Source organism: Glycine max, chromosome 5, assembly GCF_000004515.6.
Source record: "Glycine max cultivar Williams 82 chromosome 5, Glycine_max_v4.0, whole genome shotgun sequence".
Taxonomy (NCBI): domain Eukaryota; kingdom Viridiplantae; phylum Streptophyta; class Magnoliopsida; order Fabales; family Fabaceae; genus Glycine; species Glycine max.
In genome coordinates this window covers 15,798,984-15,871,072 of record NC_038241.2, presented here as the reverse complement: position 1 = coordinate 15,871,072, position 72,089 = coordinate 15,798,984, and the positions used below count along the sequence as shown (strand labels likewise).

Genomic DNA, 72,089 nt, shown 5'->3' with positions numbered 1-72,089 from the left:
CTATTTTTTTTTTTTTGAGAAATATGAAATGAGAGATGCTCGATTAGAGAACTCAAAATTATAGCTGCTTTAAGATCAATTAGATCATCATCCATTTGGAAAAAAAAAATGCTAAGATGAACTGTTATAAATATCTGTAATTGTGTGTAGAGTGATAGCAAAATTCAAATTATGTATGTTTCACTCATAAAAAAAATTATGTATGCTCTATGATTCTTTTTTATGTTTTTATTTATAAGATTTAAATTTAAAATTATATGTTTATTCTTTTTTATAAGATTCAATCTATAATATTTTTTATTAATTATTTTTAGATTAAAAATACTCCTAATTAATCAAGAGAGAGGATGTACTGACAAATCATTACTATTCCCATACCTAACTCTTCCTTCAATTTTGTTTATTTCTTCTTATAAGACTCTTTTTAAGTTATTTTTTTCATTAATTATTTTTTTATTTTATTATCCTTAGTTACTTTACAACAAATGTTATGTATTAAAAAAATAAATGAGTTATCTCTTGTCAAGAGTCCCAATAATTTTAAGAGTAATTTTGAAAAAATAACATCTATTGTTAATAAATTTAATGTTATTAATTATATTAATTAATTTTTTTAAAATGATGTGAATTAGTTAAAAGAGTTTTATATATATATCTAAGGAAAGAAGAGAGAGAAGAATATTAATGACAAAAGTTAGTTTTAGAAAAAAAATGTAAATTTAAGATAAATTTATTATTATCAACTAAATTAATTATTTTTCTTTATTGATGAATTAGATAATTGAGTTTTATAAATAAAAAGAAATAGAGGAAATATATAATTTAACGATATATATACCGTTACGTGCAGGGTGGTGGAGAAAGTTTTGTTCAACTGTTTGAACGCTGCAAATCTGCGTTGCTGAAAATTGGAAGAAAACATAAAGGTATATAGGCTACTCTACTAGTGACAATCCTTCCGCATATCATGACATTATGTTTTTGTGATTCTTTTATTTATTAGAAATGAGAGGATCAGATCCTTTTAGTATTTTTTTTTTATTTTGATCATGATATTGGTGTTAAGAATTCATTTGTTTATAGATGATTAATATGAAATTCTATTTTTAATCAAGTTTTTTTTAATTATATTTTTTTATCTAAAAACTTTAATTTAAGACTTTACTTAAATAAATTGAATCAAAATCACTCAAATCAATAATTTATTGATAGATCTTTTTATCCAATAAATATACAAAGATCAAGAAGATAGTTTATCCAGCTTTTATATTGAAGTAAAACTTTAATCGATTAAGTACCAATCATGAATCTGTCCCTTTTCCAAAGTCCTTCCACTTGCGCCATGAAAAATAAGAAAAGGTCCCTCCACTAACTGCTACATTAGGCTGATGCTATCATTATTAATTGCAGGGGAGCGAGTTGTTGTTGTCACTCATGGGGCATCCATCGAAACTCTTTACAGGTGGGCCAATGCAACAGGAAGGTATAAAGGGAAAATAGACAATGCATCCATCGCTGTTTTTCGCTTGTACGGTGAGGATAAATGGACCTTAAATATGAAGGGTGATGTTAGCCATCTGTGCCATAATGGATTTCTGCAACCTGGTTTTGAGGGTGACACAACTACTACTTAGGTTATAATTTGTGTAGTTTACCATCCAAAAAGTTAATAAAGTTTCATAGGATGGAGAAGAAAGGGATATCAGGAGGTGTTGCTACATATGGTTTTGGCTTATATCACGTGGGAAATTTGTTAAATTGATGAAAAAACATATCACAAAACAAAACAAAAAAATATCATAAGACCAGAGAAAAAATTACACAAATCTATTTAACGGATCATCATCATTATATCCACATAGTTATATTATCTTGTTAACACAATTCAAATCCTCAACCATACATTCATTACCTCAATTTGTTTAACATGATTTCAACTCTCATTTCTATATTCATAATCTCATTACAAGTTCTTTTGGCTAAACTTATAAGCTCTCCTTTCCCATGACCCCACTATCTAGGATCGATTATATTATGTCACCTCTTAAGCAGATAATAATATATATCTTGTAAAATCTAAACAAATATACATCATCACCGATAAAGAGAAGGATAAAGATTCCTAAACCACTTTCCAATCATTCACCTTAAAAAACTGTTTATGTTTTTTTTAATAATTACACTATCAATCTAAAACAAAAGTTTTATAAATACATTCATTCATTACATACTTAGTTAATTTAAATTTGATAGTTGGATAGGTAAATAATCATACCTTGTTAACTGAGATAACAAATATTTAAAATTAAAACTAAATAGATAATATTTTTCTATAATAGAGAAGTTTGAATTACACTACTCCTCTTTTGTAAGTGAATTGTGACATTCAAAGTTATTACAAAAATTCAGTAAATAATTTACTTAAATAGTATTGGACTTGATATTTTTAAGTTATATATAGTTAAAGATTTGAATTTAACTAACTAGAGTGTTGGGTGAAAATAGACTAGACTTTAATTAATCTGACTTACATTATAATTATTAATCCTATATTTAACCTATTTATTTATTACAATTTATTTTTTAGAAATTAACTTGATCTATTTAAAAGTTTGATTTGACCTCAAAATCATTTACATGACTGTTTTATTGAAGGTTCATAAAGAAGCCACTAAATCTATAGGTCTAAGTAGGCCAATGAACATAAATAAGCAAAGGAGCCTACCAAGCTTATTAATAATGTTGATATTAATAATATTATATATATATATATATATATATGTGTGTATATGGATTTTCTAACATATGTTAGTATCTAGCATCTTTTCTCTTAAAAACATAATTTTCTTTATTTAAGCCAATATAAATAAAAGGGTAATTATAATTCTATTTTTTTAAAAATAAAATTAATCCAAAATCTCTTTTTCTGTCTACAGTCATTACTCCTCACCATCCAAAATTCCCGTTAACGTTTCCATCTTCTTGTTGTTACGCTTCGCAGAGAAAACTTGAATTCAACGAATGCAGTCTCAGTGGGGCTTAAACGTTTCGACGATAGCATCGTGTGCAAAGAGAGGACCATATAACTAGAATCTCGTCTAGGTTCAACGCCAAACTCAATACCCGTGAGAGCAATTTTATTGAACGTTTCTAGATTGTGGAATAATTTTAAATCTGTTATTTTAGGGATATAATTCCTGACTCAGTTGGGCACTTGCATTGAAATTTTGAGCAGGTATAATATGTCTTTGAGATCCCTAGAGCAATGAGGGATTTTGATATAGGTTATTGGGCTCAAAAACTCTTCTTCACTAGATCTATCATTGTACATGTTTTGAAGATCTTTAGTATAGAGGTTGAGTTCCTCCTAAGAACTTTCAAGAATTACTTACATTTCAAAAAAATTAAAATTTTTTTAATGTCTCTTCTTAACTAATTGATAAAATATATTTAAGTAGAGTCCAATATAGAACCCACAAAAGTGACTCAAAAACTGAAAATACTACTAGAGAAAAAAAAAGAAAAAATTCTTATATCTTATTAATATGTAAACCCGTGCAATGCATGAGAAATTAACATCTTATTTTTATTTCAAGATATGTAATTTTATCTTGTTTAAGATAAATATAGAGTATCATTTATTAGTATGTAAATTTATTAATTATTTATTTTAATATGTATTATAAAAAAGTACTATATAAATTTTAATAATATTAGTGAAATTAAGTATGATGATGTTTATTTTCATGTTAATATTGTAGTGATATTTGTATTTATAGTATATACATATATATAAATCGATTGTTCAAATGATAATTTTTAAATATAAAAGTTGTATAAAAATATTAATGATTTTTACAAATAAGATTTGACTGTACAGTGGTGTGAACTGATCTTGTCTCATATAGTAGTCTCAAATAATAGTATCTCAAGAATATTTGTGAAAATTTCTTCAACTAAAATTTAAAAAAAAATAAAATAAAATTAAGAATTATTATATTAATATTGTATTGATATCACTTGAATATTATATTGAGCACTTAACATCTAAAAATATTTTTTTAGAGAAAATAATTGCTAACAACTACTTGAATTAATTAATAAACATTTTTAATACCATATTAAATAATTTTAATTATTAAAAAATAGACTTATTTTTTAATATAATAAATATTTATATTTCAGTTTTTTTTATAATAATAATAATAATAATAACCTATACCTATACCAATATATAAAGGAAATACAACTTTGAATAACTCTTTTGGGTCTCAACATTTTTTAGACCATTTTATCCTTAATAATATTAAAGTAGCAACAATAATTAATCATCTTTAATCTTTATTTTTTTGAAATCCTTATGTGTACCACCCTCTTACCACTCTCCACTATTTCAATTTATATCTTCTCTTTCATTTTGATTTACCCAACTATTTGTATGGCACAATTATCTATTTATACAAAGGGGATACAACTTTGTGTAACTGTTTTTGGTCTCCACATTTTTTAGACCATTTTATCCTTAATAACATTAAAGTAGTAACAATAATTAATTATTTTTAATATCTGTATTTTTTGGAATCCTTTTGCAGATTTACTGTTGCCTCTCACTTCTATCCTAATAAGTTAGTTTCTAAACCAACCGACTAACCAAAACCAGATAATCACCTACTAACTACTCTCCACTATTTTAATTATATCTCCTCTTTCATTTTGATTTATCCAACTAATTGTATGGTACAATTATGTATTTATACCCAAACGAGAAATTGGGAATGAGAATAATTAAAGAAGGGTTGTTGTGGAGGGGGGAGGGGGTGGACAGTTACCCAGTAGAGTTGACTTTTTATGCCATTACAAATGGTATAAGTACGGTACAAAGTCCCAAGGAATTAATTTTTATTCCCAGTTTTTTTAATTTTTTTTTTTATCTAAAGTGTGTCATTCATTGAATAAAATTTAGAAATTATAATTAAAAATTATTATAATATACTAATTTTTGACACAAATAAAATTTTTCATGTTTAAAAGTAATTTTATAAATATATAATAATATATGAATAATTTAATGAAAATCTTATAGGGTGATTCCTCCATCCAGGGTTGTATCTGTTGCTGGAGAGGTCATAATTGTTCTGCTGTGGTTGATTTTGCTGCTGAGGTTGAGGAGGTCTATTGTAAATATTTGCAGCATAAGCTTCAGGCTGCTCAATTGCTCCAGGTTGCTGCATGGAAGGGCAAAGGTCTGTATGGTGGTCAGTAGAGGAGCACAAACCACAAACCCTTGCGACAGGTACAGATTTCTGATTCAAGGCCAGCTGGGTTACCAAGTTAACCAATGCATCCAGTTTGCCTTCAAGCTTCTTAGTTTCAGATGATGCAGATGGGCTTGTAGCTACCTCATGCACTCCTCTAATGACTATGGCATCATTTCTGGCGCTAAACTGTTGGGAGTTGGAAGCCATCTTCTCAATTAAATTTCTGGCTTCAGCAGGAGTCATGTCTCCAAGGGCTCCACCACTAGCAGCATCTATCATACTTCTCTCCATATTGCTGAGTCCTTCATAAAAATATTGAAGAAGAAGCTGCTCCGAAATCTGATGGTGAGGGCAACTGGCACATAGTTTCTTAAATCGCTCCCAGTACTCATACAGGCTCTCTCCAGTGAGTTGTCTAATACCTGAGATATCTTTCCTGATGGTTGTGGTCCTGGAAGCAGGGAAAATTTTTTCTAAGAATACTCTCTTAAGGTCATCCCAGCTCGTGATGGACCTTGGAGCAAGGTAATACAGCCAGTCCTTTGCCACTCCCTCTAATGAATGAGGAAAAGCCTTCAGAAATATGTGATCCTCTTGGACATCTGGGGGTTTCATGGTGGAGCAGACAATATGAAATTCCTTCAAATGTTTGTGCGGGTCTTCACCTGCAAGGCCATGAAACTTTGGAAGCAAATGAATCAGTCCAGTTTTAAGAACATATGGGACATCCTCATCAGGGTATTGGATGCACAAGCTTTCGTAGGTGAAATTAGGTGCAGCCATTTCCCTTAGAGTCCTCTCACGGGGTGGAGGTTGTGCCATGTTCTCAGAATGTGCAAAATCAGAATGCTCATAATCAGAATGCTCAAAATTATAATGCTCAAGATCAGGATGTTCAAAATCACCAATAACAGAATGCACAGATTCACCAGTAATGGAATGCTCAGAATGATCAAAAGGTATAAAATGATGCCTAACTAATCTATGAAATGTCCTATCTATCTCAGGATCAAAGGGTTGTAAGTCAGATGGATTGCCTCTAGTCATACACTACATTCAGCATGCACACAACTAGTTGCCTTATCATGTAAATAAAGGTGTAGGTTTGAACTACAGCTACCCTCAAATGATATCCAAATGACTTGAAATTTTGTGAGAAACCTTATAAAATGGTGAGAAGATAGCACAAAAAATTTCAGACAAAAATTCAAAGTCTAACTATGAAAGCTAAAAATGGTAAGTTAAGAAAAATAAGTGAATAAAACTTGAAAAATAAAAAACTTTTGACAGAATCGCTTTTTTTGGACGATGGAGACCTCAGCGGGCCTATGGCCGGCTGCCATGGCGTAGGAAATTTTTTTCTACCCCAAATGCATATATAATATTTGCGATTCTGATAACCGGAGCAAAAGTTATGGCCGTTTGAAGTTTTGACAAACACAAAATTTGCTAGTTTTTTGGAACTTTCAAATCTGACCAAACTAAAGGCTCTAGCTATTTTTCCCACAAAATATGGATTAAAAGAAGTTACAACAAAAAAATTCAGCCAAAAATAACAACCCTAGCTACTAAAACGAAAAATCTCAAATAATTCAGCATGGGTGGTCGCTAAAATCCGTCTCTAATTGATTTCTACTACTACTCTGTTTTGCCGCAAGCACAATCTTCACAGCAAAACACCCAAGACTGAAACAGGGGAAACACTTAATGGGAAAATTGAAACAGAACACACATTAAACAAAATACCAGGACACTAAACAACACTAACACACATACTACCACAATACTAACAATTTAAACATAAAACACGAAAGGATTAAACACACAACACTAGCTAGCTATTATGAACCTTTGGACACTGCTCCCCGGCAACGGCGCCAAATTTGATCGAGGCCGTACCCGAATCAAATAAACATGAAAATGCAGTAACTAGGAAGTGATCCTAGGTCGTTTCCCAACGAGCAGTGACAACCCAAATGTTCATAATATACTTGCAGTAACAGTAACGATTGGTGGGGGGGTTTGGTTGTTTGGTAATTAAAGAGCAGAACAAGTAAACTGGAATACGAAACTACAAATATTAAAAATGGGTTGTTTCCTCTGATTCAGAAGCCATTCTCTTATCCTGGGTTATAGAGAATTCGTCCCTAACAGTCAACCACTTAATCCAGCCCTATTTCAATTTACTAAGCGAAAATCAACTTAGGGTTTTCAATACGTGATTAGGCACCACATACACCAGTTAGCCCTTCGTCCTTTAAGCATGAACGCAAGTTAGGCTCAGAGGAAATTAATCGAACACGGAGCGTGCACTGATTAATATTCACGAAATTGGGATAACTGGTGAAGGGAAAACTGCCAGGAAACCACATTATAAACGAAACCTCAAAGAGAGTTGGGCTTCGTCCTCAAAAGGAAACAACACCAGAAAATCTAGCCTTCCATGGATTCAAACAGAAAACGCAAATGAAACATGAAGCAGAAACGTAAATGAACAGAAACGTAAATGAACAGAAATGTAAATGAACAGAAATGTAAATAAACAGAAACTTAAATGAAAGTAGAAGAAGAAGCAAGAATGAACTCGTAATTAGAAGCAGAAAACGGAAATTTGCATTAAGAACGAAAACTGTAACAAGGGAACAGAAAAACGTGAAAACCTAAAGCCAAAGCTCTGAATAATGAAAATAGCATAATAGAATGCCTTGCACGAATCCCAAGGCTACTATTTAAAAAGAGTCACTCAAAGTCACTGGGCCCTATTACAATACTCTGGCCCAAAATGAAATAAACACTGAACAACATAAAATAAAATTGCGAAATTTCCTAATTAGAAATTAACTAAGGTAAGCGTTGCTTTATTTGCCCTCTTCAAGTCCATAACCAAAATCCGGATTAAGCCCAATGTTTCATTAATTCCTGAAATTAGATTAAAAACATCAAATTAGCTAAATGAGCCCAAATAATAAAACTGCCTGATTAATTGACAATTAAGACCAATCAATAATTAAAATGGTGCAAAAAGGGTTTAGAAAATAGAAGAAAATGATGGCACATCATTCTTCCTTATCCCTCTTATCTTTCATAGTTAGTTGATCTTTGGCCACCTGTGAAGGTGTTTGAGGATGCAACACAAATTTAGTGCCAAGATGGGTGAAGGTAATCTCATTAGTTAGGCCATTGTAAATGATCTTCCTATCAAATTGCCACAGCCTTCCTAAAAGAATATGTCCTGCCTCCATGGGAACTATATCACAATTAACTTCATCCTTATATGTCCCAATGGAGAAAGGTACCTTCACTTGTTGGTTAACTATCATTTCCCCTTGCTCATTGAGCCATTGAAGTTTATAAGGTTTTGAGTGGGGAATGATAGTGAGGTTCAACTTGGAAACTAATCTTGTGCTACAACAATTGCAGCAAGATCCACTATCCACAATGAGAGAACAAGTTTTATCTAAAATTTTGCATCTTGTATGAAAGATGTTCTCTCTTTGGAATTGAAATAGATCACAAGATTGACCTCCAAGGAGCCTTCTAACCATAAAGAGGTCACCTTCTTCATGGGGGTAGACTTCCTCACTAGACTCTTCACCCCTTACTTCATCTTCACTTCCACTAGAGGAAGGGCAAGAAGTAGTCTCCTCTTGACTACTATAAATGTCTTGACCCCTCATGATCATGGTTTTCTTTGTGGGGCATTGAGAGGCAATGTGACCTCTCCCAAGACATTTGAAGCATTTAATGTTGCTTGTCCTTTCTTGGTAACTAGTCTTAGGGGTGTATTTCTCTATGGTCTTACCCTTATCTTCCTTGGGTTTTGAAGGTGCAGCCCCAAAAATTCCATGGGCTTGGTCCTTCCTTGGATAAGAGTGAGAGCCAAAAAGATTTTGAAGAAGGCTTTCTTTTAAGTTGTTGCTCCACTCTTATACAGAGTTGGACTAGCTCATCTAGGTCCCTATATGGAAGGAGTTATTTTCTCTCTTTCATCTTGACTTATTTCTTCCACTCTTTTTTTACCTTTTTCTTTTCTCTCTTGTTTTTCTTTCCACAACTTAAGGGATCTCAACTCATCTAATATCTAATACAAGGGGTCCTTAGGAGTAGAACCCTCACCATTAACACTAGATGAAGAATGAAGACTCATGTTGGTTCCTAAGCTATGGTTCTTTCTTGTTGCCTAAAATAAGAGTGTAAGAAATGAAGACTCATGTTGCAAGAAATTAAAGTGCAAGAAATGCAAACTAGGCAGATCCTAAGAGTGTTTGGATGACCTCATTTAAGGTTCCCAACAAAACACTCACTATCCTAAGGCAAAATTGCCTAAAATTATTACACACAAATGGAAGTAGGGTGACCTATTGGAGGCTCCCAACTTACTTCCAATGAAAGGCCATTTTGTTACAAAAGTTGAAAACAAAGCAAATTGTCAATTACAAAATTACAAAAAAAAAAAGTCCTTAATTGTGGTGGCTATTCTCTCTTTGGTGTTTAACTCAATTTGGAGTGCTTTTTAGTCCAATAGCTCTTAAGGTGGTTGGCCCCTTGCTTCTTGACTCAAATTCTTCAAGGTATGGCACTAATCCTCTTTTCCAATTCCCTATATGGCAACTCACAAGCAAGGAAACAAAGAGACAAGCAATAACCAAAGACAAAAAAAAAATGAAATGAAAGCTAAACCAATAGATTTTTAACAAGACAAATTTTAAAGGATTATTCAACAATTAAAGAAATGAAAAGCACACAAAATCAAGCTAGGACTCAAAGAGAAACCTAGAATGGCTCTAGAGTAGAGTAGAAAAACTAAAAAGAAAAAAAAAGACTCAAGAAACCTCTAGTTTTGGCACTTGTTTTCCCAATAATTTTCAATTGAAGTTTCAGAACTAGGATTGGTATAAAATAGGCACCAATTATAGAACAAATTTTGAGCCAAAACAACAAGCACACTTCCCTTTCACTTTTTTTTTCCTGGACACTGATTTTTCTGCCAACTTGTGTGATTTTTCTTATTTTTTACTTTAATCCAAATTGCTTGGTTCTTTTTTTATAATTTTGGTCCAGATGTCTAAAACATTCAGTAAATATTTCATCTCAAAAAATGTAGTGACCAATTCCCAGTAATTTATACAAGTTCGTATGTTCAAGCTGCCAACACCAGTGATTTCAACCTAGAAATCAAGAGTAGTGTTTATGTTGCTTAAGGCTTGGGTAGTTACAATTTGTGTTTGCTTATGCTCAATTATCTTGAATAACACAATTCAAGAGAGCTTAAGACTTATTTGATTCACAAATCCAGCCACAACTCAGCACTACAACTCAACTTCATCATAGGCATCATGTAGGAAACTCAGAAAAAAAAAAAAAAAAGTTCAACAACAAGACTACTTCTAGGAATTGATTTAGAACATGTTATGAACTAAATAACACGCATGAATTAGACTCAAAATTCAAAAGATAGGCTAATAATGACAAGAATACATGAACAAATGTATCTAGAATTCAATCAACAAAATAAAAATTCAACACAAACTTAGAACATAATGTGACAATTACTATGACTAAACATGACTCTAAGACAACATGAATTAAGTGATTTACACTTAGAATTTTGTGTTTTTTTTCTAATCAATATTTTGGAAGAAAATTTAGATCTAAGGTTCAACACAAGAATATTATGAATGAAAAATGATAGAACCTAAAATCAACACAAAAACATGATTCAAGAGTAGATCTACAAAATTTGAACCATAGAAATGCAAGAACAAGTGTAGATCTAAGATTTGATAGGTTTATTTTTTTGAATCTACTCTAAACAGCACCAAACCACAAGACAATGGAGGATATACTTGGAGACTAAGATGAAGAACAAGGACTTAAAGAGAATTCACCGAACAAAAAGATAGAGGAAGCAAAAGAGCATCACCTAGATGAAGATGCTCTTGATACCACATGATGTAAGCTCCATTGGAGCTTGTAGGCCTAGGATCTTCTTCATCAATGGATTCCTTTTCTTCTTGGAAGATGAATGGCAGCGGAATGGAGAATGAAGAGAGAGAGGAGATGCCACTTCAAGGAGAAGTTGTGTCTAGAAGATGCTCACCACCATAGGAGGCCATGAATAAGAGCTTAGAGGAAGAAGGAGATGAATGAAGGGAGAGGAAGAGAAGAGCACGAAATTTTGTGCTCTAAAAAAGCTCTGAAATCTGAAGTTTAATATTCAAATGATCAAAGTTCAAAAATTGCACACACATGACCTCTATTTATAGCCTAAGTGTCACACAAAATTGGAGGGAAATTTGAATTTCAATTCAAATTTCACTTGAATTTGTGGAGCCAAAATTTCACTAATTATGATTAGTGAATTTTAGTTATGGTTCAGCCCACTAATCCAAGATAAATTCCAAGATTCTCCACTAAGTGTGCTTAGGTGTCATAAGGCATGTAAAGCATGAAGGACATGCACAAAGTGTGACTATATGATGTGGCAATGGGGTGTAGTAAGCAAATGCTCACCTCCCCCTCTAAAATTTAATTGGATTGGGCTTCTACCAATTCAATTAAATTTTATTTCCCAACACACACATCAAATGTTCACTTAGTGCATGTGAAATTATAAAACTACCACTAATACATAAACTAGTCTAGGTGCCCTAAAATACAAGGGCTGAAAAATCCTATATTTCTAGGGTACCCTACCTACATTATGGAGCCCTAAATACAAGGATCAAATATAATGACATCCTAGTCTAATATGTAAAAAAATAATTGGTCCCAACCTTGGCCCATGGGCTCAAAAATATACCTTGAGGTTCATGAGAACCCTAGGGCCTTCTTCAGCAGCTTTAGCCCAATCCTCTTGGAGCCTCTTGCTCATGGCTCTAGTGACTGATCCCTTCCTAGGGAGGATTGCATCACTTCATGACTATTATGAAGGAAGACATAGGTCACATCTTAGACCTCACTCCCATAGGAGAGAAAATTAAAGAAAGCCTCAAGAGGCTAACATTAACCTCCCATACTTCCATAGGAAGCACAATGTAGAGGCTTACTTAGATTGGGAAATAAGGGTAGAGCAAAATCTTAAAAAAAAGTCTACTTTAAAATCTTATGGCTCTCATTCTTATCCAAAGAAAGACCAAGGTCTAGGCATCTTAGGGGCAGCACCTTTTAAGCCCAAAGATGATAAGGGGAAGACAACAGAAAAGCAACCCCCTAAGGCTAGTATGCAAGAAAAGACTAGCCCTATAAAGTGCTTGAAATGTCTTGGAAGAGGACACATTACTTCCCAATGCCCCACCAAGAAAACCATGATTATGAGGACTGAGGAGCCAAGACATTTATAGTAGCCAAGATGAGGCTACTACTTCACCTTCCTTTAGTGAAAGTGAAGAAGCAAAAGGGGAAGAATCTAGTGAAGAAAACTACCCCCAAGAAGAAGGACAACCTTTAATGGTTAAGGAGGAGTGTAAGGAGGTAAGTGTCTCCTCCAAGAGGTTACCTAAGAAGGAAAGGCATTTTGAAATAAAGACAAATATTAAAGAAATTTCTCCTCTTAGACAACCTCCACATTTTCTCCTTTGTAAAAAGACACTTGCTAGCATTGCCACACCTCTTGGGCTTGAGTTTATTCCTCAAGTAAAGGAGTTATTGGATGAGGGTTTGGTTCATAAGAGCTTAAATCCTTGTGCTTTGTTGGTGCCTAAAATAGGTATTATTAGGCACCAAATCCCTAAAATAGGTGATATGATGAGTGTGTTGAGCGGTGCAACCCTCTTTTGTAAAATCACTCATGCGCCCAACATCTTCAAGATTCGTGTAGATAGGGACTCATTAGGTAGGTTTGTTCTTATTTTTAGTTTCAATACAAACTTAGGTGCTCATATGGGACACCTTAGGTTTGGCGTACTTTTTGGTAGGAATAATCAACATGAAAATACAGAAAAGGGTATGTTTTATTGCATTATTTTCTTTAATTTTTTAAATAGTAATCAAGGGGTTCCCATGAAAATTAAGAGAATAAAGATCATTCCTGAGTGGCCCACTCCACCAAGTATAAGGAAAATTTAGGGCTTCCATGACTTAACAAAATTTTACAAAAGGTTTGTCCCATATTTTTCTATACTTGTAGCACCACTCATTGAGTTGGTGAGGAACTATGTTCCTTCATGGGAAGATGCCCAGGAAATGGGTTTTCAGACCTTACCTTACTTCAACATACCAAACACCACTAATATATATGTTTTGTTCTTTTTATAGGTGTTGATGAAAAAAGCCCAATAGAGTTTCAAGAACCTCGGGATTTGAGGTCAAATCCTTTTCAAGGGAGAGGGAATGATGCAATCCTATCTCGCAAGGGCATTGGATAGAAGACTCCAACTAGATTGACCCAAAGATGCAAGAGAAGGCACTAGGGTTCTCATGAGCCTTAGGGTAGATTTCGGGCCCATGGGCTAAGTATGAGCCCACGTATCTTTGTATATATTAGATTAAGGTTTCATTATTTTTGGGCCTTGTATTTAGGGCTCCATAATGTAGGTAGGGTACCCTAGAAATGTAGGATTTTTCAGCCCTTGTATTTTAGGGCACCTAGACTAGTTATTTTATTAAGGGTAGTTTTGTAATTTCACATGCATTAAGTGAATACTTGATGTGTGTGTTGGAAAATAAATTTAATTGAATTGGGAAAAGCCCAATCCAATTAAATTTCAGAGGAAGAGGTGAGCATTTGCTTGCTACACTCTATTGCCACATCATATAGTCACACTTTGTGCATGTCCTTCATGCTTTACATGCCTCATGACACCTAAGCACACTTATTGGCAAAGTTCGACTCCTCAAAACTAGTCCATGTACCAAGAGAATGGAACAATCGAGCAAATTTATTGGCAAAGTTATCTAGCATGAAAAAAGCAAGGAACAACATGCCAGTCATCCAGGAAACCATTAATGGTCCAAGAATTGATGACTTGGAGATATGTACGATTATAGAGGAAAAGTTATGGATGACTCCCATAAAGGCATATCTAGAAGAAAATGTGTTGCTTAAAGAGCATGATGAAGCAAAAAAACTTTGAATGGACGCAAGTCGATACACTGTTCTTAATGGCTGACTATTTCAGAGAGGATTCTCGTTCCCTTTACTCAAATGCCTAACAACACATGAGGTAGAATATGTCATCAGAGAAGTGCACGAAGGAGTTTGCAGTACTCACATTGGGGGGAGAGCTTTAGCAACCAAAGTTTCCAAGGTAGGATATTACTTGCCAACACTAAAGGGGGACTACATGGTATTTGTGAAAAATGCGACAATGTCAAAGATACGCCAACTTACACAAAGCATTGCCAAAGAACCTACATATGGTATCAAGCCCTTAGTCATTCCATATGTAGAGAGTGGATATCTTGGGTCATTTCCCTCCTACTTGGGACAAGTCAAGTTTTTTATAGTAGTTGTGGACTACTTTACCAAATGGGTAAAAGTGGAGCCAGTCACATCAATCTCAATAGGCAGGGTGAAAAAGTTTTACTGGAGGAAGATTATATGCAAATTTGGGATCCTTGTAGCAATTGTCTCAGATAATGGAACATAGTTTGCAACATCCCAAGTGGTAGACTTTTGTTCTCAATAAAAGATAAAGAAAATATTCACGTCAGTGTAGCATCCCCACACTAATGGGCAAACAGAGTCAACCAACAAAGTTGTGCTAGAGGGAATAAGGAAGCGCTTAGAAGAAGCTAAGGGGAGATGGGTTGAGGAACTTCCCCAAGTCCTATGGTCGTATCATACAACACCACAATCTTCTACTAGAGAAATTTCATTCCAGCTCTCATTCGGAGTTGATGTTGTGATATCAATAGAGATTGGGGAGCCATCCCCTAGGGTTGACTTCTGTCTACTAGAAAGAAATGAATAAATTTTACAGATCTAACTCGGTTACTGCAGGAAGAGAGAGAGATGGCCCATGTGCGGGAAAAAACCATTAAACAAAGAGCCGCCAAACGATACAACGGTCGACTAGTCTCAAGAAGCTTCAAGAAAGGCGATTTAATACTCAAAAGATTGTTAAAAGATGCCTCCACCAACAAGTTATCACCAAATTGGGAGGGTCCTTTTAGGATCCAAGAAGAGATTTGAAAAGGAAACAAGTCCCTGGAATCTGGAACTCAAAAAACCTCTGGCAATACTATAGTTGAGAAGCGCAATAGGATCCATTGTGACTTCTTTATTGTTAATTTTTTTTATCTTAATTTTCTATTTCTAGCCCAAAAAGATAGATGTATGGACCTAAAAGTGTCAGTTTCTTGTAAGCACTAATTTTGCAGGGACATAAACACCTAATGAAAAGGAATTTTAGGATAAAAAAGCAATTTTCCACCAACGATAAAGAGACCTATGCAAAATTTATAAACAACTCTTGGGAAACCCATAAAAAGGACCCACGAGTGTAGGTTGGCATTATTGCCTCCTCGAGCACCAATGATAAAATGATCCTGTGAAAGATATAAAAAACTCCCCGAAACCCTCCTGAAAAAGACCCGCACGAAAGTTATAACCAAATCTTGGGCACCATCCTTAAAAAGACCCGTGAGTGTAGGTTGACATTATGGCCTCCCCAAACACCAACAATAAAAAGACCCGTGCAAAAGTTATAAACAACTCTCGGGCACCCTCCTTAAAAAAACCCATGAGTGTAGGTCAACATTATGGCCTCCCTAGGCACCAACGAAAAAAAGGCCCACGCAAAAGTTATAAACAACTCTCAGGAACCCCTTTAAAAAGACTTGTGAGTGTAGGTTAGCATTACGACCTCCCTGAGCACCAAAGATAAAAAGACACGCACAAAAGTTATAACAAACTTTCGAGCACCCTCTTTTAAAAGACCCGTGAGTGTAGTTCGACATTATGGCCACCCTGGGCACCAATGATAAAAAGACCCATGTGAAAGTTATAAACAACTCTCGAGTACCCTCCTTAAAAAGACCCGCGAGTGTAGGTCGGCATTACAACCTCCCTAAGCACCAACGATAAAAAGACCTACACGAAAGTTACAAACAAACTCTAAAAGAAAACCAACTAAATCTTGTAAGCATTAATTCATTCACGTGTTCATTTTAGCAATGACTGATTTTATTAGAGAACAAGGAAACCAACTACGTCTCATAAGCAATAATTCATTCACAAGTTGATTTTAGCAAGGAGTGATTTTACTAGAGAACAAAGAAATCGAGTACGTCTTGTAACAGCCCGCCTCATCGCTACGATATCACCACTCTAAACCATGTAAATTTCAATGTTTTTAAATGAAAACTTTGTTAATTTGCTTATGAAAAATGAGAGTAAATTTTTTTCGCGATGTACATTCACCAAATAACACACAATTACTTAAATATATATATATATGTGTGTATTAACTCATTACACATCATTCACATAACAGAAAGTAAATTAGTTCATACATATAATTAAATCTATGATATACACCCTCAATTAAAAAAAAAAGAATTATAGAACCAGCTACAGAGGAGTTAATTAACAAAACACAACTCTCTCCCAAAATAATCCCAACATCATCATGTTGGCTTGGTGGCTCCACAAAAGAATCTCACTTTGCATACTCTAATGTTGTTTGTCTGCTCCCATGAATGAAGGTTCGTGATCATCACAGGTACCAACCACACGGTACAAAAATTGCAAGGGTGAGTTTATTATAAAAGAAATTAACACAAAAATCAAATAACCACGATTAGTAAGAAAACATTAACAAATACCATAATCATACACAAACATCCATTACTCCAACATACACTCAACAAGTAGTCATCATTCGTCCATAGTTCCAATCAATCATGCTCAATATGATGCATGCACCTAACTTCAACTCTGAAATGAAATATGGTATCATTGGTCAAGAAATAGCCTAAGCGTGTCCACATGACACTCTCACTTAGGAACTAGGTAGTAAATGTCAAGGTCACCTTGTCATGCACAGGCAACTCCCCCTCCCCCTCCATGATGATCAGCCTAAGTCTCAAACTGAGTGGCATGCCCCAAGTACAAGTATTCCCCCTCATGAGAAACTACAAGTACATACTAACAATTTTTATACTATTTCCATGCAATATGAAGTGAAACATAGGCACCATCAATGCACTGACCGTGGATAATTAAAGATTTTAAGCCATCCCCCTTCAGAGATGCTTAAAACTCTTTAATCACTTTATTTCCCCCATCAGGGATATCCATCATGGTCACAGCACCCCCCATGTACATACACAACATACATTATCACAATGGCATTTTCAACATCTCATCTCAATGTCATTATCAACATCAACATCAACATCAACATCATCTCATCTCAATGTCATTATCAACATCAACATCATATCATCTCAATGACATTATCAACAACAATAACATAATCTCATATCAACATAATCGTCAATAACAACATCATCTCATATCAATTATTATCAATATCATCTTCAATAGCAACATCATACTCTATCAACATTATCATAAACATCAACGTCACCTCATATCAATTAATATCATCAATAAATCATATTCCGCACACACATACATGTATAGTTCATGCCTAAGATTCACACTCCTTAGGTCTTTAGACAACACAAGTCTAATAAGAATAATAATGTCATTTATCAATAACAAACGCATCGCATCCCATTAGTCAAAAATATTGTTTTTCTTGAAAACCATCATGCAACAGGGATAGGCATACATCCCTATAGTTTGGTTCCCTGACCCCAACTACGGTATCAAAAGCTGTAAATTATAATAAACTCTCATCATCTATCGTGAGCTCTCCGTTAGTTCTTCTTTCCGTCATTCAGAGACCTCTCTCCTTCATGTTCATCAATCCAAACGCAACGTTTTATATACCAAATCAAAGGAAATTTAGTATAGATTTCGAAAACAAGGTTAATAACAACATTCAGAGTCAATCACCCATGTCTAAACATAAAGGGCTAAAGGGTGTTTTGGATTCTACTAAAAGGAGACGTCATTTTGAAATTTTGATCACGCCAATGTGACCGGGGTTCAGTGAAAGTCACGAAGATAACCTCAATTTTATAAAAATATAACTTTTGCAATGTCTCATTTTCAAGGGTTTTTCAAAGGAAGTATAAAAACACCCTATTATAGTACCCAAAACACAAGAGACACTAAGAGAAACTCAAACTAACTAGGAGAAAGGCTTAGAAGTCAACATTACCTCAGAGAAGCTATGAAAGAAAGGATTGATGGATTTTTCTCCATCAAATCATTAAGGTGGATTCTAAGGATTCAACTCCAATTAAAATGTTCCTCTTGGTGTGGTGGTTCGGCGGCAAGCAACGACGGCTCGTGGTGGCCATCAGTGGTCGTGGGTGGTGGAGGAGGAGGTGTTAAGGCTTGGGTGGGTGTTTGGTGAGAAAAAGAGTGAAAAATTGTGTTTTTCACACTGAAGAACATATTTATAATCTGTAGATCTTGCTTAGCGAGCTCGTCTTGCTAAGTGGGAGTCCACTTTTGGCACTAAGTGCAACTTTCCACTTTTAGCACAATTCCTCTCGAGTTGGGATTTGCGTTGAGTGCAACAATTTGCACTGAACGCAATTCCTCTTGCGCTAAGGTGACAATTCACGCTCAACGCAATTCACTCTTAGGTTGGAATTGTGCTTAGTGCACTTCTCGTGCTAAACGAGAGGTCAAAAGTTGTCATTTTAAAAATCCCAATGGTCAAACCATGGGGACATATGTTAGGAATCTACAATAAAATTGTGAAGATGATCCAATGGTTAACGAATCTATGATCATAGTTTTACCGGAATTTGATGCAATCTTCCCTGGAAGGGACTAGTCACCAGAGCCATGAGCAAGAGGCTCCAAGAGGACTGGGCTAGAGCTGCTGAAGAAGTCCCTAGGGTTCTCATAAACCTCAAGGTAGATTTCTGAGCCCATGGGCCAAGGTTGAGTCCACTATTCTTTGTCAATATTAGAATAGGTTTTCCTTCTTTTGGGCCTTGTATTTTGGTCATTTTAGGTTTATAGGGTACTCTACCCTACAAGTTAAGGGTACCCTAGTAGTATAGGGTTTTAGCCTTGTATTTCAGGGCATTTTGAGTAGTCTTTGTAGTAGGGACTTTTTTTTGTATTTTCATGTATTTTGGCATAGGGGTGAGCTTAGCTATTGGAGGGGTGTGAGTAGCTAAGATTCATTTGGCCATCCTTTCTTCCTCCTAGGCCAAGCCCAACTTGTCTGCCTTCCTTCCCAAGGAAGAAGTGCAAGTTCCCCCCCCCCCCTTCCCTCTTTCTCTAGCTTCTGAAGGAAGCTTTCTTCCTTGCTTCCCAAGGAACCTACCTTCCTTGCTTCTCAAGGAAGCTTCCCATGTGCTAGAATCACACCTTCCATGCTTGTGACATCTAAAGGGAATATGCTAAGATACATTTGACATATTCTTGGAATATTCCTTTTAGATTCACATGAAATGAAAATGAAATTCAAAAAGTTAGTGACCTAGGTTATAAATAGAAACATGTGTAACACTTGTCGCAACTTTGATGAATGAGAAACTTGTGAGACACACTTCAAAGTTCAACTTCTCTCCCTATTCTCCTTCAATTTCCACGCTACTATCCCCCCCCCTTTCTCTCATTCTCTTCCTCCATTGAAGCTTCCTATCCAAGGCCCTTTCTTGGTGGTGAAGCTTCTCCTTCCATGGCTTATTCTCTATTGGATGGCGCCTCCTCTCACCTTTTCTCCTTTATCTTCTGCTGGAATTCCATGGTTGAAATTCACCATTAAAGGACCTTACTAAAGTTCAAAGATCCAGCCTCCATAGAAGCTTTTCAAGCAAGCTTCCATCAGAATTGGTTTAGGTAAAATTTGAAATCTCATAATTTCAACTTAGGTCAATAAAACTCCACATAAGTCAACATCCACATCAAGCAAATCATACATGACTAGTTCACACCATACCTCAACACATTCAAGTTAATCATATAATCAAATAATACGATAAATACAATTAAACATTGATTTATAGTTAGCAAAATTTTAGGGCGTTACACATATCATAAGGAATAATTCATTCACAAGTTGATTTTAGTAAGGACTGATTTTATTAGAGAACAAGGAAACCAACTACATCTCATAAGCAATAATTCATTAACGAGTTGGCTTTAGCAAGTACCAACTTTACTAGAGAACAAGGAAATTGACTACGTCTTATAAGCAATAATTCATTCACGAGTTGATTTTAGCAAGGATCGATTTTATCATAGAACAAGGAAACCCACTACGTCTCAAAAGCAATAATTCATTCACAAGTTGATTTTAGTAAGGACCAATTTTATTAGAGAACAAGGAAACTAACTATGTCTCATAAGCAATAATTTTTCCACAAGTTGATTTTAGTAAGGACTGATTTTATTAGAGAACAAGGAAACCTACTATGCCTTGCAAGCGATAAATCATCCATAAGATGATTTTTAACAAAGACCAATTTTATCAAGAAACCGACTAGGTCTCATAATGATATTAAACTCTTGCGAACACAAACATAAAAAAGAGAATGGGACATTGGCGCAAATGCATAAATAAATTAGATTTTATTTTATATAATGGACAAGGATATGTTACTCAACTAAATTACAAATTGATCAAGCCTACAAGAGTTCCATTCTTAGGAACTATAGGATGAAACCATAAAGGATGAGCAAGATGGATTGTCTAATCAAGTCTGCTAGAGCTGTCACAACCCCAACCGCCATCCTCGATCAAGCTTATAAGAGAAGGAGAGAGCACAACAACAGCAATGATGTGGTTGAACTTAGTCGGCCAAGCTATAGAGCAAGTTGGTCATGCCATCAACACAGTCAAACAAGTGCAAGAGCAGGATTAGTGTGTTGGATAAGGATGACTTCCAAGAACCTTATGTGAGGTTCGCTTCCTGATTTCATCCATTCACACCAATCCAGCATGCTCCCGAGTTTTTCCAGCCCTACCTTCCCTTCCCAGAAGTTGCCTCCTTCGTCAACTCCAAGTTGCTTCCACTTTAGCCTCTCAACTCAGTTAAGATGACGTTGCAGCCTTCCAAGCAAAGCAACAGACCCCCGCTATTACATCTCGAAACCATTCAGATTGTCAAAGGGTCTGCACAAAGAAGGATAACAATGCTGACTCAACCCCACCACACTGAAAAGTACCAAGAAGGGCAGATCCTCTAGTCCATGAGGAATCTCTCACAACCCACGGACTACCACTGACAACCCTAGGATTGTGGTGGACCACCACCTTGCACGACTGCTTATAACCTCTCAACGCAATTATGCATGGAGATTGCTTCCAATGTTAGCCACTCAACCAGTTAAGGGGTTAGCAAACATCCATACCCTTAATTGATTCGAGAGACTAACTTTGATAACCACCTCTGGTCTACCACACCACTCATGACACCATAAAAGAGTATGGTAGAAAGACTGAGGAAGAAATGGGAACAAGAGGCACACTACGATTTATATGCCCTAGTGAACAAAGGTTACCTAAATACGCCAACAATCTCGCCCAATAATGGCCAACCCATATTTATGGGGCAATAAATGTGCATTCAGGATAATGGTCAAACCATACAAAATGCACAAGAAAAACATCAAGAAAAATTAATTTTATTGTCAAATTGTATATACAAAAGAATAGCAAGGAAGCGCGAGCTAACCAATCAGGATGACATAAACTTTGTAAGTATATAAAAGCGAGAAAACTACTAGTTGGAGGTGCTCACAAGCCCACATTTGTACATAGGTGATACAACTTACATGCAATAACATAATTTAAATTATCATAGTCATAATTGTTCAAATTCAACACTTATACATCAATGGCATAAATATGCAAAAAAGACACATAATAGTCACGATAAAGAAAAAACAAAGGAAACTACAAAAATTGTTTTGGGGAGTTGGAGGGGGAGTGTATTCCTTAACCAATTGGTCGTCAAAGACTTTGTTGAAAATCTTGACACACGAGACATCTAAGTTAGCGTAAATGTCTCATATCTGTGACATGTTAGAGATAGGGGGAGCAACATGAACAACTTGAAGACTAAAGCTTGAAGCATGGAGAAAAGCTTGAAGATGTTTTGTCTTTTGCATGCCCAACTCCTTTGAGTGGCATTTGTATTGGTTATTATATTGAATGTTGCATCTTTGTCCATATCATATCTTTTGTGCATCATGCATCATCATGAGTAAGTGAGAAGAAAAATTTCTAAGTTAGAAAAGTTTCTTCAGAAGGAAAAACTCTCCATTTTAATCGATTGCAGCCTTATCATAATCGATTACACGAGTTGCCTGAAGCTTGTAGAGTTATGTCTCGTATCAGTTTAATTGATTACAACCTTATCATAATCGATTACACAGTTATTTTTGAGACAATGACTGATTTATTTTGGAGTCTCTGCTTTAATCGATTACCGTGTGATATAATCAATTACTTCTCTTTCTATAAGTGTTTCAGAAGTGAACAAGAACACTTTAATCTATTACTTTGAGTATCTAATTGATTACATTGTTCTTGAGTTGTTTCTAGGTTTTGGGAAGAACACTTTAATCGATTAAAAAGATAATCTAATCATTTATTCATTGAATTAATCGATTACCTTGAAGATTTAATCGATTACAGGCGGTTATAACTGTTTTCTCTATAAATAACCACACTGTGTTCTCTTCATAACATAACAAAATAAGCTTCTAAGTGAGCTAAGATCATGTGTTGTTATTAGTTAAAGAAAGAAGAGAATAAGAGTGCTTAGAAAAAGTAGCCCACACCTTCTTTTGATTGTGAAGATCTTTTGTGATAAGTGAGTTGTGTCACTTTCTTGAGTTCAAGAAGAACACCTCTTCAGTCAAACAAGGTTTTGCGGAAAGGATTGATCAGGTTGTGTCTATCTTTACTCTTGGTTTTCGTGTATGGTTTTACACATCTTTTTGTTTGTGCATGAATCACTTAAGGCATGCTAGAATAGGTGTTTCTAGTTTAGGCTGAGGGTAGGTTTCTCTTAGGCTCTTATTCACAAAGGACCATAGTGTTGGGTGCCTAAGTCTCTAATTCCAAGGTGGGAACTATAGATTGGTTGTGATTGCCTGTAAGGATTCTATATGTATAGTGAAAATCTAATTTTGGTTTTGAATTAGATAATTGGATTAGCTTCTCTAGTGATAGAGAGTGAACCAACATAAAAAGGTTGTGTACTCCTTTTCTTGATGTGATATTTATCTCTCATTCTAGTCTTAATCAGTTTTTGAAAAGGTTCAAGAATATATCTTTGTGAAAGAAAAAACTTTAATGAAGGATCTCGTGTAAAGGATGGATTGATTAAGTATTGATTGAGTTCGATTTATTGAAGTTTTGTGATACAATCCATACAAAAGAAGTTAACTCTGGTTTTAAAAGTTCATTTTGTTTTGAAAACCAATTCATCCTCCTCCCCCTCTTGGTTTGTTCAGTACCATAATCTTTTTCATGAAATGGCTCACTCAAACCCCATTTAAAACTGCTCAAAGGTCATCACACCAATATCCGACTCCCATTTCTCCAACATGGCTTTTAGTGCTTCCACTTCTTTGTTGTACTCCCTAGCCTACAATTCAAAGCCATTCAGGTCCTTTGTTTGAGTTTCCAAGGATGTCTTATAATTCTCCAAAAGCATCAGCTAAGACTTCACATCCTCCAAGTCTTTTTCGATAACTCCCTTAGCCACCAGGGTTTGTTCCAACTTCTTAATCAAATCAGTGATTGACCCTTCCTTCTTGATTAACTATGACTTCACCAAACCTACATCTTTCTTGGCTTGATCCATAAATCCAACCAATTTCCTTTTTTGGTCGTCCCAAGGGCTATACTCTTTCTCAATCCAACACGACCTATTAGCTGACATGGTACTAAAAAATTCTAAACCTTTGCAAGTGTAACGACCCGCCTCGTCGCTACGGTATCCACACTCTAATATTAGATAATTTCAATTTTATTTATTTATTTATTTATTTATTTATAAAAAGAACTCCCTTAATTTTTGCTTATGAAAATAGAAGTGATTTTGTCACAACATAAATTCATCTAACAACACGCAATTACTTAAGTGAATATGCATAATTACATAGAAACAATAATTTGGTACATGTCATACACATAATGAAAATTAAATATGTTCATATATATAATTAAAATTCCAGTTTTACATCTTTAACTCAACAAAATAAAACTTAAAAACCAACTACGGGGGAGTTGATTAAAAAACACAACTCTCTCCCAAAATAACGCCAACGTCATCACGTCGGCTCGGCGGCTCCTCACCAGAATCTTACTCCCTACACCCTGCCACTGCCATTCTGCTCCCACGAACAAGGTTCGTGATCATCACAGGTATCAACCACACGATACAAAATTGCAAGGGTGAGTTTATTATAAAAGAACCAATACCAATTCCAAATAACCACAATTAGCAAGGAACATAGGCAAACATGATAAGCATACACAACAATCATTATTCAACACTCATATCCAACAAATATTCATCATTCACATCCAACAATTACTCATCATCCATCCATGGACCCAATCAAGACTGCACAAAATGATGCATGCACCTGACTCAACACTCAGATGCAATGTGGTACGTACCAACAACAACCAAATATCAGGAAATAGCCTAAGTGTGTCCACACGACACTCTCACTTAGGGAACTGTGCTGAGTTTGTCGAGACCACCCAGTTGTGCACGTAACAGCCCCCCTCCCATAGGTGATCAGCTTGGGAGCCCAAAGGTGTTCCCTACCAGGTGACAGCCCCCTAGTACAAAGTACACTTGGCCACAGTTACTCTATTACGGCCAAAAGTAAGTGTCAAAGACCATGGACCAATTAAAGCACCTAAGCATCCCCTTAGGAATGCTTAGATTCTCTAACCACGCTAGTTACCCACGTCTGGGCCATCCGACAAGGTCAATGCACTCTACCCCCCAGGACATACACTTCATACGACGTATGATCGTGGCCAAAAGCTAGTGCCAAAGACCCTGGAAGGTCAGTGCACAGTGCCCCCCACGATCATACACAACATCCAACGTATGAACGTGGCCAAAAGCTAGTGCCAAAGACCCTGAAAGGTCAGTGCACAGTGCCCCCCACGAACATACACAACATGCACATGCCAATGCATTTCCAACATCAATCAACAAATCGTATTTCCATGTCATTCACAACATAAATATCATCTCATCTCAATGACGTTATCAACAACAACAACAACCTCATTTCATATTCACATATTCATCAATAATAACAATTCATGTTGACATGGTCTTTATTAACAATGTCATCTCAAATCAATATCATCATAATTATCATTATCATCAAATATCAATTAAAATCCTCAATAGCAACATCAACAACAATTCAAACAAACACAACAATATCATTTCCACACGCACGGTCTTCAAACAACACATTTCAAACAACCAAAACAATATCATTCATCACAATACACAAACACACACACACACACACACACACACACACACACACACACACACACACACACACACACACACACACATATATATATATATATATATATATATATATATATCGCATCCCATTAGTTAAAACATAATTTTCTTTGAAGAAAAATCAGCATGCAACAGGGACAGGCAGATATCCTCGTAGCTAGGTTCCCTAACCCTAACTATGGTGTTAAAACGGTAAATTTTATAATAAACTCCCCTTACCTATTGTGAGCTACCCCGCGGATTCCTTGTCGCGTCACTTGAAGATTCCTTTTTGTCCTTGCTCGTCGATTCCACGCAAGCCTCTACTATGCCAAAACGAAGGAGACTTAGTATGGATTTCAGAAAACAAAGCTAGTAACAGTGCTCTGGGTCAAACACCCACATCACTACATGAAAGAGCTGAGAGCATTTAGGGTTTTACAAAGGAACATCATTTGGAAATTCCGACCACGCCAATGTCACCGGGGTTCAGTGTAGGTTACGAAAATAACATGCATTTCATGAAAGGATAACGTTTACAAAGTCTCTTTCTCTAAGGTTTTTCAAAGGAAGCATAAGACATACAATGGCGGTTCCAAAGTCAGAAAAGATGCAAAGACAAGATAAAACTAACAAGAAACAAGCGTAGAACCATGGTTACCTCGAAAGAAAACGAAAGGTCAGATTAGGGTTTTGTTCTCTACCGAAACCGCAAGCCAAGTTGGAAGATTCCGCTTCGGTTGAAGGGTTCCTCTCGGTGTGGAGAACAACGATGGCTTGTGGTGGCTAATGGTGGCTGTGGGTGATGGAGAAAGTGCTTGGAACTTTAGAAATGGATTTGGAAGAAAGAAAAAAGAAGAAATGGCGTTTTTCCTAAGCTACACGAAAGCAAAGGCTGAAATGCTTAAATAAGAGATGCTCCCGGGAACGGAAGCTTCTAGCACACTCCAGACATCTTCTAAAAGATCGCAACGGTTAGATCATGGAAAATTGTCTTGTGAAGTTGAAAACCAAATTTCGAGAAGATCCAACGGTTAACGAAGGCTGGGAAGCGTTTTTACGGAGAAGATCCTCTAGAAGCTTCATTAAGAGACTTCTTTGAGAAGCTAGATCCTTATCTATCCACACCCCTCTTTTAACTAAATTAACCTCCTTAAAAATAATTACGGATGAAAATAACGCAAAAAATAATCAAACATCAAACATAATTACTAATAATATATAGATCTATATATCAGGGTGTTACAGCAAGCCCCCATAAGACTAATCTTCTTCAGTTGTTCTTCATCACTAACAGTGGTAAAGTACTCATCTATCACCTTTTCTCGGGGAAATTTCATACTGGAAACTAATTTCATCTCTTCCTTGAGTGACACTTGGTACAGGACGTCAAACACCTCAATTAGAGATGACACAGGTGGAACTGAAGGGAAGAAAAGTTGGGTTTGAACTAGATTAGGAGTAGATTGATCGATAGTCAAGTCAATGTCTATGAGACCTATTCTTAAGTCCTTCTTTGTACACTTGGGTAGCTAATTCTCAAAAAGAGGCTTAGGGGCCATAAAAGCTGGTTTTGAAGCGTTGTCAGGTGAAAAAGGAGCAGAAGACCCAATCGAAGCAGCCTTCTCAACTTCTTGAGTCATCAGTTAATAGCATAGGACAGGACAACCTTTCATGCCTTTAACATGAAAGAATCGATCTTTCAATGATTTGATGTTGTCGGAATAAGCCACCAATAGACCTTGGTGCAGACAACCACTTAGAGACACCTAACCCACTTTAGGATTTTAACGAATGGAAAAGTAATAGAAAAATACGTTAATAGTTGAAGCCCTATCCAAACCCTCACAAAAAAGCTCAAAAGATCGGACAAATGCCTAATCGTTGGGACGAAGTTGGGTTGAGGCACAATTAAGAGAAGATAGGACAAAACATTAAAAGTCACTTAAAGGAAAAACTATTTGTATCCTCTTAGGATTAATGTACATGGATTAAACCCTTAAAACCTTCTTGTCAACCCAACTATAACCATGGCCATCCAAGACCAGCGTCACACCCCCGTCATTCTCCCCACCATTTGCCCCGACTTCCAAGTCAGACAAACTGTCCTCATCTCCAAAATGCATGACTCCCAGAATGCAGTCTTTGTCAATGTCGACATCGTCATCATGACTTCAACTTCACCATCGAAAGCATTAGTGACACCATTAGACACAAACTCTCAGTCATCCTTATCCACCCTTATCTCCAGAAAAGCATAGTCAGATTTATGTGTCTAGCACATTCTGAAAACACAAAGAAGCGAAGAAGAAAAAGGGAGAAACACTAGTGAGTAGAACAAGATAGCAGACAAGACCCACATATGAAAACCAATAAATAATGGAAAAAACGATTAAAAATAGCATGGAACATTACCTATAGAGGACTTCTTCATATTCTCTTGAGCAACAGAAAGAATTGAACTTAAACTCAAAAGCTTCGCAACAATAACAACATACATAAAGTGGTGGATGAAGAAGAAGAAGCAATAATTACCCTTTTTTTTTATAGCTCAAAGCGATAGCAAGTCTAACAACAAAACATATGAGGAAATCTAATGGTCACGAATAGATTCGACAAAACAATCCAACGGTTGGGGAAGAGACAATAGATGATCGTATGACACTATTAATCATTACATCACATATTTTCACACCAATGTGGCGCATGAGGCACACACATAACAAAGCAGCACGCTGCGCACTTCGTTGCCAACTCAAATCGTGAGGCGACGTAATCAATAAGGATGTGACATACTCTAGGACAGGACATATTGGTACACTTAACATGTTCAAGAAAAGTGAGCCTAGCCGATCAACCCCTCTTAACTCAAAATGACATGACTCCTACAAAATACCACAACTCATACAATGCGACATAACCTCCCTACTTCCAATGAGACAGTAAAAAAAGTTGTACATTGGCTATGATAGATGTCTTGGTAACATCGATTAGGCGACTCGTTCTTAAGCATTTACACCATTTGGCTCAATGCTTGAAGGGTTGTAAAATGTCCCAGATAGATGTCCCGATAACAACGAAATGAAGTCATTGGATGACTTGCTCTTAAGCATTTATGCTATTAGGCTCCATGCTTGAAGGGCCGAATACTATTTGAAATGGGAATCCCAAGATGCTTTCCTTAGCAAAAGGACACTTATGTTTGCCTATGCCACAAAAGATTCGGGATGGCTAGCTAGTCATGACTCTCGTCACTACCAAGTAAATGAAGTGATACTCGACTCGTGCTATGATCAAGAAAGCGGACGATGGAAAGTACAGTGCAGGGTAGCACCGTAGAGATGTGGTGACAAGGTTAGGGGATACCCGCGATCTGACTTGTCAAGGGTATGAAGGGGACCAGATTGAGGATGCACAGAGGCGTGGCAAAAAAAGGACTAATGAGCTAGTCACACGTGGACAACAATGTTAGAGGACATTGTGCATAAATAGAGATGAGCTGCATGGCTCACCTTAGGTTTATGGTTAGACAAAACTAGGGGAAACGTTGATGTTGGCTTTGAGCTAGAGCTTTTCACCCTCTCTCCCTGGTGTTCTTTGACGTGAACAACCTCCATTGTGAAAGATTTGTGGATTTTGAAACTACCATTGATAGATCATTGTAAAATGTAAGCCAAGATTTTAGAATAATCCATTTGATAGCAATGCTATTGGTTTGAAACATATGATTAACCATTTAGCTCAAATCAAAGCAAATCATTTGATTTGAAATGTATAAGTAAAAAAATGTTTGGCTATTAGATGTATGCATAAAAGATATAACAAATCAACAATTAAAATAAAGAAAAAAAAATTTAATATTGGGAGATTTTGTTGGAGATCTATTATAATAAATTGAATTTAATGATGAGAGAATTTCTACGAGAAGATCTTAGCTTATATTCCCAATCAGTAGGGGTGGGTAAGCGGGCCAACCCGCCCCGCATAAGGCCCGCCCGCATAAGCCCGCATTGGTAGTGGACCGGTCCAATCCGCCCCGCTTCTTACACGGACCAAATAAATTGGTCCGTCCCCACCCCATGGACCCCGCGGGTCAAACGGGCCGGTCTGCGGGCCTAGTTTTAAAAGAATTTTAATTTTAATAAAAATATAATACAATCAAATTAAGTTCAATACAAATGTATATAAAATCTCAATAATTAGTCAATTACATCAATAAAATAAATAATGTCTTAACAAAAGAAAATCCAAGCAATAAATCTAAAATATGAAATTTAAACATCTCCAACAACAAATGATTTTATATTTGAAGTAGCTTGAGCCTTCTCCATCTCCATATTTTCATCTTCTTTTTCTAAAACTCGAAATAATAATAAATATTATAATAAAATCAAGTAAAGTGATTAAAAGACAATAATTGTTACATATTATTTACCCTGCATATCAAATACTAGTAACCAATTTTTAGTATATATTGTCAACAAGAAGCCTAGTTCGATATTTGTTAAGCACACGTGAGGAGAAAAAAATGTTCTTAGCCTGCTACAACTACTAAATATGATATGAGCTATTTTTTATAATAAAAATATATTGAAATATCTTTAAAAATATTTATTTAACAATTATTTTTTGGCTTAAATGATAAGAATTGATATTTTTTATTTATGACTTTCAGATATGAAAATGATAGATTAAAAGAGAAAAAGATCGAGAAAATATCAAAAAAGAAGATTTTTAGTGAGTTATCACTTATCTTTTTTATCTTAATCTTTTATTTTTGTTATCTTTTATTTTTCTTATCTTATCCTTTTTTATCTTTATCATCTTTTAATTTAAATCTTTTATTTTTATCTTTATATCTTTATCTTACCTAATATATTTCTTTATCTGTTATCTTAAAAAAAAGTTTAAAGTGAAAAAGAGAAAATCAAACCTAATATAACTGGATCAAGATTACACAAATTAAACCTAATGCGGGCTACGGATAGCCCGCGGACCTCACGGGCCAAACCCGCAAGTCTGCAGGTTAAGCGGGACAGACCCAAAAATATGACATAACCATGGATCGTTTAAAAAAATTGGTCCGTAACTCACGCGGACCGCGGCTCCGCTGGTCAGTCCATAGACCTGAGCCCGTTTACTCATCCCTACCCATCAGTCTCTAATTATAAGAACCTTTGAACTAATTCATGTCTCTTAAGAAAAATAGTTAATTGAGATAATCATGTTAAATCTGTCAATAATTATGCTATCATTTCAAAATTACTTTTTTCTTATCTTTCTATCCACTTAATTTTTTTAATTAATATTTGGAGAGAGAATAAGTAAATAACCATGTGTAGGAAAAAAAATAATGAATGGATCTAAAAATTAGAAAAAAAATAGGGACAAACAAATTTTAAAAAATAATCTTATAATTAGGGACAAAAGAAGTATATAAATATAAGAGGAATGCTGATGACTCATTTTTAATAAATTGAAAGAAGTAAAATCTACCAAAATTTGATAAAATAATTCATTTAATAAATTCAGGAGAGAGAAACATTACTAAAACCTATCAAACTATGTGAACCAAATAACCAATCGTATTAAAGGAGTGTTGTTATCACTCCTCTAAATATAAAGATCAGCGAAAACAAGCGCAGCTTCATTGTTTGACTCTGACTCACTCGCTCGCTCCCTCCCTCAGAAACCATGGCCGAATTTGCCATCAACAACAACAACAACGGTTCCCATTCCAGGTTCCCTCCTCAACTCTTCCTTCGATTCTTCATGTCCATGCTTATGATTCTAAACACGAAAAATAAAATAATTACTCATTTACAGTATCAACATTCCCAATTGAACGAATTTCTCACTTTTCTAACCATTCATTCTCAAATTAATTGGTAACCTTATGATGTTGCTTATAGCATTAACAGCCCCCATCCTGATTATGCGGAGATTGTTGTGGTGCGTCATGGCGAAACAGCTTGGAATGCTACTGCAAAAATCCAGGTGCTTTTTCTCTCCCACCAAATTGCATTTGTTCCATACAACAGAAATTCAAGGATTTAGGTTTTCTAATGAAATGCTTTTTGCAAAGGAAAGTAGAGTAGCATTTCCGTGTGATGACTGAATTACACTTCTAGATATAGAATGGAAAAAGCAATTCATGATTTTCATGTGAAATGGAATATGTTTCTTACTTCAATATGAATTTTGGTGATGTTAAGTGTTGTACCTAATTTGTGTTTGCTATGGTTTTTTTGGCTTCTGCAGTATGTGTTTTAGTAGTTTAAGTGCCTTTTTCTCTAAATAATTTAATGTAATGGATAAAATATTTATTAAACTCCAACACCTATGGTGGTTTTTCCATTACACTAAGGCAATTTAGTATATTCATTAGATATGCATATCCCATCTGTGGGACTAATTTCTGATGACTACTTGGGTTGGGGTTAACTTCAATATAACCTGGACAGTAAAAAGATGATTTACCATTTCTAAAAGCGTTGGTGAAATTGAAACGGGGTGTACCTGGCTTCACACTAGCACAGCTCATTCACTTTTGGATCTGGCTTCTCTGTTGTCCCTTTCCAAGCTATCCCTGTGCTGCCCATTCAAAATGACGTCGCATAACAGTTGTGTTAATATTTAATATGTGATTCAATTTTAAAAATCATGAAAATGGTATTGTTTCAAAAGGGCAGCACAGGGACAGCAGAGAAGCCAAGTCGTTCACTTTTATGGTATAGATGGAGTAAAAATACTTTAAATTGAAGGAATAAAAAATCTATCTTTGCTGTAAAAATACTGTCTTCCCTGTAATTTCCATCACTTAGCTTTAAGACTCCTTCTAGGCTTAGTTTTGCATGATTAAGATTCTCGTATAGGGGCTTACTGCAGTACATTATTGAGAAGGTGCTATATGGGTAGCTTATTGAAAACATTATCCAAATTCCAAACAAATTATAAACTTCTGGTGTTTATCAAAAAGATCTTGTATTTTTTTTTTGTCCTGAAAATTATGTAAGCTGTCCTAAAAACAAAGATACAGTGTTTATATCCTAAAGTTACAAACTTCTGCATTTGTAGGGAACAATCAAAGTTACATGCTTGTAAATAACTTTTTAAGATAAAATTATAACTTTTTGAACTAGTATTGTGAGTAACTTGTGGATGTGCCATAGTAATGACAATATGCTTTCTAAGTCTCCTAATCCTTCTACAGTGATATAAATATCTGTCACCTATGTGTTTATATTTCATAAATTTTTTTCTTGTGCATTATTTCTAATATATGTGGTGTGGCTCCTTTTGGAGTTTTCAGCCTTGGTATGTTCAAATTTCGCTCATATGTAAACAGGGGCACCTGGATGTTGAATTAAATGAAAATGGAAGACAGCAAGCAGCTGTAGTAAGTTGTGCTTTTTGCATTCTTTCATTTCTATATACAATTCAAGACAGTGACCTTACATTACAGTTTTTGTTTTCATTTACATTACATTTCTATTTATGCCCTTGTGATCCTAATTTCTGTAAATTTTACAATTGAGGTGGCTGATAGACTATCCAGGGAACCTAAGGCCTCTGTTATATATTCTTCTGACTTGAAACGGGCTTTTGAAACAGCACTGATAGTTGCATCCAAGTGTGGAGGGATCGAGGTTTGAACTTAAATCCTTCTTCGTGTTGCATATTATTGATTCAACTGTAATACGTTAAGAGCATATTAATGGTTTCCTTTTTACCATGTTCATAGCTTAAAGTCATTTGCTCATTTGGTTTATAGGTTTGCAAACTTTTTTTGTCTTTTATCAGTAACTGGACTAGAGGTTGACTATGCTTGAAGTAATCTTGTTGTCGCTTAGTAACTATGAAGTAGTACACAGAGATGAGTTATTCCTTTTCCTTACATGGTGTTGAAATTATTGGGTTGAGATAACTGGATTTGACTTATCTAAATTGACATTGTGTAATGTGAGAAAGTAAGGGAATATCCACCCTTGATTTGAAGTGGATTAAATTTGTGTGGTACTTTAGTTCACATCAAGGGTGAATACACCCTTTTACACTTTGCACATTTTCTCACTTTAGAAGAGTTAAATCCTAGATAGGGAAGGAGGAAAAGTGAATAATGATTCTGAATAATAGGATGTGTGATTGAGACATAGTGTGTTATGATATGATATAAAATACTATTCTGGTGGTTCTGTTTTTACTCATAATTTGATCAAGTCTTGGTGTAGTATTACTAGTACATGACCAAACTCACTAATACAATAAGGTTGCAAATCTTAATTAAATAAGAAAATAGGTCAGGAAACATAATGAATAGGGAACAACCCCTAAAGTTGCCATGTCAATTAGATTACTAATTGATTCCACTATATAAAGATCTACTAAGATGTTGTATACTTTAAAGATATTTTAAAATATTCTTTGATTCTTTGATATATACTAAGGAAATGCTGAGATGTTTTGTAGACATTCTAACTGATAGCAGCAAAAATACTTAATTATACTGTAATTGAATATTTGGGAGAGAGAGGGAAAGAGTATCTCATTTTTTAGAACTGAATCAAAAGGAAGAGATCTTGGAGCTCTCATTTTTTTCTATTCTTACTGTAATTTAATATTTGGTAGAGAGGGAAAGAATATCTCATTTTGTTGAACTGAGTGAAAGGGAGAGATCACGGGGCTCTCAAAACTCCCCTAGGCAATTTCTGTATTCAGTATTCATTCTTCTCCAAGTTCTGGTACAACTCTGAACTGCAATTGGGTTCTTGAATAAAATTCATTTTTTTTTTCTATTCTACTGGTTCTGGTGTTTATCCATTTCTTAATTCTACTCATTATAGCATTTTTGACCTATCATGTATTTTTTTTCCTAACAATATTTTCCTTTGGTTGAAATTTTAGGTTGTCAAGGATTCTGACCTACGGGAGAGACACCTAGGGGATCTTCAAGGCCATGTTTTTCATGAAATAGCAAAAACTAATCCCACAGCTTACAAGGCTTTTGTGTCTAAGAACGAAGATCAAGAAATACCAGTAAGTTTCATAGAAACCAACTTGTATGCATGGAATTCCTTGACAATAAAGTACTAATGTAAAGAGTGTAAATTTGGAGTAGGCTACCTAGGAAAATTCTTCAAGTTCAGTTGGGCTTGTCCAAAGAATTTGGAAGAAGACGAGTATAACTGATGGCTCCCTGAAATTGCATATATTTGGCTGCATATGGAACTTGAAAAAGCAGCCGAAAGATGTCATATACCATATGGCATAGTAAAATAAGAACAATAAATACTTGGGGTAGAGAACTCAAGCAATGATTGTTTAAATAATGGTTAGATCATCCATTTTAAAAACTCTAGACATGCTAGGAAATCTTGTGAAGTTTGCTTTTATATTTAGATGTAGAACTTGCTTATTTATCCATCTTCTAATTGCTTTATTTGTTTCATATCGTAAATATATCTTTGCCAAGTAGTCTTGCTTGTACAGTTGTATCTTGGAATGACCTTTCATCACGGATGTTTTCCTGTTCAGATGTGTCATGAACTAAGTTATGAGTTACAAATAGAGAGAATTGAGATTATAAAGGTAAAGGCTAGGCTCAGTTTATTTTAGAGAAATAATCACTTATTTTTATCAACTCGCTAAGAGAGCTTTTAAAAAAGAGAAATGCTAGGAACACACTTTTTTTTAACACATTTTCTTATTGGTTGGAATTAAAATGATAAAAATTTGTGGATCCCACATCATATTTAATGATTTTCTCTCATGATTTTGTAATTTTCAATAAATTATAACCAATCAGAAAGTGTGTGTTGGAAGGAGTATGTTAGATAGTGTGTTCTTAACATCCTCTTTAAAAAAGAAGTGGTTATTTCTCTAAATTAATCACCAAACATGGGCTAATACCTGTTGCTTAATCCAGAAACAGAGATACATATATGTAGATAATTGCTTCTTAAGACTTGATGTTTGTCATTCAGTTTATGACTTTGGCTCTGTTTGTTTTCTTTGCTTAACGGAGTTTCACATTTCACAAGGTAGAGTCACAATTTTCAAGTCAATCTTTCCTAATGCAAAAATTCCCTCCAGTGGGCAAACTTCGTTTGACTCCTGATGCAAACAGATACTTTATAAATACATTGAATGCCTTAAATTTTGCATATACATAACATTGATCCATATACAAATGTGCAGGGTGGTGGAGAAAGTCTTGTTCAACTTTATGATCGCAGCACATCTGCATTGCTTAAAATTGGCTTAAAGCATAAAGGTAGGCTACCAGTGAAAGTCCTTCCATCATGACATATCATGGACGTTATGTTTTCCTAATTTATCATTGGTTTGATCTGAGATCTTTTTAGCTCATGCAATAACCTCATTTAGATAACATAGGGATCAAAATCCTCTCCATTTCTTCCATTACTATAGTTTTGGGAAAATAAATGAAATGGAGATATGTCACACATAATAATGGAGAGTATCATTTATTTCCCGAAAGCATGGTAGTGGAAGAAATGGAGAGGATCTGTTTCCATAACATAGGCATAACGTGTTTTTTTTTTTGTAGATGTTGTATCTCTTTTCAAAGTCCACTAACTGCTACATTAGGCTGATGTTAGCCGTGTTAATTGCAGGGGAGCGAGTAATTGTTGTCTCTCATGGAGGATTCATCAGAGCCCTTTACAAGTGGGCATGCCCAAATGGTAAGCCTGGGAAGGTACTCAATACATGTGTTAGTGTTTTTCACTTGTACGGTGAGGACAAATGGACCTTAAAAGTGTGGGGTGATGTCAGTCATCTGAACGAAACTGGATTTCTAGAGTCTGGTTTTGGAGGTGATAGAAATTCTGGTTAGGCCATTGTTTCCTATTTAAGGTAATAAAGGTTTGATTGTTTCCCATCCGAAGTTAATAAAAGATTAGAGAAAGAGCAGAAAATGGATATTAATCAGTGGTGCTAAATATGATTTTGGCCCCTATTTATGTTTTGTATCTTAGCATGCAAATATATGGTCACCATGTAAGGATATGCCTAAACTATTTAATTTTGTGGAGGTGATGTCAATCTCCTTTATAGAATTGTTTCTTTTAAAATCTTTTCGAAGCTTTCATGGAGTGATGAATGTAATGATACACTTTTCATGTTAGTATTTTTAATTTGTATATATCGGTAAGCCTTTTAAACATCCATAGCATGCATGACTACAAACGATAGAAGTTTGAAGGCTCGTCAATGTCATACACAAGATATTGTCTATTTTGATTCTGATGGGTTTTCATGATTTTATCCTTTAAAAAGCGTCTAAATGGGAAAGAGAATAGTGTTTATAAATTATTTTTGGACTCAATTTCTATTTAATGTGAGATTTTTTGTGGAATGGAATAGCCTCTCAATGGAGGCTAAGGGACCAGAGGGTCTTACAGCCTAATGTGTGGCTTAGGTTCAGTTTTAAATTCTAGGGTTCATGTTCTGCCTATGTTTATTGCATTGTTAGGCTCATACATTTGAGGTTTCTGATTTGGCTTTCACGAACTTTCATGGTTTTTTTCCTTTTAAAAGACGTATTGGTGGATTGAAAAGGGAGTGTTTATAAATTACGTTCAATTTACCACTTTTGGTGAGATGAAATAATTTTAAAATATAATTTGCAAGCTATTACTTTTGTAGTGATTCATTGAATGAATTTGTAATCCCTGTTCATAAGTGAGTGAAAAATATATCCTAATAATATTATGCAAAAATTATAGTAAGCAATTCCCAGTAGTCTTAACTTTGCATGTTAAATTCCTACCAAGTTTTTTAATTCTGGACAACGCTCCCTAGTAAGCTTGTTGGACTGAAAAAAAGGATCTAGCTAGTGTACGAACTGGGAAAATTCAAGTGGGTCCAATCTGTTCATGTATATAAGTAGATATGACAATGGGACGGACTAGGGATGAGTCTTGTCTCCCCAATCTTCAATCCTGACTCTCCAACATATTCTCATACTCGTACCCGATACCCGACGGGTTAAAATTTATTATCTCATCCCCGTATCCGTTGAGTATCGGGTATCCCCGACCTCGTCCCATACTCTATTCAAATTAGAAAAATAATTTTTTTTGTGAAGAAAATATTAAAAATTTGATTTTAGAAAAAATAAATTGATTGTTAAACATTTATTTTTAACTACTTATATATCAATAAATTTATAATAGCGCATGTGTCTACAAAAATCATTAAGAAAAGAATATTAAATTGTGTAAAAATTCTAAAATAAAATTAACTAGTAATAAAAATTATAGGCATTTTGATTAATTATGCAAAAATTCTAAAATTTTTAAGTGGCGGGGCGGGTTTGGGTTCAGGGTTGGGACAAATGTAGAAATCCCATACCCGTACCCATATCTGACTTTTGTATATCGGAAAAATCTAAACCCAAACTCATACCCGATCAACTTAGGTATTACCTGTCAAAATCGAGACGAATTCGAACAGGTATACACGGGTACGAGTTTTCTTGCTATGTCTATATATAAGTCAATGAGGAGAAGTCATATGCAAGGACCCAAGCAAATAAGGTCTATATGCTGATTTCAACCAAAAACAAAATCGTGAAGTCTTGAAGTACTATACACCAAAAAAAAAAAGGCAAATTTCCTGCATGGGGTTACTTTTAGAAACATTTTCTCGAAATGGGTCTGTTTCTAAAGTAATCCCTGCATGGTGCTCTTTTTTACGTAGAGACCATGCAAATCGCAGGAGGGATTGGCGCTTTCGTTCTCGACGCGACAGCTGGCCATGGTGTCGCCAGCTTCAATGGCGTGTTGCAGGAGCTTGGACTCGCCAGTTTGACTGGCGAGTTGAGGGGTGCGCAGTTCCTAGGTGCAGGCTATTTCCAACGCTGCAGTCTGCAACCTGCGACGTGCAGTTCCTAGGTGCAGGGTGTCGCCAGCTCCAATGGCGTTTTGGTTGGACAAAAGCGCCAGCACGAGCAGCGATTTGCGTTGCTTGGGGTTTTTAAATCACCCCTCCCCCGTAGACCATTCACGCGAGAAAAAGATAGAGAAGAGAGAAGCTTGGTGGTGCGCTTGCTGGTGTTGTGAAGAAGGATTGTTGCTGTTGTGGTGTTTGTGTTTGAACAAATTTCTTCAATTCTAATTTTTCAGTAAGTTTATTTAATTATTTTTTTATTTTATTTGTATGCTGATGATAATTATAATTTTATTAATATGTGTTATTAGTATTTTTATCTTAAGTTAGTTTTAGTTAGAATTTATAATTATAATTTTATTAATATGTGTTATAGTTTTTTTATGTTAAGTTAGTTTTAGTTAGAAATGATAACTTTAATTTAATTTGATAATTTAATATGTGTTATTAGTTTTTTTTATCTTAAGTTAGTTTTAGTTAGAATTGATAATTATAATTTTATGAATATGTGTTATTAGTTTTTTTTTATGTTAAATTAGTTTTAGTTAGAAATGATAAATTTAATTTAATTTGATAATTTAATATGTGTTATTAGTTTTTTTTATCTTAAGTTAGTTTTAGTTAGAATTTATAATTATAATTTTATGAATATGTGTTATTAGCTTTTTTATCTTAAGTTAGTTTTAGTTAGAAATGATAAATTTAATTTAATTTGATAATTTAATATGTGTTATTAGTTTTTTTTATCTTAAGTTAGTTTTAGTTAGAATTGATAATTATAATTTTATGAATATGTGTTATTAGTTTTTTTATGTTAAATTAGTTTTAGTTAGAAATGATAAATTTAATTTAATTTGATAATTTAATATGTGTTATTAGTTTTTTTTTATCTGAAGTTAGTTTTAGTTAGAATTTATAATTATAATTTTATGAATATGTGTTATTAGTTTTTTTTTATGTTAAATTAGTTTTAGTTAGAAATGATAAATTTAATTTAATTTGATAATTCAATGTGTGTTATTAGTTTTTTTTTTATCTTAAGTTAGTTTTAGTTAGAATTTATAATTATAATTTTATGAATATGTGTTATTAGCTTTTTTATCTTAAGTTAGTTTTAGTTAGAAATGATAAATTTAATTTAATTTGATAATTTAATATGTGTTATTCGTTTTTTTTATCTTAAGTTAGTTTTAGTTAGAATTGATAATTATAATTTTATGAATATGTGTTATTAGTTTTTTTTTTTTTATCTTAAGTTAGTTTTAGTTAGAATTGATAATTATAATTTTATGAATATGTGTTATTATTTTTTTTATCTTAAGTTAGTTTTAGGTAGAATTGATAATTATAATATTTGTTATTTATTTGAAATTTGGAGACTATGTGTAATTTTTATTATTAATTTTATTGTATTATATTTTATTGTGTAGGATCAATGGCATCTTCGTCATCATGCGCATCAAGTATACAAACGAGGTCTGGTCCAATTGAGGGTGACGTTTTGTGGATGCAACCCGAGCATGTTTCAGAACATGTTTGGAATGGAGAAGCAGACAAAAAACTACACATCAGACGAGCAGTGCCGATGTATCAAGGTGAAGAACAAATACCAGAGGAAATTGTTCCTCTGCTTCGGCAATGTGAGTTTTATTGGATAATTAAGATGGGATACCTAAAGATAAATGCGGCCTTAATTAGTGCGTTCGTTGAAAGATGGAGGCCAGAAACCCACACGTTTCACCTGAGATGCGGAGAGGCTACCATTACTCTCCAAGATGTGTCAGTCTTATTAGGTCTTCGTACTGACGGGACACCACTAATTGGTTCAACAAATCTTGATTGGGCCGACTTATGTGAAGAATTATTAGGAGTCCGACCACAGGAAGGCAAACTTGAAGGCAGTGTCGTCAAATTAAGTTGGCTGACTCACCATTTTTCTCGCATAAATATTGATGAGGGTAACGTTGAACAATTACAAAGGTTTACCCGTGCGTGGATCCTTCGATTCATAGGAGGTGTCCTCTTTGTTAACAAAAGTAGTAGCAGAGTTTCCTTAAGGTACCTACAATTTTTACGTGACTTTGAACAGTGCAGCACGTATGCGTGGGGACCTGCCGTGCTTGCGTATTTATATAGAGAGATGTGCAGCGCCACCGATTACAAAGTTAAATCAATCGGAGGTATGTGCATCTTAATCCAAATGTGGGCATGGGAACGATGTACCACTTTAGCTCCAAAGAGGACGCCTCCCGTCATAGAAAATAAACCACTCGAACACAGGTTTGTCATTTAAAAAATTAGATTTGAATTAAAAATATTTAATGATGGAACGTGTTGACAATGATGATTTCATTTTTATTGTAGGTGGCTGCGACGTGGAAATCAGCATATTGGCAATGATGATCTTAGAGTTTTTCGTCGCAAATTGGATATGATGAAATGACATGAGGTAAGAACATCGTAATGTAATGGTTAAATGAAATTTTAATATGTAGCCACTTGACTGAAAATTGACAAGTGTGTTGTTATATGCAGTTTGTCTGGGACCCATACACAGCAACTGTGATGGCAGTGTTGCCTCCAATTTGTGTGGTTGGAAGTGTAGCCTGGTTTGCGGTGGTGCCACTGATTTGTTTCCATGTTGTTGAGTGGCACCAACCCGATAGAGTTTTACGACAATTTGGATTGCAACAACTCATTCCCGGGTGTCCTTCGCAACCGCAGAATCTCCATGGCATAACACTCAAAGGAAAACAAGATGAGAATTGGTTCCACCTGTTGGCCCCAATCATTGGTCAGTGGAACAATCAAGCAGAGTTTAGGGTCGACGTTTATCCTCGACAGGAGGGCCTACTGGGTTATAACTCGGACTACATGGTGTGGTATAGGCGTAAAACAAAGATATTTGTCGACCCAAACAATGCAAACACAACTGCATTGGTATTTATCTGTTTTTCAATGTTTAACTTTTAATTAATTTCTTAAGCATGAGCAATAATTTGTTGAGTCTACTAGTTGCAGGGTGAAGTTGTGGAGACTTTACAATATATGGTGTCACCACAAGGGAGGAACACGTGGACGGTTGATGATCTTGTGCCTTACGTCGATAAGTTAGCGATTATATCTGAAGAGCAAGAGAGAATCACTGAGCCAGTGTCACATGGTCCAGCATCAGAGCGTGAATTCCCAGCCCCAGAGTTTCACATTCTTCAGTCAAGTGTTGAAACTCGGGGCATAGGCAGACGAAGGGAGCCTGTTGAAGCCGAACAATATTCCCAACAAATGATGGAGCGTGGTCATGGAATGTATTACACGCCAGCAACATTTTCCGAATATCCTTCACAGATGTATCAGTATCCTTTTGCAGGTCATCATACTGATACTTCTGAGACCTCACATTCGTTCGGTGGTGTTGCGGAAACACAACCTCATTTTTCATGGCCCACTATGACTCCTTCACAGCAGCACGATGCCCCCATGGCAACACCTAACGCCCCATTTACTCCGCAATGGAATGTACCCGGAGCAATACCTTATATGGGCGACTTATTAGGTGTTGATTTGCGTAAGGAGTTTTCTGCAGAGGCTGAGCAAGCAGAAGCGGGGAGACAACGCGGCGGCAGAAGAAATCCTGATCGTCAAGCGCGAAGATGGGATCGACCATGTGGCACATCCTCACGACATCACGGACACCATAATGACTGATTTTGATGTATCTGTGTAATTTTGTTGTTGTTTGTAAGACATTTGATTTTGACAATTAATCTATCGCATTTGATTTATTATGCCTTACTAATGTATAGAGTTTATGTGGCGCATCAAACTATAATAATAAACTAAGTTTACAAATAAAACTAAAGTACACAAATGAAATAATAAACTAAGTTTACAAATAATAAACTATAATAAGTTTACAATAAATTTTATGTGGCGCATCAAACTATAATAATAAACTAAGTTCACAAATAATAAAACTAAATTTACGTTAGGGTTAGGTTTTATGGATTATGGTTAGTTTTTAGGGTTAGGGTTGATGGATTAGGGTTAGGGTGTAGGGTTTAGGGGTAGGTTAAGAGATTAGGGTTAGGGTTTAGGGTTAGGTGTTATGGTTTAGGGTTGATGGATATGTTTTAATGTTAGGGTTTATGGATTATGGTAAAGGTTTAGGTTTAGGGATTAGGTTTTTGAGTTAAGGCAAGGGGTTAGGGTTAGGTTTTATGCATTAGGGTTAGGTTTTAGGGTTAGGTTTTGGGGTTAGGGTTAGAGGATTGGGGTTTAAGGGATAGGGTTGGGTTGCTTGGGTTTGGGTTAGGGTTAGGGTTAGAGGTTAGGGGTTTGAGGGATTAGGGGTTGGATTAGGGGTTAGGGTTAGATGATTGGGGTTTAAGGGATAGGGTTGGGTTGCTTGGGTTAGGGTTAGTGTTAGGGTTAGAGGTTAGGGGTTTAATGGATTAGGGGTTAGGGTTAGAGGTTAGGGGTTTAAGGGATTAGGGGTTAGGGTTAGAGGTTAGGGATTTAAGGGTTGGGTTGCTTGGGTTTGGGTTAGGGTTAGGGTTAGAGGTTAGGGGTTTAAGGGTTAAGGGTTGGGTTAGGGGTTAGGGTTAAAGGTTAGGGGTTTAAGGGATTAGGGGTTGGATTAGGGGTTAGGGTTAGAGGTTAGGGGTTTAAGGGTGAAGGGTTGGGTTGCTTGGGTTTGGGTTAGGGTTAGAGGTTAGGGGTTTAAGGGTTAAGGGTTGGGTTAGGGGTTAGGGTTAGAGGTTAGGGGTTTAAGGGATTAGGGGTTGGATTAGGGTTTAGGGTTAGAGGTTAGGGGTTTAAAGGTTAAGGGTTGGGTTGCTTGGGTTTGGGTTAGGGTTAGGGTTAGAGGTTAGGGGTTTAAGGGTTAAGGGTTGGGTTAGGGGTTAGGGTTAGAGGTTAGGGGTTTAAGGGATTAGGGGTTGGATTAGGGTTTAGGGTTAGAGGTTAGGGGTTTAAAGGTTAAGGGTTGGGTAGCTTGGGTTTGGGTTAGGGTTAGGGTTAGAGGTTAGGAGTTTAAGGGTTAAGGGTTGGGTTAGGGGTTAGGGTTAGAGGTTAGGGGTTTAAGGGATTGGGGGTTAGGGTTAGAGGTTAGGGGTTTAAGGGTTGGGTTGCTTGGGTTTGGGTTAGGGTTAGGGTTATGGGTTTAATGGATTAGGGGTGTTTCCTAGTGCTTGGGGTTAGGGTTTATGGATGTGTTTTTAAGTAACGAATTCATTGAAACCCACAAATAGGTAATGTACACAAACCAAAATAAGTAATGTTTTTAACTAACAAATTTATTCAACCCCACAAATTCAATACATTGAATAGAACTTAAACAAATACAAGTCACTCGACTAACATACATAAATCAATGATTTGAACAACTCCCATGCTCAGATTGCATTGGACAGCGACGCCTGTTATGCCCTTCGGCTCCACATCTACTGCATTTTTGTCGGTGGTCAGATGGTTCGACCCAATCCATCTCATTCCTTATCCTTGTTAATTTTGGCCGACCTTTCGCACGAATTGAAGTTGGGTCAGGGATTAGTGTCCATGCGTCATTAGAGGGAGGAATAGCCGCTTCATTCCCAAGAGGCCACCATTGTGGGGAGTAAGCTTTTAAGATGTGCTCATTTGTATAAACAACATCTATATATTGGTAGTAGTTCAGACTCACGTAACCACAAGCTGCAATAATATGTGAACATGGATAGTGAAGCGCAGAATACCTTCCGCATTGACAATAATGACCATTCAAGTTAACTGCCCATTTTTGTCCGCCACGTTGCGTAATAGGATTGAAGGTCTCCTCTACTTCAAACCTTGTGGAGTGGATGTCATACACGCGAACGATGTGCGAACACGCTTGTTCTTGATTTTTTCTAAGTTCTTTAACAAGCTTTGAACAATAAACTTGCCCTTCATTTAACTGTCTCTGCGCTTGGCGGCCACGCTCAACAAAGTACTTTCGACACCTACTGTACGTTGATTTGACCAATGCTGTTATGGGAATGTTGCGACAATCCTTCAAAACCTTGTTGATACATTCTGAGAGGTTGGTTGTCATGTGACCATATCGACGTCCTTCTCTATCATAAGCCATCGTCCATTTTTCCTTTGAAATGCGATCAATCCATGTTGCTACAGCTGGACTCAGTTCACGAAATTTTTCTAAATTTTGATCAAAAATGTGCTTGCAAGGAGTGTAGGCTGCATAAAATTAGTTATGAATAACGTGGATAAGTATATATGAAAGGTAAATAAACGGGACCATCAAATATGAAATCTTACCCAATTTCTTCAACATTTCTTTTTGTTTTGCATTATTGAATTTTCGATTGAAGTTGCTTGCTATGTGTCGCACGCAGTAGACATGATAACCGTGGGGAGGTTGCCAACCAAGTGCTTCGTTAGCGACAATGGACTTTATACTCGCGTGTCGATCAAATATCAGACAAATACCATTTTTATCTGTGACGTGTTCACGCAAGTGCGCCAAAAACCATGACCACGCTGTCAACGTCTCACCTTCAACCACCGCGAATGCTAGAGGAAGGACACCACCATTTCCATCTTGTGATGTGGCCATTAAGAGGGTCCTACGGTATTTGCCGTACAAATGTGTGCCGTCAACTTGTATGATTGGCTTACAGTACTTGAAAGCCTCTTTACATTGGCCAAAAGTCCAAAAAACTCTATGAAACTAACGGTGTTCGCGACTAACCGTATTCCCAACGATAAAATCGTCATGTAGTACTTGAAAATATGATCCAGGAGAATGATTTTGCATGTGTGTTAGCCACGACGAAAGTTTTGCATATGACTCATCCCAATCGCCATATTCAATTGCAATGGCTTTCTGTTTCGCCAACCACGCTTTTTTGTATGACACCTTGTACGCAAATTCACTATTAATCCTCTCTTGAATCAAAGAAATTTTTATTGATGGATCTTCTCTGACCATGCCTGTCAATAACATAACAAAATTTAAATGACAATTAACAAAAAATTAACATAATATGAACATAAAATACGTACCTACTACACAAGTGGCAATTAAATCTGAATCAAGTTTTTCGTGATCTTGTGTCATGGTCATATTCATACATGTGTGTGGTCCACCCCATTGTGTGACTTTCCACGTATTTGTTTTTTTGGATAAAATTGCCCTCATATAGAAAGGGCAAGGACACTCTGCATTTTTATTCAAGCAACAAACCACATACTTGTTCGATTTGCTTTCAACAACTTTGAAACTTTGATGCACCTTCATAACATATTGTTTGAGTGCATTTTTTACCGCATCTTTACTATCAAATTCCATGCCAACATATAATTCTTGGTCAACATTAAAGGTCGACGGCATCTCCAAACCGCAAATGTCCTCCTCATCAGGATAACTCTAGTTGATATTGTTATAATGTAAAGCATCATTCCAAAATGGATTTTCAATTCGTTGTGCACCTAACAGTTCAAAAAAAATAATTCAAATAATGCTTATTTAGCATTAAATTCAATTGACATCAAATAATAAATGTATTGTCTAATTTTTTAATTGAGCAAATTATACCTTCTGCTGGGTGAACAATTCTTACTGGTTGAGGAATGTCGATGACTTCATCGTCTGTATCAGAGATACCGTCAACGCTGTCATCTTCGTCTAAAGACTCTTCAACCTATGAGTTAGACACAAGATAATCATCATCATCATGATCATCATCTTCGTCAAGATTTAAATTGCTCATATTTGTTGGCGGTTGTGTGTCATCGTTAGATACATAATTTCCACATGATGTAAGGGAATTTGCAGAATGAAACATTGAACCACCAGCCACATCCTTTTCTATGTACAATTCTAGAACTGACATTTCTTGTTGTTGTTTAAAACTTTCCAGCATCGTCTCAACGTCTTCGTCATCACAAATTTGCAAGGCAGTATATTTTCCTGACACTAAAAATCTACAGCTGATAGCAGAAATAATTTCATTATTTAGTAACTTTACCTTATCTCCAATTTTTTTCTTCAAAGCATTGAAACTAATTCCACGTTTAATTTGAATCGCTTTTTTATTGCCTTCAAATATTACACCATCATTTTCTTCATATACCCTTCCATTGAAATACAACACTGTTATAATCGAATTCATCGTGTACCTACAAAAACAATATTTTAACACGTCAAATAAATTATAAAATGGGACACACTTAAATCAAATGAATAATTTCAAACTAATAAAATCTAATCACAAAAGGTCCCTTTATTGGAATTTCACATTAAATTTGTCTTTTAAAATAATTTAATTAACTTGAAATAAATTTCATGGGACACACTTAAAAAAAATGAATAATTTCAAACTAATAAAATCTAATCACAAAAGGTCCCTTTATTGGAATTTCACATTAAATTTGTCTTTTAAAATAATTTAATTAACTTGAAATAAATTTCATGGGACACACTTAAAAAAAATGAATAATTTCAAACTAATAAAATCTAATCACAAAAGGTCCCTTTATTGGAATTTCACATTCAATTTTTCTTTTAAAATAATTTAATTAACTTGAAATAAATTTCATGGGACACACTTAAAAAAAAATGAATAATTTCAAACTAATAAATTTTAAAGACAAAATAAAAAAAATTCATGAACGAAATTAATAATATAAATAATTAATCTTAACAATAATAACTTCAAAATGAAAAAACGGTAATTACAAAATTACTACAAATATATTCAAATAAATATGATACGAGAAACAACAAAGCATTGTCAAATAAATTATTATGCTGTCTTTCGTTAAATGATTTAACGGAAAAAAATATAACAAAAATTTAAACGTATTGTTATGGTGTCTGTAATTTGTAAGTGTCTAAATATCAATAGCATCAATCATTTGTACAATATCTCAATTAGGCGGACATATAAATAGTTAATCTTCACAATAATAACTTCAAAATAAAAATAGGTAATTACAAAATTATTACTACAAATATATTAAAATAAATAACACTTTCAACTTCAACGCATATAAATTTTTAACACACCAACAAATGAACCTAATCTAATTTAATTTAAAAAATACTATAACTTCATCTTAAAAAAACACCAACATAAACACACTTCAAAGAACACTCATAAATTTTTAAGACACTAATAAAACATAAACACCAACACCAACTTAATATAATTATAAAATAACTATAAACTTCATATTCAATACAATTTTTTTTACACCAACACCAACTTAATATAATTAAAAAATAACTATACACATTTGAACTTTTATACCTTAAAGCTGTACCTTAAACCTGCCTTCAACAACGTTTTTAGGATTCAACACAAAATAGGATAATAAACAATTTGAAACTCACTATTTTTTAGAAAAGGCACATAAAATATCAGCTCTCAGATGATTTCAAGAAACGCACATGAAATGGGCGGAGCTGTGGTTTATAAAGGAGCTGAAATCGCCATTGGGAATGGCTACTTCAAGCTCAAATCGCCAGTGCTACTGGCTACTCCTAACTGCAGCACAAATCGCTAGTAGCACTGGCGCTTTCCACTGCCAAAAAGCTGTCCCTCCCTCCTGCAACGCTGCTGCACGTAGTCTGAGGACAACAGTCCCCTACCCTCAACTCGCCAGTCAAACTGGCGAGTCCAGGCCTGCAACACGCCATTGAAGCTGGCGACACCATGGCCAGCTGTCGCGTCGAGAACGAAAGCGCCAATCCCTCCTGCGATTTGCATGGTCTCTACGTAAAAAAGAGCACCATGCAGGGATTACTTTAGAAACAGACCCATTTCGGAAAAATGTTTCTAAAAGTAACCCCATGCAGGAAATTTGCCAAAAAAATAAGTCTTGAAGTTACTCACTGTGCCGAATTGGTAACCTCGCATTACTAAAAAAAAAAAGAAAAAATATTTTTTTAGTTATATACTTTATAAAAGAAATTGATTTGTCTTTCTACTTTACTATTTGATCCATGAAATAAGTGTTTTTAGTTCTTAAGGGGAAACAATGGTTAACTCCGTTTCCTACATGGCATTTATTCTCAAGGATTAAAAATACTGATTTTTAAAATTTAGGAATCAAAATGTTCAATGGTAAAATATAGGACTAAAACCAAAAATTTTACAAACTACGGGAATTAAAAACATATGTTAAGAACTCACTTGAAAAAGACAAAGATAACCACTTGTGCTTTTTTTATAATGATAAATTATTAAGACGCGACTTATAATCTTTTTATATATTATGAACTCAATACGAAAGTTCTAAATTTAGAATCGTATTTAAATCAATATCAAGCGTACATATACTTTTCGATTATTGATGCTGATTGGTCATAAGAAAGAAATAATTTTAAATCTAAAATGAATAATGACAAAGAATGATATTGATCATGCTTTCAGTTTTCTCCATTTAACATCTCAAATATACATTTTTGTCACTTTTGTCTAACGCAGGATGCATGGAGAGAGAGAAGAAGAAGAAATGGTGGTTGTGGTTGCGGGTGCAGTATTTATTATTACGTTTCTTTCGTGGTGTGTTGTTGGGGACTGAGAGAAAGCATGATCTTTAATAGTGGGGCGTTTCATAGGTGGCACTTTTGGCCATTGCCAAGTTGCAAATGGCCATAGGCATTAGCATGAAGGTGTGAGTTGCATGGAGGGCATGGTCTACTTCATATATGCTCACCTCAGTTTTCCTTTAGGTTACCTAATTCTTGTCACCTTTCAATTTCATCCAAGATTTCTGAGTTGGATCTTAGCCTCATGATTACAACAACTTTTTTGTTTTATGCTTGCATCATTGTGGTTTAAAAAGTCAACCTTTTATTTAACTAAGCTAAAGTGAATTAAAATATTATAAAGCCAATACTAATTTTAGTGTTGTATATATAATCTATCGATTATATTGATTATTTGGTATGAATTAAATTAACATTATATTGATAAAAATATCATTGGACTAATGATTTCGAAATGTAAATATGATTGTTAATTTTAAGTTTTAAAAATTAAAATCAGTTATTTTAATTTAATTTTTTGTAATTTCTTTAATTTTAAGACTAGATATTAAATGTAAACTATATATATTATTGCTTTTATTTTTATTTAGGTTTGGTTTGATTCTCCATATCTTGTTCCTGTTTTTTCTTTTTGTTAATATAGTGTCAAACAAAATCAAAGCGAATCTCAAATGGTTCCTTGAGGGGAACCGTAACACTGCATACTTCTATAGAGTGGCTAAGCAAAGAAGAATCACTTTCAGTATCACCCTCTTTAAAGAGGGGGATCGGATTCTTCAGTCTAAGGATCAAATTCAGTAACATGTCCTAAGTATTTCTCTAGAAATACGCTCTTGAAGGTTTCCCAGGTCATAGCTTGACCTTCAGCCTCCAAGTATTGGTGAGTGTTCTCCCACCAATACTCAGCTTCTTCTAACAGAGTGTATGTGCCAAAAGCAACCTTCTGCTCCTCTAGATACGCCATCACTCGTAAGATTTTCTCAACCTCCCGTATCTAGTTTTGAGCACCATTAGGGTTATAACCTCCATTGAAAGAAGGTGGATTGTTTTGTTGGAAGCGATCCAACCCTTCATACTCAACATCACTATTTTGATTCCCCATAGCCTGGGATAAGGCTTGGAAAGCATCAGCTATCACACGATCATTCCGTCTAGCCATCACTCCCTATGCACACCAGGAAGTGAGAACATGGAAGGAATAAACACAAGAAAAAGAATAGGACAATATCATATCTATCTCAAGTCCCTACTAAGTTTCTCTTGAGAGTTGATGCCTCAAGAAATCACTCCTCTACAATAGTTCTCTCTCAAGACATCAACACTCATTTTTATTCCTGGCCGCTTGGCATAGCGTCCCATTACACTTCACAAATTATCCAGATGGTCAGTCTGATAACTCATGATAAGGCATTGAAACTCATGGTATATCATACACTAGGGATACAAACATGTTATGACCACACCAACAAATCTTTATAACCCACGGAAAACAACAATGTGAGTAAGTTTCAAACACAAACAACCTAAACAACTACGAAACAATCAAGTACTCAAACATCAGACTTCAACAAGGCAACCACAGAATGCACAAAGAAACACAATAGACTTAAAACTCACTAGCCGAAAGGTTCAACCTGCTCTGATACCACTAATATAATGACTCATCTTGTCGCTATGATATTACTAACTCTAAAATGTGGCATTTCTTTTTTTAAGTGAAAACTCCATTAATTTGATTATGAAAAATGAGGCTAGATTTTTTGCGATATACATTTACCAAACAATGCATAAATTCTTACATATGTGTGTGTGTGTGTGTGTGTGTGTGTGTGTGTGTGTGTGTGTGTGTGTGTGTGTGTGTGTGTGTGTGTGTGTGTGTGTGTGTGATGACAATGGTTAGCAAGACAACAATAATAGTAACCATAATCATTTTCGATATCCCATCAATTCAACATACACTTAACAAACTAGTCACCAAATTTTCCACAATTCAATAAATTATGCTCAGAATGATGCATGCACCCAACTCAACTCTCAAATGCAATGTGGTACCATGGTATCCACATGACACTCTCATTTAGGAAAACTAGGCTGCAAGTGTCGAGGTCATCCCGTCATGCACATGTAACTTTCCCCTAATGGTGATCAACCTAAGTCTCAAGGATGTTCCAAACCGAGTGACATGCCCCCAAGTACAAGTATTTTTCCTCATGAAAACTACAAGTACTTACTGACAAAGTTTATACAACTTCCATGCAATTATGAAGTATGAAACATGGGCACCATCAATGCATTGACTGTGGATAGTTAAAAATTCTAAGCAATCCCTTTCCCTCTCCAGGGATGCTTAAAATTCTTTAACCACTTTATTTCCCCCTCCTGGGATATCCAACATGGTCACTGCATCCCTCATGTACATAGACAACATACATCCATCATAATGACATCATCAAAATCAGCATAATCTCATCTCAATATCATCATTAACATCGACATCATCTCGTATCAACATTATTATAAACATCAACATCATTTCATATCAACATTATCATAAACATCAACATTATCTCATCTCAATGTCATCAACATTATTAGTAATCACATTCCGCTTATATACATATAAATTTCAAGTGTGGGATTCACATTCCTCAGGTCTTTAGACAACACAAGTCTCGTACAACAACAAATATCATTCACAATTTCATTTATTAATAACAACTATATCACATCCCATTAGTCAAAAACTCAATTTTTCTTGAAAACCAACATACACAGGGATAGGCATACATCCCCATAGTTGGGTTCCCTGACCCCAACTATGGTATCAAAAGCCGTAAACCAATAATAAACTCCCCTCACCTATTGATATCTTTCTGTTAGCTCCTCTCTGCATCACTCGGAGGTCTTTCATGTTCACGATCATCGATCCAAACGCAGAGCTGTATATACCAAATCGAAGACAATGTAGTATAGATTTTAAGGACAAGGTTAATATCAACATTTGGGGTCAAATACCCATCCAAATTAAAAATGGGTTTAAGGGGTGTTTTGGGGTCTACATGATGCAATCCTACCCCCCAAGGGCATTGGATAGAAGACTCTAAGAAGATTGGGCCAAAGATGCAAGAGAAGGTCCTAGGGTTCTCATGAGCCTTAGGGTAGATTTTAGATCCATGGGCTAAGTATGAGCCCACTTATCTTTGTACATATTAGATTAAGGTTTCATTAATTTTGGGTCTTGTATTTAGGGCTCCATAATATAGGTAGGGTACCCTACAAATATAGGATTTTCTAGCCCTTGTATTTTAGGGCACCTAGACTAGTTTTTGTATTAGGGGTAGTTTTGTAATTTCACATGCACTAAGTGAATATTTGATATGTGTGGTTGGAAATAAATTTAATTGAATTGGTAGAAGCCCAATCCAATTAAATTTTAGAGGGGGAGGTGAGCATTTGCTTACTACACCCCATTGCCACATCATATAGTCACACTTTGTGCATGTCCTTCATGCTTTACATGCCTCATGACACCTAAGCACACTTAGTGGAGAATCTTGGAATTGATCTTGGATTAGTGGGCTAAATCATAACTAAAATTCACTAATCATAATTAGTGAAATTTTGGCTCCAAAGTTTGGCTCCACAAATTCAATTTCAAATTCAAGTGAAATTTGAATGAAATTCAAATTTCCCTCCAATTTTGTATGACACTTAGGCTATAAATAGAGGTCATGTGTGTGCATTTTTTTTAAAACTTTGATCATTTGAATATTAACTTCAGATTTCAGAGCTCTTTTAGAGCACAAAATTTCGTGCTCTTCTCTCCCTCTCCCTTCATTCATCTCCTTCTTCCTCCATGCTCTTATCCATGGCCTCCTATGGTGGTGAGCTTCTTCTAGACTCATCTTCTCCTGGAAGTGGTGTCTCCTCTCTCTCTTCCTTCTCCATTCCGCTGCCATTCATCTTCCAAGAAGCAAAGGAATCCATTGATGAAGAAGATCCTAGGCCTACAAGCTCCAATGGAGCTTACATCACTACATCAAACATACATTATTTTGAAATTCCGGCCACGCCAATGTAATTAGGGTTCAATGAAGGTCACAAAAACAACATCAATTTTATAAAAGGGTAACTTCTACAAAGTCTCATTTTCAAAGGTTTTTCAAAGTGTGAAAACATCCTATTATGGTTTCCAAATCACAAGAGATACTAAGAGATGCTCAAACTAACTAGGAGAAAACAAGAGAGTCATGGTTACCTTGAAGAAACCACATAAGAAGGGCTAAGAGCTCTGTTCTCTACAAAGTCCTCAAGGTGGATTTTGAAGATTCCGCTCCGATTAAAGTGTTCTTCCCTGTGCGGTGATCTGATGACAAGCAACAGCGGTTCGTGGCGGCCACCGGTGGTCGTGAGTGATAAAGAAAGAGATGTTAGGGTTTTTGGACGAGAATTTTGGAGAGAGAGATGAAAATGTGTATTTTTATGCTATTGTACATATTTATAATATGTAGATCTCGCTTAGGGAGCTCATCTCGCTAACCGAAACTCCAATTTTGGTGCTGAGCGCAACATTTTGTGTTGAGCAAATTACCTCCTCAGGAATTGCGCTTAGCGCACTTGTCTTTCTAAGCGAATTCTCCTCTCAAGTTGGAATTGTGCTTGGCATGTTTGTCTCGCTAAGCAAATTTCCCTCTCGGGTTGGAATTGTGCTTAGTGCACTTGTCTCGTTATGCGAATTTCTCTCTCGGGTTGGAATTGCGCTTAGCGCGCTTGTCTCGCTAAGCAATTTTCCCTCTTGGGTTGGAATTGCACTTAGCGTGCTTGTCTCGCTAAGCAAGCTATCCAAAGATGTTATTTGGAAAATCGCAATGGTCAAAACATGTAGTCATGAGTCATGAACCTATAGTTCAAGCTTGAAGGAGATCCAACGATTAATGAGATTGGGATTGTGGTTTTACAAAAATAGGTTTTTGGGTCAAATTGGAAATCTCACATTTCCAACACAGGTAAATCAAACTCCACATAACCTAACATCCACACCAAGAAATCAAACATAGATAATTCACACAACACCTCAACTCATCCAAATTAATCAAATAATGTAAGAATTACATCAAACACCTATTTTTAGTTATCAAAATTTCAGGGCATTACATCTACTACTAGTAAAATTGAGCAATTTAGACCTATCGCCATGGAAAACTTCTAGTTTAAGGTTATCTTCAAAATCTTGGTTGACAGGCTTGCAACGGTTGCCCTTAAAATCATCTCCACTCAACAGAAGGGATCCATTAAAGAAAGGTCCATTTCTGATTGTATCAGTGTTGCGTGTGAAGTATTCAACATGATCAACTATAGATCTTTTAGGGGTTAATGTTGCAAAAAAGTTTGATGTCAAGAAAGCTTTTCACACTCGTGATTGGAAATTTCTCTTGAAGGTTTTATCTTTATTTGGCTTTGACCCCAAGTTCTGTGGTTGGATTTCTACCATCCTAAGTTTAGTTCATCTTTCTTTCTCTTTCAATGGCTCTCTGTGAGGATACCTTGCAAAATGGGGGTGAGGTAGGGTGATCCGCTCTCCCCGTTACTTTTCTATCTTGCTGAAGACGTTCTTAGTAGGGGCATTTGTCGATTGGTGTGCTCCAACTAGTTCTCCCCTATGACTAGTTCCAGGAACTACCCTACTCTTACTCATGTCCTCTACGTCGATGATATATTGGTGTTTTATAGAAAAACTAAAAGGAACCTCTCCTCTTTGATGGACCTCTTTCAGTCTTATGGGAATGTCTCTGACCAAATTATTAATCCGAACAAATGCTTGCTATTTTCCAGTTCCATGACTCCTTACATAATGTTGGAAATTGAATCCCTCTTGGGTTTCAAGGTGGGGAACCTCTCTTTTTCCTACCTTGGAGTCCCAATTTTCGTAGGTAAGCCTTGACTCTACCATTTATTCCTAGGACAAAATCAAATCTAAAATTTATTCCTAGAAAACTTCCTTTCTTTCCTTCATGGGGAAAGTTCAATTGATCAACTCGATCATTAATGGTATGGTGATAAATTCTTTCCACATTTATTCTTGGCCATGAAAGCTTCTTAAAGATGTGGATTTCTGGCTTCGTAATTTTGTTTGGGCTGGTGATCTTGATAATTAGAAGCTTGTCACTATTGAATGGGATTTTGTGTGTCATCCCATTAAAGAAAGAGGTCTCGGGCTTAGGTCTATTGTTCTTATCAATAATGCGGCCTCCCTTAAACTTTGCTAAAATTTTGTCCATGCAGATGAGGAATGGACGCATTTTCTGCAGGCCAATTTTCTCAAAAACACAAACCATCTATCCTTTTACAAGAAATCCTCGCTTTGGCCTTCCCTCAATAGGCACTTTGAGGAGGTTTGTTCCAATATTGGTTGGGTCCTTAGTGCAGGAGCTTTAACTAACTTTTGGAACAATTATTGGTGCTCGCTCTCTCCTTTGTTTGCAGCTCTTTAACCTCCCCCCCCTCGGTCAGCAAGTTGTTATCCTCCTCGATACAGGATTTTAGATTAGAAAGAAGTTGGAATATCCCGCCTATTATTTTAGCCAAGCTTCCTGCCATTCAGGAGGCCATCAATAATGTGGCTTTCTCTCTTCACAATCATAAGGGCATCCCTATTTAGAGCCTTACAACCATCTTTCATTCCTTGACCACCCTCTGCATAGGAAAAGTTGATCTGGTCCCCTACCATCCCTCCTTCTAAATCTTTCTTGGCATGGAGGATATGCCATTACAGAATGTCCACCAATGAGCACTTAAGGAGAAGAGGTTTCACTTTTGTTTCTATGTGCCATTTATGTGGAAACTTTGAGGGGTCTTCCTCCCATTTATTCCTCCAATGTGCTGTCACTAAAAAAAATGGTTTTGGGTTCAATCTAAAATTTATGCTTCTCTTGACAGTACTTCTTGCTTCCTTGTCCTAAACATTTTACAAGTTAAGCATAGTGGCCAAGAGAAAGACACCCTTTTTTTGCTTATTGTTCAAGTTAGGTTTTCACAATAAGCCTACTGACTTCCATTCTGCTTTCATTCAAATCTCTGTGTCCATTACTTTGGCTGGGATGCTTTCTAAAGGCTTTTTGTCCTACTCTATGCTTGAATTCTCCTTTCTGAAATCTTTTGATGTGGACATTCACCCCCCTAAACCGCATCTAATTAAAAGGGTGGACTGCTGTCCTCCTCTTGCAGGTACCATTAAATGCAATGAGGATGGCTTGGCTAAAGGTGCTCTTGGTCATGCTAGGAGTGGGGGCATCTTTTCAGTTCTCATGGTAGCTTCTTGGGTTGCTTCTCCTCTTATGTAGGGGTCGGTCACACATCTATGATGAGTTCTTTGCCATTATCATGGACATTGAGATTGCCATTAAGCGTAATTGGAAGCTTCTTTGGATAGAATTTGATTATTTGATTGTCGTTCAAGGCATCAAAGACCATTCTCTTGTCCCTTGGAGCATTTAGCAACATTGGGAAAATTGGTTTTTGGCTTGTATAGATCATAGTATAATTTTGTTTCCATCTCATATTTTTAGAAAAGGGAATTCTTGTGCAGATTCATTAGCTAACCATGGGGCAAACTTTACTTCTAGTTTTACTTGGTGGGACCATATTCTTAATTTTGTTTAGCATGCACTACTAAAAAAGTTGTGATTTACGATGCACACTCAACAACGATTGTCCCAAAACCGTTGTCGTTGAGCGTGTGGTGGCATTTTTGTAAATATCACTAACATTTCAAAGACAATTTTCGGGAAACCATCTTTGAATTTGAAAAATTTTAAAAATTAAATGTGGCCATTCCTCTCCTCTCGCATGCTCTCTTCTATTCCCAATACCCTGCTCTCTTCATTCCCCAATAAACTAAAACCGTCTGTCTCCATTCCTAATACTGTACTCACTCCACTCTTTCAATTTCTCGTTCCTTCATTTCCATTCATCGTGATTCTTCTCTGTAGTTGCAAGCAGTACCAATTCCAAACCTCTTTCTGTTGACATTACCGTCAATCCTATTGACCTCGATTCTAAGCAAGGTATAGATCATCCACGTGCTGCCTCTAGAGACCCTCGAAGTCGAGCCTCTCGCTCGGTGACCTCGTCTTTGTGGTCTCCATCTCCATGCGCAACTCTAACATTGTCTCCATTGCGAGGCCCTGTGGCATGTTGTGCGTGGACACAGTCGAGGTGTTTCTCTTCAGCATGAGTTGCGATGGCACCGTTTTGAGGGAAGGGGTGGAAGAGGTGAGGATGGCGTGGAACATGGTGTTGAGAGGGTGGAAAGGGGTTTTCACGATGATGGAGCGCATGGGGAAGATGGGGTTTAGGCTCGATGGTGAGGGGTGGTTCTCGCAGGAGTTGCCAGCACTAGGGTGTTGCTTCGGTGCAATGGAGAGTGCAGTGGTGGTAGATTTGAAAGTGGGGATGTGCGAAGGGGAGGGTGAGAATCTGAATGGGGTTAGGGTGAACGAAGTGAGTGTGGGGATTTTGAGTGTTGTGGATTGGAGGTACGCTAGTGTTGAAGATAGGCTTAGGTACTTGCAACATTTTCTTCTCACTAACTATGCAAACTAATTAGCAAGGGAGGAAGTGAGAAACCAAAAAATAATGTAACAATGTAAGTTTGTAGAAAATTAATAGAGTAAAGTATATCCAAAGGATTTTGAGTTTTCTAATGTCTAGTTTCTTTTGACATTTATTTTGTATCTTTTCCTTTTCTTCCTTTTCTTTCTTTTTCTCTATTTTTTTAATCTTTAGTTTTAAAATTGATCTTTGAATATTTCCATGTTTTCTGTTCGTGTGAAGAATTGGGCTTGTTAGGTGCCAATTAGATTATCCAAACAAATAGGCTTGAATCTAGATATATATGCTTCTTGCTATAATAATAATAATAATAATTGGATATGATTTTCTCACCTGAGTATTCATATCTTGGTTTTATGAGCTTGATTTTATTTTTCCAATGGTGCATTGGTAAGCGATCTATTTATGTTGCTTTGCAAGATCCTTCCATAACAATTCTTAGAAAATTGCTCAAGAAGGTTGAAATCATAAAATATTGCTTTATAAGTTTGAAATGTTTTTATTTTTGTGTGTATTTCTATTTATGATTCATTGTTTTCTAAACAAACTGCAGAATGATTGGAATGTTGCGAAACGAGGGTGGGATGCTCAAGTTCTTGGTGAAGCCCCTTATAAGTTTACAAATGCTCTTGAAGCTATCACAAAGCTAAGGGCAGAACCAAAGGCCAACAACCAATATTTGCCTCCTTTTGATAGGACTTCTGGTGAATATTTTGTGTATAATGGTATTCAGACTTTTGCTTGCAGGTTGTCATACCTTAATTTCGTCCGAGGATTATTATTTGATGACATACAACCTTTGATTGGCCGCTTCGAGATACTTGGCACCCTTTGTTGCACAATATGTGAAGTCTCGAGACGTGCCGAAAATCAAAAGGAAGCAGGCTTACGCGATCCGTGAAAATTCCGTAATGTGACAGAAATCGAAAGGAGGTGTTTTTCGCAATCCGTGAGTTTTCGTAACTTCTTCGAAAGCTAAAAAAAAGTAAATACATAATTCGTAAGGATTCGTAACCTTGAGGAAGGAAAATAAGTATCGTTACGAAATTCGTAAAGTTTCGTAACGTTACGGAAAAGAATTACCAAAAAAAAAGTAGAAGGGGGTGCATTTAGTAAAAAGGGGGTACAAATAGCAATCAGACCCACTTGGGCCTTCCAGATTCTTCCTCCAGAAGGCTGTTGCTTCTGGAGGAAGCAACCTTGCTCGCCTGGGCGAGCTGGGTGGCAAGCTCCTCCCCTATTTTGCTATAAATAGGGGGAGGAGTGAAGGGAGAAGGGGTTCAGCCTTCTTGACACTTCTTATTCTCTCGAAATTGCTGAGGAAAATTATTTCCGTGAAGAAAATCGAAGCCGAGGCGCTTCCGTAACGTTTCCGTGAGTAATTACGCGAAGATTCTCGACCGTTCTTCAACATTCATCATTCGTTCTTCATTTTCTTCAGTCTTCAACGGGTAAGTACTTCAAACCGAGCTTTTCAATTCATTCTATGTACCCGTGGTGGTCCACATTTTGTTTCATGTATTTTTATTCTCGTTTTCATTCGCTTTCTATACCCCCTTTTGACGTGCTTAAGTCATTTATTTAAGTCATTTCTCGCCTAATCTAAAAATAAAATAAATTTCCACCGATCATTTGAATTGTAGTATTCGTTAATTTCTGTTAAAATGAATTCCGACCGTTCGGTCGTGCCGTAACCACGTTGGAAATAAAAAAAGAGGTAAAATAATAATATAATAATCAAAAAATACCTTTTAGTAAAATAAAGCGAAAAATCAATCGGACGTTTTCTCTTTGGGATTTCTCATTCTTAATTGAATTGACTAATAACTAAAGTGAAACCAAGGCTAAAATCAACTCGCCTAGTCAAACTCGTCCACAAAAAATAGGGTTTTGAAAGTTTATCATTTTAGTTTCTTACCAAGTAAAATGGATCATTTTTAAGGTCCAACGCCTTAAAATGATCACCCTTCAAGTAAAAAGAATCACTTGATTCACGCATAAAAAAGAACTATGTAGGTCTGATTTCCTCTTCGATGGAGGGTACGTAGGAGCAAAAGCCCCGCTTTTGTCGACCTCAAAAAACAAAAAGAAATAAAAGTTAAGGTAACACAATTTCCACAATTCTAAAAAATAGGCTGTTGTCCTGTGAGACAAACGTAAGAGGTGCTAATACCTTCCTCAAACGTAAATACAACTCCCGAACTTAGAATTTTCATTTTGACCGGTTTCCTTCGGTTTTTCCGATGTTTTCCACAAATAAACGTTGGTGGTGACTCCGCGCATCTTTCCTCCTTTGGAAAGCGCACCCGTGAGCCTCGCCTTCGCTCGCCCGCAAAAGGGCACGTTGCGACAGTTGGTGACTCCACTGGGGACTTTTTTTGTGAGTTAGGCCTATTTTAAGGAATTGTGGATTTGTGAAACTTCGTGTGTGCATTTGTTGAACTGTGTAAAATGTAAATAATTGTTGTCTATTCCGCATTCTTTACACTGCATTCTAAGCACCCACAGGTTTGAGTAAAAAAGGGGCCCTATACCCGGGTTCATGGGAATTTAAGGAGTGGAGGTGAATCTATCATCATGCTAGGTCTCCGGCTTGCTTGATAATAGTGAAACCTCGTCTAGAGCTTTCTCTCTTTATAATGTGTTGTCGCTGGTATTCCATACCGCCACAATATTATTATCTTGAGTGATGATACCTCTAGAAAACAGCCGTGTGAGTTATGAATTGTTGGGGAGTAGTTATTAGAGACCCCTAGATATTGTCCTATAGGTTCCCGAATAGGGGCAAAGAGCAAACACGCTCCGTGCCATTCGTTCTCATGCATTTTTTGGTAAATAGCACTAGTTTATAGTTTTGCTAGTGATGTTTGGTTTCTTTAGAGTAATACGTAACCTTTTTAATACTACGTTGAGGCGCCATCATGCCCAAAACGTAGCATTAAAGTTGGATCTCTGCAGTTTCGTATGTGTGAATTACCCCTTTGTGTTGTTTTCTTTCTGTTTCATGCATGCGCATCTGCATCATACCGTCACACATGCGCTGTATGTGGGTCTCGTCTTTTGTCATGGGAAGCCGGAAGATCCATATCATCTTCTTAACTGCACACATGGGACACTGCGCCCCCCAAATGCGCAATAAGGAGAGATAATTTTCCGGGCTCTCGTGTCCGTAAATGCATTCATATCATGCACCGCATAAACATCTCTTCAGCATCATAATGAACATATCGTTCTTGCATTTGTCCGTTATTACATTCCCATTTTGCATGAGTCATTGCATCATCATGCATATGCGTTCAACATACTTTTTGTTCTACATGTTTGCTCATACATGATCCTTGTATTTTCCTCTACAAAACAAAAACAAAAAAAAAGGGGAAGCATGAAAATTCTTGATGCATTCTTAGTTGCATGTGTTAGGTACCATGAGCCAACTATGTTGGGATCATAAACCCATTTCTAAAATGAAAAAAACACAAACAACAAAACAAAATGATTGAGCATGGTACCTAATGTGTGGTTAATTAAGAAAGGATGTCTCTTCGGGCATCTCAATCTCATAATTACATTTTCCATGCATAGCATGCGTATTCTCGAGTCTTTCATCCCTATGAAATGTTGTTTAAGTATTGGCGTTCAAAATTGCCATTCTCTGGGTTATGGGGTTGAACCAAGCTCGTGCTTTTACAAAAAGGTTCATCGAGTCAAGTTGAAGTATGGAAGTAACCATCTTGCAAAAAATTAGGGCAAAAGATGGATCATGTTACATCGCTCCTTCGTCTACTGCCAAACACATTTAGGGCTGTCGATGTCCCTGTTACTTCCAGTTTCACCTTGACGGAGATGTCATGGACCATGTTGAAAATCTAAATTGATTCAACCCTATATCCTGTGTAAAAATTCACAATACTTCAATTGTGCATCATTCGCATACATCCATGTTGTTCATTGGTTGCATTGCTCATTGCATTCTTTCCTTGAAAAGAAAAAGAGAACCTAATCATTGTTATAAAAAAGAAAAAAAAAACATGCTTTGCGGTGCCCTCACCGAACCTGTGCTAGAGCTAGAGTAATGGGTAAAGCGGAGGAGGTACAAGAGTAGATGGAGGCCGACATGGAGGCCATGAAAGAGAAAATGGCCGCAATGATGGAGGCCATGATGAGCGTGAAGAAGATAATGGAAGCCAATGCGGTTGCAATTGCCGCTACCAGCGTTGTTGCTAAGGTGAACCCGACATCCCCATCTGGCCTCAACCAAATGAATCATTCGACCTTAGATATGGTAGGCAAAGATTTGGGAAGTAGGGATGGCCTCCATGATGTGCAAAATCCAAACAAGCACGCCTTCCCGCCACAAGGCCTGCCTCCCAACTATACACCACCCAATATGGCGTACACTCTCAATGAGGATGTCAATAACTCCACTCCTATACCCATTGAGAGCCGACAACCCCAAACTGTTCATGCACATGTCTCTCAACCCATGGGTGAGACACATGAAATTCCCTATCATAATCTAGCCGACTTCGAGCCTTGGCTCGGATATGCCACTGAAGGGCAAGCAGTTGGTGGTATACCCCTTGAAAACACTTCGGAAGGTCCTCAGTATCACCCACAACTACACCTCTTGCATTCCACGACAAGTAAAAACCCTCATGCTATGGCAGAAATGGGAAAGCTGGATCATCTAGAGGAAAGGCTCATGGCCATTGAAGGAGGTGAAGATTATGCTTTTGCTAACCTAGAAGAGTTGTTCCTAGTACCCAATATCATCACCCCTCTCAAGTTCAAGGTGCTGGACTTTGACAAGTACAAGGGGACTACTTGCCCAAGAACCATCTAAAGATGTATTGTCGGAAGATGGGGGCATACGTAAAAGATGAGGAATTGTTGATACATTTCTTCCAAGAAAGTCTTACTGGGGTAGCTGTTACCTGGTACACTAACTTTGAACCTTCCCGAGTCCATTCTTGGAAGGACCTAGTGGTTTCCTTCGTTAGGCAGTGTCAGTATAATGTCTTCGGATAGGATGCAACTACAGAACATGTGCAAAAAGGGGGGCACGAATCTTTCAAAAGAATACGCCCAAAGGTGGAGAGACCTGGCAGCTCAAGTGGCACCTCAATGACGAAAAAAAATGATGACAATGATAGTAGACACATTACCAGTATTCTACTATGAAAAGATGGTGGGTTACACACCTTCAAGCTTCGCTGATTTAGTTTTCATCAACGAAAGGATCAAAGCAAGTATGAAAAGAGGCAAATCTGATCATCATGCTTTGATAAATGCAAAAAAAAAAAACAACTAGGGCAAACAAAGAGGGTGAGAGTAAGGGAGAAGCCCATGCTGTGACTGCCATTCCTATACAACCAAGTTGCCCACCAACCCAACAATGTCATTACTCAGCCAATAAAAAGCCTTCTCCTTAACCACCACCCAGTTATCCACAAAGGCCATCCCTAAATCAACCACAAAGCCTACCTACCGCACTTCCAATGACAAACACCACCTTTAGCATGAACCAAAACACCAACCAAGAAATGGATTTTGCAGTGAAAAAACCTGTAGAATTCACCCCAATTCCAGTGTCCTATGCTGACTTGCTCCTATATCTACATGATAATGTAGTGGTAGCCATAAACCCTGCTAGGTTTCCTCAATCTCCATTTTTTTGAGGATACGACTCGAACGCAACGTGTGCTTGTCATGGAGAAGCCCCGGGGCATTCCATTGAGCATTGTAGGGGCCTGAAGCGTAAGGTGCAAGGTCTGATTGATGCGGGCTGGCTGAAATTTGAGGAGAATCGCATGTAAATCCTGACATTAACAAGAGATGCCGCACATGGGGCAATTTTGAAAGCTGTTGTTAGATGTCTCTAATGACCCATTAGGATTTTCAAGTTTGTACCATTATTGTAAACCACAGTTACAATGTTAAATGAAATGGATAAAGTTGATATCTTTGTTCCTCATCCTCTCACAAATGCATCTTTGCTTATTCAACTTTCACCGGAATGTGGGGGCAAGCCATTGGTCTGTTTGATCAAGCGACCTGTGCTCCTGAGTTTGGACTTCCAAGACCGTTCAATCAGAGATTACTCGTCTTGCACGTTGGTGGGGCTTCCGTAAAACAACAAGTAAAGTTCAAAATAAAAAAAAAAGGGTTCAAAAAGAAAAAGAAAAAAAAAGCATTTGATTGGCTGTGTTTTCAAGACGTTCATGTGACCTCATTTTATCATTCCGGAAAGTTTGTCTTTTTAGAGAGAAGTGAGTTATCAAGAATAGGATGTTGGACAAATGGTCTCAGTTAACTTAAGAAAAATGGGGGTTGAATTAAGATACAAAAACTATTCCCCAATTAAACTTTCACTCTCTCTTTTTGGATTAACAATGCACCCTTAACATGAATTACTCAAAAGACAATTCAAAATAAACTTCTTTAAAGCAAAAGATAAATAGCAATAAATAAAAGAAGTTTAAGGGAAGAGAGGAATGCAAACTTGATTTATACTGGTTCGGCCACTTCCCGTGCCTACATCCAGCCCTCAAGCAACTCACTTGAGATTTTCCACTCTCTTTGTAAAACTCCTTTTACAAAGTCTGAACCACACAGGGATAACCCTTCCCTTGTGTTAGGGAATCCTCTACGACTAGAGACCCCTGGTCTTTTAATCCCTTTTCAGAAATAAGAAGAAGAGAAGAAGAAATCTCTCTTAAAAGAGATAGAATGTACAATGAAGATCAATCAAAATTCCTTATTGAATATGCAAGTGGTTGACCAAGGAATCTTTTTGAGAGGATAAGACATTTCAGTTCAGAAAAACTCTTAATCTTTCGAGAGGATAAAACTGTTTGGGCAATGAAAACTCTCTTTAAAACATTTGAATGGCCATTCATAAAACATTTGAATAGATATGTCTCTTGGAAATTATTTTCTGAAAATCCCCTCTGGTAATCAATTACAATACTTATGTAATCGATTACAGGTTTTAAAAATTTGAATTAAAACATTTTCAACTGCTGGTAATCGATTACCAGAGAGCAAATCTCAATTTGAAATGATAGAATTCGTTGGTCAAACCTTTTGTTTGTTTTCAATTTGGAAACTTCTTCCTAAAGATTCTAGAGATCAACTTGATCATATATCTTGATTTTCTTGGATTCTTGTCTTGAATAAAACTTAGAAGCACTTGATCCTTTAGCATCATCAAGACATCAAAACATCTTGCTTCTACATAGGAGTCATTTGACTTAATCCATCAACTGAAAAATCCTTCAACTATTTCTCGTCCTTGGAAAATTCTTTTTGCAAGAATCAATTGCTTCTTTCATTCTTCCTCACTACTAGGTTGTGAAGACAAGACAACAATTGGTACCTCAAAGCCTTACACTGGGGCAATGAAAGGTACCATGCAAAAACCTCAAGTGAGCCTAGGGGCAGATTAGAAGTTCTCACCCGATAGGTTCCCAGCTACAAGGTCATGACGAAAGACAACAATTGGTACCTCAAAGCCTTACACTGGGGCAATGAAAGGTACCATGCAAAAACCTCAAGCAAACCTAGGGGCAGATTAGAAGTTTTCACCCAATAGGTTCCCAGCTACAAGGTCATGACGAAAGATAACAATTGGTACCTCAAAGTCTTACACTGGGGCAATGAGGGGCATCGTGCATGACCCTCAAGTGAATATAGGGGCAGATCAAAAGTCCTCACCCGTCGATGTTTTTAAATAAAAAAAGGGGGAGGGGGGAGACAAACCCTGGAATTTCAATAGATTGATTAAACGTCAAACGACTCCATTGCCGTCACTCCAAAATGGTCAAGTGACTAAAATCAAACAGAACACACACTCTGAGGGAGTTCCCGGAGAGGTTTGCAAAAGATAGGATAAGGTTGCATGAATTATCACCTTTTTCAAAAGGACAGTCAATCTGTGTTTTCCAAAAAGATTAAATCAAAATTAAAATCACAAAATAGGGAAAGAAGGTCATGAACATTGTACAACTTTCCATTGCATTGCATTGTTTCATATGAGGTCAGCGTTACCAAGTTTCACAACAAAGGTTGCATGCGTCTACATCCCTAAAAATCATGTTAACTGCATAGATTTCCTACATCTCATGTCCAATCTTTTTGGATGACCTGCCCTCTCGATGAGTCGATCTCTTGCTTTCTCATAAAGGTGGACCCTTGGGTACTAGTACCTATCACCTTTAGAGGACTATATGTCCTCGCCTGCAGAGGGCTGCACGCCCTCGCCTTTAGAGGGCTACGCGTCCTCATTTTCAGTGTGCTCCATATCCACACCTTAAGAGAATATAAGGTCCTTTGCCCTTAGATGCTTAACCGAGACTTGCGCTCCCGGTTAAGGGGCCAGTAGTTTCCTTTTATCAGTTCCTGGGCCACCCCCTGATATTAGAGGGCGACCAACTGTGCGAGCACATCCAGAGAGGGAGGCTATCACGCATCTACTATGCATACCGGGGCAAGATATCACCCGTGCCACTGCAAAAAGACGAGCACGGATCATGCGCACCAACATGACCACCCTTACATGGATATAGATGACGTTGCTATTTAGCAACATTCTGCCCAGTGACCACAATGCCAATCTCCCCCTGCAGATGTATCGGTTGGTCTGTGCCGTCATGACATAGGTAAGTATGCACATGGTTCAATTGATTTCTGATGTCATCTATTGTTTGCAGGGATCGCGCCCACAAGTCGCCCAGCGGGCCCGAAGTAGTCCTACAGGGTGCCCGTTTCCCCCGGCAAGGTCACGTCATCATAGGTAAGTATGCACATCGCTCGACTGATTTCTGATTTCATCTATTGTTTGTAGGGATCGCGCCTGCAAAACACCCAGTGGACCCGAAGAAGTCCAACAGGGTCTTGGAATTGTCAACTCTAATTACGGGTCTCTGTCAGTTCTACGGAGTGCCTGTCACCTCCAGCAAGGGCATTAGGCCCCCTACTAATCGAGCTTTCATCAAGAAGTACTGCGTCTCCAGGCAGGCGCAGGGTGAAACACCACAGCAGCCTGGGGATGGCCGGCAGCGGGCAACAGACGCACCGCCATCACCTCTAGAGTTCACCTCAGCTCATCCACAAAAAGGTTAGAGCGTTGCTTACGACCCATGGCCAACCAATAGGCGACCAAGTCCAAAGCCAAAGGTAAGCAAAGTACTAGGTCCGTGACCGACAAGCCATCACGCGTCCAGCTCAAGACGTTAAAGAAGCGCTACTAGGAGGCAACCTAGTACCTTTTAAATCTCTGCTTGTTATTTGATCACTTTTGTTTCTCAAGTCATAGTAGGACACACCTAGTTGCTCATGATCCTAGGAATTTAAATAAAACAAGCACAAGCTCGGAAGGTAGTCATACCTCACAAAATATATATATGTATGATTAGGTAGTGAAAATACCTAAGATATGCATGTATGTAAACAAAAATACTTCACAAAATATATATATGTATGTTTAGATATGCATGTATGTAGCAAAAAGATATCTCACAAAGTATATATATGTATGTTTAGGTAGCAAGATTCCTTGGATATGCATGTATATAGCAAAAATATCTCACAAAACATATATATGTATGTTTAGGTAGCAAGATACCTTGGACACACATGTATATAGCAAAATGTCTCACAAAAATATACATATGTTTAGGTAGCAAATACCTCATGGAAAACAAACAAGAAAAAGAAATAAACAAATGATAAAAAAAAGAGAGAAAAAAGAAAGATAAGTTGTCTAGCTGAAAAACCAACATGCTTTTAAAAAGAGATGACTTCCAACTTTTCTTTGAAAAAATTCACTGATCATGACTAGTTTTTGAAAAAATGTGTATACACCTTAAGAGTGAATGTAGTGAAAATTTTCCGAACGCCCAAGATAGACTCGGATGAATGCACAAATTGATAGAAGAACATATTTTGGAAATGCTGGGTTGACTTAAAATAGGGAAAATGAATCCTGAGCCCTAGTGTCACATGACCATAAAAACTTGATGCTTGAGTGTCCACATGGGTGCATGCATGACCAGTTTTGCATAAAATTTCCTAATCATCATTGTTGCATGTGTATCATCCCCTTTATCCCCGAACCGCTAGCCAAACCCTGACATATATCATGACCAGCCGTTCTACAAGCCTTGAGCCAAAATCCCAACTTACCATAAACCTTGACCCAGGGTGAGAATGTCAATCCTTGCCCTCGGAAGAAAACGCAAAGAGAAGGAAAATTCCCAATCCAAGAAAGGGAGAAGACACAAAAAGAAAAGAAAATTCCCAAACCAAGAAAGGGAGGAGACACAAAAAAGAAAGAAAATTCCCAATAAAAGAGTGGGAGAAAGTAAAAAAAAAAAGAAAGAAAATTTCTCGATCAAGGATTGGAAGAAAAAGAAATATGCAGAAAGGTCTTTGGACCAGACAATATCTGAACAATACAGAATTGTCACCAAGTAAACAAAAAAGAAAGGAAACCACGACCCAAAGGGGCCCTCTCCCTTTGATTGCCAACCAAAATCCTGTGCGCTAGCAACTTTCTCGCCACGCACTAACAAAAACAGAAAAGGAAAAGGCAAAAACACTCAAAGCCAAATTCCCCACCTAAAAACCATTCCCAAAATAAGTCCTATTGATCCATGATCACGCATGTAATCTTTGATTTGATAGGAAATGATTTGCAAAATCAAGTCATGACATATCTATGGTTCGGAATTAGGATAAAACACTTACCTGTGTGAGATTGATACACTTTGAGTGATTTTCTCCTATCTTTGTTGGACCCAGTGTTTCCTCTAAATGGTCATTTAGAAACGAAATGTAAACATCCAAAATCTTATTTACGGTTATGAGAAAATTTCATCAGCATACTCTCCTTCCCCGATAGACACATTATTTTTCATCCAAAAAGCATATGTTGCTTTGATCAGTTGGAAGTTTTGTCTCTTTACTAAAGCATGTTTGCATTTTGGTGAAGAAAACACTGAGACTATTTTTAGTCTCACAGTTGTCAAGAACTACGTAGGTCTGAGTTCCTCATCACAAATTGAGGATACGTAGGAGCAAAAGCCTTGCTTTTGTCGACCACCCCACTTTTTGTTACCGTGTCCCAAGAGACCGGTGGCATGCGGAGCCACATGACCGTGGGATCCGCAGATTCATGTTCTTTTATGTTTCGTCCTTTATCATTTACATGACTTGAGGGACTAACGTTTGTTTTTTGATGTCGCGATTGTCATTTGTTTTGTGCATATATTTTGTTTGGACTATTGCGTTAGTGCTTACTTCGTTGTTGTCAATAGTGTTTGTTGAAATTCCAGAACCGTGTAGAGTTTTTCATTTAGGAACATCGTCCTAAAAATAAAATGAACCAAAAAACCTAATAAAAAGAAAGAAGAGTTGTGAATAAAATGTCTGCGTATACAAAGAAAAAGAAAAGTGTGTATAAAAGGATTTTTTGTGTGTAAATGATGCGTGGAAAGGAATTCTTGTGTGTTTGAGCAACGAGTGTATATGAAGAAACTTTTGTATGAACCATAAGTGTGTGTTGGGAAAAATGGAAAAATCTTTGAACGTAAATAGGGTTTGTATATAGACCGTGTGACGTAAAGAGAAAGAGTTCCAATGCGTGTACAGAAAAAGTTTGTCATGTATAAGAATATAGATGTACAAAGAAAGGTTTTCCTCATAAAGGACCACAGGTGTATAATTTTGTGAATGAAACAAAAAGTAAAAAGAAAGAAAGACCGCGAAGGTCGACATGTTATAGTTAAGAAGTATAAATCATTCATAAAGAGCAAACATATCTTCTGGAAACAAGGGACTCATGCTAAGAGTTTATTTTCCGGAATAATCGAGATAAGGATGGATGAATTCATTGAACTGATAAAAGAACATAATTGGGAAGCGTTGGGTCTGTTTGTGTAAATTCCCAACCGTAGTATCACAATGCCATAAACGGGATGCTTGAGTGCCCACCTGGCTGTAGTCATGACTAATTTTGCACGTTGTTTTCAAATCATCATTGTCACGCGTGCCTTGTGGAGTAGTATAGGAGTTCGGCCCGAGACCGACACCTTGACACCCAAATTTGTTTTGCCCCAGATATCAAGATCGGGTTCCCACGATAAAAGACCCCATTGAAACACAACCTTAGACTTTTTTGAACCTTGGCCTATCAAAAGAATCCTCATTCTTTCCCCCGAAGCAAAGGACAGCGGAATCTCCTCAAGGGAGAGCAAATAGAATGCTGAAACCCGATTTCCCAAAGAAAGGAAAGGAGGAAGTGGAAAGAAAAGGAAGAAATGAAAAGAAAAGAAAGAAAAAGAACAATAAAAAAGAAAGAAAAAGAAGGATTCTCGATCGAAGATCGAAAGGAAGTGAAAATGGAAAAGATCGGAGGAAAACAGAGTAATTCTCGATCAATGAAAGAAAGGGAATGGAAAATCTTCAGACCAGATAAATTTTCGGCAAAATAAGTGACTGTCGGCAAAGGAAAACCCATTTTTTGGTGTCTCTTCCTTTCGAATTGCCATTCAGAGTCATTCTCGACTGGTGATATCCCACCCCACATGAACACAGAGGAAAAGACCGAAACACCCAGCTTCCTCTCCAAAAAACACTACCCTCGAGAAAATCCTATTGGTCCATGATCGTACGTTTGATCTTTGATTCGATAGGAAGTCATGTGCAAAATAGAATCATGGTGCAGTTATGGTTTGGGAATAGGATAAAACACTCGCCTTGTGAGTTTTATACACCATGAGTGATTTATTTTCAGCTTAGCCCGATGTTTCCCCTGCATGTTCATTTAAAAGCTAAAAGTTGACGTCCTGGCCTTCATTCTCGGTTACAAGGAAGATTACCCTTGGCACAAGTATATTATTTCTCTAAGATATGGTGCTCTCGCGAATGATTTATTTTTCATTACAAAAAGCATGTTTGCCTTTCAGGTGGAAAAACCCGGTGGACCGTTCGGTCCTGCAACCCACTTTTTTCGGAGCCCCATGAATGTCATTGCCTAGCGCTGTTCATGTGTCCTCCACCTTCGAGTTTGGAACTATGCTTCATGATTGCCTAAGTGTAGACCCTCAAGTGCAATCCTCCATTCCCCTTTTTTTTTTCGGAGCCCCATGAATGTCATTGCCTAGCGCTGTTCATGTGTCCTCCACCTTCGAGTTTGGAGCAATGCTTCATGATTGCCTAAGTGTGGACCCTCAAGGCAATCCTCCATTCTTCCCCTTTTTTTCGGAGCCCCATGAATGTTATTGCCAAGCGCTGTTCATGTGTCCTCCACCTTCGAATTTGGAGCTATGTTTCATGATTGCCTAAGTGTGGACCCTCAAGTGCAATCCTCCATTCTCCCCTTTTTTTCGGAGCCCCATGAATGTCATTGCCTAGCGCTGTTCATGTGTCCTCCACCTTCGAGTTTGGAGCTATCTTTCATGATTGCCTAAGTGTGGACCCTCAAGTGCAATCCTCCATTCTCCACTTTTTTCGGAGCCCCATGAATGTCATTGCCTAGGGCTGTTCATGTGTCCTCCACCTTCGAGTTTGGAGCTATGCTTCATGATTGCCTAAGTGTGGACCCCCAAGTGCAATCCTCCATTCTCCACTTTTTTTCGGAGCCCCATGAATGTCATTGCCTAGCGCTGTTCATGTGTCCTCCACCTTCGAGTTTGGAGCTATGCTTCATGATTGCCTAAGTGTGGACCCTCAAGTGCAATCCTCCATTCTCCATTTTTTTCGGAGCCCCATGAATGTCATTGCCTAGTGCTGTTCATGTGTCCTCCACGTTCGAGTTTGGAGCTATGTTTCATGATTGCCTAAGTGTGGACCCTCAAGGCAATCCTCCATTCTCCCCCTTTTTTCGGAACCCCATGAATGTCATTGCCTAGCGCTGTTCATGTGTCCTCCACCTTTGAGTTTGGAGCTATGTTTCATGATTGCCTAAGTGTGGACCCTCAAGTGCAATCCTCCATTCTCTCCTTTTTTTTGGAGCCCCATGAATGTCATTGCCTAGCGCTGTTCATGTGTCCTCCACCTTCGAGTTTGGAGCTATGCTTCATGATTGCCTAAGTGTGGACCCTCAAGTGCAATCGTCCATTCTCCACTTTTTTCGGAGCCCCATGAATGTCATTGCCTAGCGCTGTTCATGTGTCCTCCACCTTCGAGTTTGGATCTATGCTTCATGATTGCCTAAGTGT

The 72,089-nt window shown here is 36.7% G+C and overlaps 4 protein-coding genes and 2 non-coding genes across 10 annotated transcripts in view; all 6 read left to right on the top strand.

Moving 5' to 3' along the window:
* LOC100802260 (phosphoglycerate mutase-like protein 4) overlaps nucleotides 1-1,826 on the top strand; it is a 9,818-nt gene extending 7,992 nt beyond the window's left edge. The window contains exons 6-7 of the mRNA XM_006579746.4: nucleotides 851-926; nucleotides 1,411-1,826. Of these exons, the coding sequence (XP_006579809.1) occupies nucleotides 851-926; nucleotides 1,411-1,634 (300 nt within the window). The 3' untranslated portion in view covers nucleotides 1,635-1,826. The remainder of the gene's footprint in view (nucleotides 1-850; nucleotides 927-1,410) is intronic.
* Nucleotides 1,827-5,595: 3,769 nt separating this feature from the next.
* LOC113001724 (small nucleolar RNA R71) lies at nucleotides 5,596-5,702 on the top strand. Its single transcript, XR_003267212.1, has one exon. It is a non-coding gene; the product is annotated as a small nucleolar RNA R71 (small nucleolar RNA).
* Nucleotides 5,703-31,408: 25,706 nt separating this feature from the next.
* LOC100804369 (probable phosphoglycerate mutase gpmB-like) lies at nucleotides 31,409-36,907 on the top strand. 4 transcript variants are annotated; one of them, XM_006579368.4, is made up of 7 exons: nucleotides 31,409-31,549; nucleotides 31,730-31,805; nucleotides 33,121-33,207; nucleotides 33,347-33,457; nucleotides 34,713-34,844; nucleotides 36,006-36,081; nucleotides 36,446-36,889. In XM_006579368.4, the coding sequence occupies exons 1-7, from the start codon at nucleotides 31,503-31,505 to the stop codon at nucleotides 36,664-36,666; spliced, it is 750 nt and encodes a 249-aa protein (XP_006579431.1). In that variant the 5' UTR covers nucleotides 31,409-31,502; the 3' UTR covers nucleotides 36,667-36,889. The 4 variants fall into 4 exon arrangements, with proteins under 4 accessions (XP_006579431.1, XP_006579432.1, NP_001239714.1 ...); XM_006579369.4 differs by having other exon boundaries at nucleotides 31,412-31,549; nucleotides 33,157-33,207; NM_001252785.2 differs by having other exon boundaries at nucleotides 31,426-31,549; nucleotides 31,721-31,805; nucleotides 33,157-33,207; nucleotides 36,446-36,907.
* MIR5672 (microRNA MIR5672) lies at nucleotides 36,208-36,340 on the top strand. Its single transcript, NR_048908.1, has one exon. It is a non-coding gene; the product is annotated as a microRNA MIR5672 (primary transcript).
* A 3,165-nt stretch (nucleotides 36,908-40,072) lies between the features above and the next one.
* Nucleotides 40,073-42,505, top strand: LOC102667770 (uncharacterized). Of its 2 annotated transcripts, none has more exons than XM_006579748.4 (4): nucleotides 40,073-41,003; nucleotides 41,088-41,172; nucleotides 41,259-41,663; nucleotides 41,745-42,505. In XM_006579748.4, exons 3-4 carry the CDS (start codon nucleotides 41,289-41,291, stop codon nucleotides 42,426-42,428), a joined length of 1,059 nt encoding a protein of 352 aa, XP_006579811.1. In that variant the 5' UTR covers nucleotides 40,073-41,003; nucleotides 41,088-41,172; nucleotides 41,259-41,288; the 3' UTR covers nucleotides 42,429-42,505. The 2 variants fall into 2 exon arrangements, with proteins under 2 accessions (XP_006579811.1, XP_006579810.1); XM_006579747.4 differs by having other exon boundaries at nucleotides 41,739-42,505.
* Nucleotides 42,506-54,916: 12,411 nt separating this feature from the next.
* Nucleotides 54,917-57,868, top strand: LOC113001656 (uncharacterized). The gene is made up of 3 exons (XM_026128552.2): nucleotides 54,917-55,187; nucleotides 56,482-56,564; nucleotides 57,349-57,868. The coding sequence occupies exons 1-3, from the start codon at nucleotides 54,917-54,919 to the stop codon at nucleotides 57,856-57,858; spliced, it is 864 nt and encodes a 287-aa protein (XP_025984337.1). The 3' UTR covers nucleotides 57,859-57,868.
* The last annotated feature ends 14,221 nt before the right edge of the window (nucleotides 57,869-72,089 follow it).

What these genes read in the sequence shown, in the direction of transcription:
- LOC113001656 (XM_026128552.2), top strand. Translation starts at nt 54,917, where the DNA reads ATGACTAGTTCCAGGAACTACCCTACTCTTACTCATGTCCTCTACGTC. An exon ending in TGGAGTCCCAATTTTCGTAG is followed by an intron (nt 55,188 to 56,481) that starts GTAAGCCTTGAC and finishes CTCCTCTTGCAG; the next exon opens with GTACCATTAAATGCAATGAG. An exon ending in GCATCTTTTCAGTTCTCATG is followed by an intron (nt 56,565 to 57,348) that starts GTAGCTTCTTGG and finishes TGCTGCCTCTAG; the next exon opens with AGACCCTCGAAGTCGAGCCT.
- LOC100804369 (NM_001399761.1), top strand. Translation starts at nt 31,503, where the DNA reads ATGGCCGAATTTGCCATCAACAACAACAACAACGGTTCCCATTCCAG. An exon ending in ACGAAGATCAAGAAATACCA is followed by an intron (nt 34,845 to 36,005) that starts GTAAGTTTCATA and finishes ACAAATGTGCAG; the next exon opens with GGTGGTGGAGAAAGTCTTGT. An exon ending in AATTGGCTTAAAGCATAAAG is followed by an intron (nt 36,082 to 36,445) that starts GTAGGCTACCAG and finishes TGTTAATTGCAG; the next exon opens with GGGAGCGAGTAATTGTTGTC.
- LOC102667770 (XM_006579747.4), top strand. Translation starts at nt 41,289, where the DNA reads ATGGCAGTGTTGCCTCCAATTTGTGTGGTTGGAAGTGTAGCCTGGTTT. An exon ending in ATGCAAACACAACTGCATTG is followed by an intron (nt 41,664 to 41,738) that starts GTATTTATCTGT and finishes TGAGTCTACTAG; the next exon opens with TTGCAGGGTGAAGTTGTGGA.